General features: G+C 38.7%; 2 protein-coding genes and 1 long non-coding RNA gene across 7 annotated transcripts; 1 reads left to right on the forward strand and 2 right to left on the reverse strand.

Moving 5' to 3' along the window:
* Positions 1 to 970: 970 nt before the first annotated feature.
* On the reverse strand, positions 971 to 34039 carry LOC147157625 (CMP-N-acetylneuraminate-beta-galactosamide-alpha-2,3-sialyltransferase 1-like). Of its 2 annotated transcripts, XM_086062079.1 has the most exons (8): positions 33809 to 34029; positions 15015 to 15556; positions 12065 to 12258; positions 7163 to 7342; positions 4184 to 4229; positions 2591 to 2710; positions 2349 to 2514; positions 971 to 1838 (listed from the first exon to the last, which is right to left on the reverse strand). In XM_086062079.1, exons 2-8 carry the CDS (start codon positions 15297 to 15299, stop codon positions 1831 to 1833), a joined length of 999 nt encoding a protein of 332 aa, XP_085918205.1. In that variant the 5' UTR covers positions 15300 to 15556; positions 33809 to 34029; the 3' UTR covers positions 971 to 1830. The 2 variants fall into 2 exon arrangements, with proteins under 2 accessions (XP_085918205.1, XP_085918204.1); XM_086062078.1 differs by having other exon boundaries at positions 971 to 2514; positions 33809 to 34039.
* A 24603-nt stretch (positions 34040 to 58642) lies between these two features.
* Positions 58643 to 63736, forward strand: LOC147157626 (CMP-N-acetylneuraminate-beta-galactosamide-alpha-2,3-sialyltransferase 1-like). 4 transcript variants are annotated; one of them, XM_086062082.1, is made up of 9 exons: positions 58643 to 58789; positions 59179 to 59320; positions 59439 to 59496; positions 60073 to 60454; positions 60537 to 60724; positions 61606 to 61785; positions 62980 to 63025; positions 63108 to 63227; positions 63394 to 63736. In XM_086062082.1, the coding sequence occupies exons 4-9, from the start codon at positions 60227 to 60229 to the stop codon at positions 63565 to 63567; spliced, it is 936 nt and encodes a 311-aa protein (XP_085918208.1). In that variant the 5' UTR covers positions 58643 to 58789; positions 59179 to 59320; positions 59439 to 59496; positions 60073 to 60226; the 3' UTR covers positions 63568 to 63736. The 4 variants fall into 4 exon arrangements, with proteins under 4 accessions (XP_085918208.1, XP_085918207.1, XP_085918209.1 ...); XM_086062081.1 differs by having other exon boundaries at positions 59179 to 59286; XM_086062083.1 differs by having other exon boundaries at positions 58649 to 58794; positions 59179 to 59286.
* Positions 60010 to 66220, reverse strand: LOC147157627 (uncharacterized). The gene is made up of 3 exons (XR_015091103.1): positions 66025 to 66220; positions 62457 to 62520; positions 60010 to 60663 (listed from the first exon to the last, which is right to left on the reverse strand). It is a non-coding gene; the product is annotated as an uncharacterized LOC147157627 (long non-coding RNA).
* Between the last annotated feature and the right edge of the window lie 5869 nt (positions 66221 to 72089).

A 72089-nucleotide genomic window follows, 5' to 3' on the forward strand; every position in this document is an offset into this window, starting at 1 on the left:
AAAGCTCCTCAACGGAGTGCACCAAGATGCCACAAGATGGCGTCAAAGCAATACTGTAATGTTATACAGTACTGTATTGTATTACACAGTATTTCTGAATGTGTAATACTTTCAGAATGCATTGCCCCCCCCCCCCCGACATTCAACACTATCAAATGGCAAAGCTTACCTTTTTTGATGATTGGCTGGGAGAGGTCACGTGGTGATCGATCACAGCTAACAATGGTTCCAATGTTTCCTTGAGAAAAATACTGATGCTCTGCCAGCATATTATGAATAAGCCATTCGTGGCAACGGGAGCCATCATTATTGTGTTTAATGATGAACTTTGTAAAAGGCACTTTGTGCACATTTAAAGTAGAAAAGGCACTAATGAAGCAAGTAGGCATTAATGGTTTATCAGGTTGTTCCCTGGTGTCGAATTAACTAATTTACTCTTAATGCGCTTCTATTATAAGTCTGCCGGTCATTGCGGCTTACACAACGCTACTGTGCCATTGCCGTTTTATGAAGATACAGAATACTTATAATAGGTTAAATAGGGAAGAGATTTCATTGACCGAGAGGAGAAGCCTTGTCAATTTATCGTGTGCCTGTGCAGATGTGCAAATAGCCTACTTGGTGCTTATGGAAAATATTAGCTTCCACAAAACGTTTTTATTTTTAAAGCCAGGAAGTAGAAAATACATCGTTTTCGCTTTAGATTGTCACCAAAACACGTCATCAATGCGCATTTGAATTAAATAGAAAAAAAAAACATTTTCATAGCTTGGTTTTTATCTAAGAAATATTTAATAATGAAGTCTGAGTAACAAATACCAATCAGACATTTCTTGTCACATTACACATTTTTTCAGTCAGTAGGAAATAAAATATTTTGTTCATTTTGAGGACTGGGCAGAAAAGCATACATCAGTCAACAGCACGATCAACGGCATTGAGTACGCCCCCCCCCCCCCCACCCTCACTAGGTAAAAGCTGTTGTCCACCTGGTGGCACTGTTGACATATTTGGCAGCAGCACACAAAGACATGACATTTAAATCAGCTCATTTGGAATTAGTCTGCTCTCATATGGAGGACAAAAATGTAACCAAATGTTGTAAGGCACATGAAGCGAAACAAAATCCCACATTTGCCCAACGACCATCAACATCAGTGTTGATTTTGAACATTATTCCATTGAAACTGCACAGCCAGGTGTCTGCAAGCGTTGGCATCATATCAACAATGTGTTTCCGTGGAATGTGTAAACATTTTACGGAACAGTGGCTGGAGCTTGAATAATAATGTAGTTTCACTTCACTGATCGAAATACAAGCTAAACTCACCAAAGGCACTTGATAGTTTTCATTCAATTGTGTGACAGAAATCATTACAGATAAGGCACCACAGTGCAGAATATATTGCACTTTTTTTTAATGGTCTAATTAAACAAAGAGCTATATTTAGTCTGTCAACAGAAGTGGAGCTCTTTTTTGACACATACTATAAATACTGCCTCTGTTATAAAACATGGAGAATTTACCTTTTTTTTTTGTGCACAAATAGTTGGGCCTCTTTATTAACTGCTCACCCATCAATTATGAAGATCTGTTGGTGTTCTGCATTTCCACTCGCTGTTTTGAAAACAGTGGTTGAGATAAAACTAGTCATTCGTTTGCGGTCTGGACACAGAAGGGATGAAACGCTGCATAAGCCAAATGGTAAGCAGAGCTGCATTGAGACTGTAAAGTGTCATTTCGATGATTGGTGATGAAGTGCTGTCTTCACGAGGGAAAATGGAGTCCGTGCAGTCTTCTTTGTCTCCTTTACAGTGTGATTAAAGACTTCAGAGTCCTTGAAATCCAAATTGAGGATTTTAGATGTCATTAAATTGCACACGGCTCTTAATCGAGGCTCTTAACTCATTCACTGCCATTGACGGCTATAGACGTCAAAAATTCATTTGGACTATTTCTGTTAGTTTAAAAAAAATAATCCACTTTTGCTAACAAGAGTATGAAAACCTAGAAAAAAACATTTATTGTAAATTTAGAACATAAATAAAATGTGTGATTAATTGTTAGTTAACTAGTGAAGTCATGTGATTAATTACAATAAAAAATTTGCAGACGGGCCTAATAATTAATAAAAATAAAAATAAGGGGCATTTAATCGTAATTAATTGCATGAAATTTAAAATCTGTTATAAATGTACAATAAAAAAAATTCAAGATTTTCATAATTCACATGAATTTTTTATGTCTATAGCCGTCAATGGCAGTGAATGAGTTTTAATATAACAATATGGTCGGAAGCTAAAAATAGAAAACATGTTCATTTGATGCACCTCCTGGCCTCATCTACCTTTAAACATTCGGATTTTGTGTTTGTCCGCCAAAAGATGCGTGACGTTAAATTCAAAATCGGCATCATGGACGCCGGTGTATCTGAAAGCGCCGGCCAGAAGGTTCTCCTCCCAGTAGTGGTGCCAGTTCCCGTTCTGGTCTGCGCCGAAGCCAAACACACTCACCTGCAATATGAGCACAAACGTCTGTGCAAAAATATTCAGTTATGAATCCGGTTCAAAGTTGCATCGGCGGTGTTACCTCGTCGCATACGTGGATGGCGAACAGCAAGCCGAGGAAGCCGGTGGAGGGATAACGTCCGTGACCCTCCAGCCAAGACTCATAGACGTACTTGAAAAATGTTGGGTTGTAAATCAACACCTGCAGAGGATAAGAAAAAAAATGTTTACCCACACAACTATTTTTTTGCAGTAAAACTTAACACAGTGGTTCAATCAAACCTCAAATGATTTGTGGTGATATACACCGCCTGGCCATCATTGGCTGCGCTCAGTAGTCGACTTTTGACTTTTGTCGCGATGGTACGTCGTGTGATTTTTTTATTTTTGTCATTCCTTCACATTATGTCGAGGAAAAACTAAGTGGTCGGACGAATATGCGCAATATGAATTTACATGTAAAACGGAACATATGGTGTTCCACAGGGTTAAATTCTGGGCCTCTGTTTTCATTGCCCCACAGACATTCAGTGATCCCTCGTGCCATCTAGTGGTGAACTAATAATTCATTAATTTTAAAGAATGATTGTTTATGTCATTAGTATGCAAAAAAAAATGTATCGCATAAATAAATTTTTTCAATATAAACGTAGGTCTAGTAAGCACTAATTATGTTACATAGCTGTAGTCTCACCTTACTAGAGCTGCCATCTTCCTGCTACGGATGCAATTTTGTGGATATTTTATGGTGGTAATTTTTGTAAAAGTTTTTTCCCTGCCTTTAAAAAAAATAAAATAAAAAAATAAATGTTCTCACATTTTTGGCAATTTTGGGGAAATTTTATGGTGGTGATTTATTTGTTTTACTTTTTTCCCCTGTCTTTTTTTTTTTTTACATCAATTTTCTCATATTTTTGGCAATTTTGTGGACATTTTATGGTGGTAATTTTTTTTGGGGGGGGGGATTTCATAAAAAAATAATTCTCTGACATTATTGACAATTTCATGGACATTTTATGGTCATTTTCTGCTTTTCTTATTCCTTTGTGGACATTTTATGGTCACCTTTTGGACATTTTTAGGTACTTTTTAAAACATTTTCATCTACCGTTTGTCTCTCTTTGGCTGACAACTTACACATTTTGAAAGACATTTATTTTTTAAAATATTTAATTATTATTATTTTATCTAAATCAGGAATTCATTTAAAGAATATGTAAAATTTAAATATATGTAAAACAATATTATTTTCTCAATTTTTTAGAGATCCACAGGGAGCCACACAAGAGAGACTAAGGAACCACATGTCGCTCCAAAGCCGAAGGTTGCAGACCTCTGAGCTATAGCTATGTCTTAAACTTGGAAGAAAAAAAAAAATAATCACATTTTCCTTTTCAATAAAGAAGGGTTTGGAGAATGCGCAAAAGAAACTGGTGGGGTTCAGCACCTCCAACAAGGTTAAGAACCACTGATTTGACACATCGGCATTCATTTTCAACGAATTAGTCCCCACTTGCCTCATTTGCATATTCTTTACTCTTATTACAATGTGCGCTCATGCGCTGTAAAGTGCATTGAAGTATGGGGATGGATATTGCTGCATTGCTGTAACTGCAGACAAATTAAACATTTCTTTCAAAAGATAACATATTTGAAAGGAAATACATAAAACTACCTTATCCTTGTTTGCCTTAATCCTGGACATGACTGGAACGTAAGTGCTGCGAGAGAAGAAACAAAACAAAAAGCAGGTTAGTATGTTTTGTCATCACCTTAAAAACAGTCATCAATTGCATTTTACGGCCTGTTTATGCCGTCAGTGGCGTGACACGCACACGATGCAGTCGTCCACGTATGACTTCCATCTCATTTAGTTGATGATGACCCCGTGTCACCGTTGTTACGCATGTTTGAACAAAGCTGTTTAAATGCCACGGGAGGAAATTTCACATTCACGTGCGCTCGGGTAGAATGTTTGCATCACTTTTCATATGCGTGTCACCCCGGCGCTGCTGCGGCCAAACTGCCGACGTCAGCAATTGGCATTGCAATGAGATGGGGTGCACTGGTTCGGATAATTCATATGATCAACACTTCCAAACAGGGGCACGCTGGGAATTGGTAATTTGCCGGGCGACTCTTTACACTGAGTGAGCGCAGTGTGAAAAGGGCTTTACCCTTTAAGCAACGTGTATTCTAACACAAACAGTGAGAAAAACAATACGCAGGCGAATATTCCTTATCCTCTGTGAAGAACGACTAATATGCTGTTGAACTGACAATCCGACAGTGGATATGTATGGAGGCCCAAAACAGCCAAATTAAAAATAAATAAATGACTACATAAATAAAAGAAATGAATACAAGTGAAAATAAAAATGGATAAAAAATGTTGGGGGGAAAATTAAATAAAAAATAAATATAAATGGAAATAATATATATATATATATATATATATATATATATATATATATATATATATATATCCCTAAATAAGAGTAAAAATAAATAAATAAATGAGATCCAAAAAATATAAATAAATGTAAAAATAAATGTGGAAATAAATACAAAAATTAATATGTAAATAGAATGAAATATCAATCAATAAATAAAGGCGTTCTACGTTCACATTTATTTATTTCATGCTGCAGATGCTCTGTCAGGTTGAAATGTTATTCAAATGAGGGGGCGGTCCTTAGCGTGTCTTGGGTTGGGCTCTGCCGTTTTTATTTTTTGATAAAATCTCATTTAATTTTATATATATATATATATATATATATGTATTTTTTTTGTTGCTTTTATTTCCATTTATATTATTATTTGTATTAAATTTTTGAATTATATTTTTAAAGTCGACTTATATTTTCACTTTTATTTATTGATTTATTCAGTCATTTATCTATTTTTTTTTATTTGGCAGTTTTGGTCCTCCATAGATATGAGTCTCCAGGACAATATACGTCAGCGTGTTTTATATTGTACATGTCTTTTGAGAAACGGTGACAAAAACTGCTCAATTCTTTTAAATTATACTTAATGATATGATTATTGTATGCTTTTATATAAGGTATAAAATTATATCATGCTATTTTTCTCATTCAAAACACATTACTCAATTTGTTTTTGTTATTATGCACACTCCCACACATCAAGTTGCTCAACTTCAGTACGGCTATCTCAGAATGAAGATTTTGCTTCAAACATACGCGCACACAATTCCACCTTCGACACGGACGGGTGTGCAGTCTTTCGGCTTGTAAAAAGGACATTTAATGATGCAGAATGATTGCCCGGGCAACAACTGCACTTTTATTAGACACATTTGTTTGGGTTTACCTCCGGTGCCGACTTACAGGCAGAAGTATACATTCATTTTTATTTTTTATTTTTTACTATCAGGAAGGCTCAGTCATTAAACCACAGGCCATTGCGGATTTAGCATGCGGAGGAGGAATTTATTGGAGGATTATTCTTGTTTTGGCAAATCTCAGTGTCGTTTTTTTAAAGCATCTTAGCGCCTCACCTTTACAAACTGCCTTGAAGACACATTTATGCCCGAGTATAGCTTGAAGGAAATAGCACATAATTAAAAAAAATATATAGATTTGAAACTAGGCCTGGTCCCATTCATCATTTTAATACGTCAACAGTATTCCAAATAATAGTAAATCATGTGAAGCACTTTTATGCACTTAATGACCACAACACCTGTTGTTTTATGACACTGTCTGCCAATATTAATTTTCGAGAATATTTGGAGTCAAACTACCCCTCACAACACTCGAGGAATGTTGATGTGCATGTGTATATTATCCCAGCTGAAATTTTGTTGCCAGTCTGTGGGCTGGGTTTGAAAAATCGATGAATCGAACCCAATCAATTTTCCTTTTAACAGCCCGATATCGATTTATAGGACCATAAATCAATCCTTTGATATGCCATTTTCCCATAAATACAGGTGAAAATGGAATCTAACTTCAAGTAAAAATAAAAATGTACTTCTTTTTTTCCTCTCATACAATTCTGCCCACACTAAATACATCAATTGAAAATGCCCGTCTCCAGATTTAGCCAATCAGCAGCCTGAAGAAAGTCATTTCTGGAAAAAAACAATTGGACAGTTTATAGTGGTAAAGAAGTTTAGCACTAGCTAACTAGCTAGCAAGCTAACATCCTAAATGTTGGCAGGTAAGGCAATTAAAGCTATAGCTAGCGAAATAGCTAGACAACTACCTAGCTAGCGAGCAAGGTAGCTCTTTAGCTAGCTTGAGCTTTAGCTAACTACCTACCTAGCGAGCAAGGTAGCTTGTTAGCTAGCTTTAGCTAACTACCTAGCTAGCTGGAGGTTGGCAGTTATGGCCATTAACGGCAATCAGAAGACGGCAAGGGGTTTTCTGTGCCTTGATATGAACTATATGTAGACGAAAGTAATGATTTGCCTCCATCTTGTGACATCTTGGTGACAAAGAACTTTGTTGAAGTGAGTTGAGGAGGTTTAAACTGAAATGCTTTGCTGCCATTTTGCGACATCGGTTATAAACCTTTGTAGTTTTTACGTGCAGGTTTATGTAAAAAAACAAACAAACAGTTTGATGCGTGGGTGCTATATCAAACAAATTAACACAATCAGTGTAGCTGGGGTATTTGCACCTACTTTTTAATGGTGCCCGTGGTCAAGGCGCTGATGATCCACTGCAGGTCCAGAGTCTTGAAGGGGATGAGCACCAGGCTGGTTTCGTTGTCCAGGTCCCTGGCGCTTTCCGGATACATCAAATGATGCGTTGTCCTGGCGCCCACGTCTTCCTCGAACCCGGCTGTGAGTGCTTGGTTCATTCTGGAGCAAAATAAAAATGCATACAGATTGGACTGACCACATGAAAACAGCCTTCTCGCTTATTTTCAGAACAATGTAAGCACACGAAGAGAAGCACAATGTGTCCCATTACGACAATTTCTGGACTCCCAAACAGCAATTTAGAACAATCCGGTGTCCATTTCCAGCGCAACAACGCGGGGCTCCCTGTTATTACACCCAACAATAGTCGCTTCTGCAGCTGAGGTAATTGCCGAGAATTCAAGAGGCAGTTTGGATGCTGGCTGTCAGCGCCACAGGAGACAAATCATAAGGATGACCCCCCCCCCCCCCCCCACACCCCCCACCCACCATCAGCATCAACTATGAGCAACGTGGCCCGTCTTGTCCGCTGAGGTCTTGGCAATATCACTTTGCTCATTACTCACTCTGCTGACATTTTCCACCCAAACCTGTAAGACTCTAACAGGCCTCTTTTGGCAAAAAGGCATCGAGTTTCAACCTGTGATGGAAAAGATTAGACGATAAAATGCAGCCACTAGCAAGAAAAATATTACATAGTTACCACAATACATTTTTGGGTCACTTTTTACATGACAGTAAAGTCACAATAACTGCCATGTTCATTTGTAACATTCATGCAAGGGTCCTAGTGTTACTTCGTGCCAATTGTTAATTAACACCTATTAGACAGTGGGAATCAAAATGGAGTATTTTTATCTTTGTAAACAGGGGGCGTCGCACCAGTGTGGGATGCACACTTCTTTTTCATGATACTATAATAGCACTCTGATATACAAATTGCATTTTTACACAGTTCGTTTTGCTTCCATTTGTTATGCGATTTTATTTATTAATTTAAATTCTTGTACTGAACCGCATTCGAGTTTTCGGGTGTCCCTAATAAAATAACATGCAACCATTGACAAAAGGTTGGAAAGTATATTCCAATTTAAATGGGTAATTTTCTCATATGATGGCATATTTTATGTTCAATATTGTTTAAAAATTTGTATTACATCTGTCATATACATTTAATATGCTATTTTTGAACTGTCTTTGTTTTGTGTGCAAGTGATGAAAGTACAGTACTTAATGTAATATAAAAATGCAACTGTTCATTTATTTAACTTACATTTTTTTCCTACAATGCATCCAATTTTGAGTTATTTTGTTATTTTAGTTTTGTGTTTGACCAATGAAAGTATACTTAACTTACTACCGAATAAATAAAAAAAATTGTATCAACTGCTCTAGCGCAATCATAATATAATTTATTTGTGATATGTTATTGTTACATATTTATTATAATAATAATAATAATAATAATAATAATAATAATAATTATTATTATTACTGATGGGCGAATACCAATAACAAGTTTCAAGCTAATACAAGGCCTAATTTTGAGGAATCGGTGATAAGAAACTAGAAAAAAAAAACAAAAAACGTTGACAGCTAATTTATCTGCCAACTTTTTATCTATTTATTAAAAAGTTGACAGCTAATTTATCTGCCAACTTTTTTTTTTTTTTAAGGAAATTTTATGTACTTGGTATCGGTCTGAAAAAAGGTGCTCTTGCATATACCTAATACTATTTATTAATACTATTGTAATTAAAATATTTTGTTTTATTATTTTTGCAATTTTGTTTACTTCTTGCACACGACTGAATAAATACTAATGCAAAATTAAAGTTAGACAATTATCCAGCTTTGACTTATCTGTGAATAAACAACATTTGAAAATCAATAAAACATAATTGCATTGTATTTATTAGTTGACATAAAAAACCCGTTAGCGTTCTCATGTCAACAGTCAAAATGCCTTTTTTTTTTTGAGCCAACCACTCATTTCAATAATATGTTTTTATGTCACCCAGTCGATGTAAACAACCTTGACATGTTTATGTTTCCAGATATTTCTCACAGTATCCTGCAAATGTTGCCCTTTGCGCTTGGGGTGCAGTGTGAGCTCACGCAGCATGTAATAAGCAAGTAACACTTTAAAGGTCAGCGGTATTTCACGACTGTCTCATTTCACACGCCGACTGCCGCTCCTCCTTTTTCTTAAGGTTAACTTCTCCAAATGCTTACGCGCTCCTGGCGGACGAATCCCCCAGAGGAGCGCCGAGCACATTTTTATTAGACGAGCCGAGACATCAGATCACGACGCATAAAAGACTTCAGGGTTTAACAGAAACTTTTATTTTTATGCGTCTCGTAAAGGATCTGCGCTTTTGTGTTTATTTATTTATAATGGCGACATTAAAAAAAAAGAAACTCTGTAAATGCCCGGATGCAAAAAGGTTCGCGCCGGTGCGAGGATCAAAGGTGAAATCATGCTCAAGACAGTAATGATGTCATGGTGTTGCCGGAGGAGCACAACACTGACTAAGCTGTGCTTCAAAATAAAATTAAAAATGTGATGTGGAACTGCTTAGGGACAACATGACACTGCAGTTTGCAAAAAGAATGATGTTCACATATATATATATATATATATATATATATATATATATATATATATATATATATATATATATATATATATATTTATATATATATATATATATATATTAGGGGTGTGAATTGCCTAGTACCTGCCGATTCAATTCGTATCACGATTCATAGGTCACGATTCGATTCGATACCGATTAATCCCGATACAAATCTATACATTGATTATTGCCATTTTTTTAAAACTCAAATTTCGAAAATACTCATCTGTAAACTTGTACAAATGAAAATGTATTCATTTATCTGAAACTTTAGACTTATAACTATGAGCCACTTTATTTAACAAACAATCTGTTGCAATCTGTTTCATTTTTTGAACAGCATTGAAATAAAATATTAAGGCTTAATGTTCCTTTAATATTACATTCTTCCATGCTTAACGTGTGAACCCTAACCCTAATAAGACGTTTTGTTGAATATTCCCATAAAAAATTGATGTTTAAAAATCGATTCGGCCGCATATCGAATTGATTCGAGAATCGCGCGCCGTAATATCGCGATATATTGCCGAATCGATTTTTTTAGCACCCCCAATATATATATATATATATATATATATATATATATATATATATATATATATATATATATACAGCATATAAACACACACATATATATACAGACACATACGGTGTATATGTTAATTTAAAGGTTTTTATGATGCCACAAGATGGCGCCAAAGCACTTTTTTCCCCCCTCTCCTTTCAATTCAATACAGTTGCTTGGCACCAAGATGCCACTAAATGCCGCCATGAATTTGTGGTGGTTCGCCGTATTTTCTTTGCCTTTCACCACAAGACGAGTGAGACATAAAAAAAGGAATAGAATAGCACCACCCTTTACTAAGCAGCCAATCGAACTGAGCAGACGTCATCGCCGACGCAGCCATGACTTTGATGCATCACCTTGCATTATCAATCTTTGTTAGCATCTCAGCAGTCCGATATTCAAGGAGTTGAGCTCCTAAAGCCATTTTTAAACAACAACCAAATGTGACGCACCGAAAACCATTTGCTATGCTGGCTTAAAGATCCATCTCAATCAAATGATTTGCACCGGCTTACATCACGCTCGCCAATATAAGCTTTTGACTGATCCTCTATTCAGTCCGGCAAATAGCAGCGCAAGACACTGCTGATGGATGTGCACACAAGTACCCCAAATAATTCTTCTCTTTTTATCTGTACTTAGGACAAATATATTTATGGATGAAGCATTTGCTGTTATGTATTTCCATTGTTACACGGCTTGTTGTGTTGCTGCTCCGTGTGACCTTTTGGCTCAGTACCAATCCCCCCCCCCCCCCCCCCCCAACCGGGCGTGACAGCTGATATCACGCTGGGATGAATTAAAAATATTTCCAGCGCCATGCAACGACGTGCTGCTCTAATGGCTGGGATAGCGAACGCATGTCTCGGCGGTGCCGTATAATTGAATCGGTAAGACAACGCCGTAGCGCTGTCACGGCGGCGGCTGGGCCGGATGATAAGCTAGGTTTTTATACTCTTGTTAACAAAAGTGGAAAAAAAATGTTAAATTATTTTTTACTAATTGACGTTTATAGCCTTCAAAGTTTTTAATCGTAATTAATCTCATGACTTCACTAGTTAACTCGCGATTGATCAAATTAATTAATTAATTAATTAATTACGATTAAACACCCCTTATTTTTAATATATATATTTTTTAAATTAGGCCCGTCAGGCGATTATTTTTTTTTTAATTGTAATTAATCACATGACCTAACTAACGATTAATCACAAATTTTATATCTGTTCTAAAATTAAAAAAATAATAATCTAGGTTTTCATACTGTTAGCAAAAGTGTATTATTTTTTTTTAAACTAATATAAATAGTTCAAATGAATTTTTGACGTCTATAGCCGTCAATGGCAGTGAATGAGTTAATTGAAAGTTTCTTCCATTCATATAAATTCAGAATGCAACAGTCTGGTGAAGTCAATGGGTCGCAAATATTAAAAGTTATTCATTAATATTAAGATCATTTAATAATGTCTGTTCCGATACTTTTGCTCACTTGAGCAGCACACGTCGAGGTATACCATGAAATCAAAGCTGGAATTTGGAACTTGTCCTTCAGTATACAACAAAAAACAAAAGAATTGACCCTGCCGTCCCAATACTTTTGGAGGGGACATAAACGCATACTGCATGAATACAATCTCCATCGAGTATAACGGCAGATTTACAAGACTCACTGACCTTATAATTAAATCACAGGAGTCGATGAGGCCTCCATACTGGGATCCCTTCAGGTTCCCAGAGTTGCCCACCACGGCGCAGGTCCGGCAGCGCTCGGGCCCGGCGTCAGCGTAGAGCGCGTCGTCCGGAATGACTTGGAAAAGCTCCTCCACCACCTCGCTGAAGTTGGCCGGACGCTTCTCCAGCTGCAGCCACTGGTTGGGGGGCGAGGGGGTGGAGGGTGGAGCACAAAAAACAGCGACCTCATAGCGTGCGCTTTGCTGCGGGCTAAATTTAAGCGGAAGCGATTGAACAAGGGCAAAGGAGCTTCAGGAGGCCAACACATTACTGACATGTCCTCAGGGGGATGGATGTGGGGGTGTGGGGGGCGGGGGGGGGGGGGGGTTGTTGCCTGGTGGTCTTCTGGTGGCTTTCAACTCGTTGAGACAGCAGATAAAATAAATGCAGCAGCGTGTGTGCGCGCACTGCTTTTTGTGCCAAGCAGGCAGGAAGCAGGACGAGACTTTTCCCATTGGACAATTCATTTTGAGCTATACAATAAATATTTTGTGCGCTCTAATGAGGTGACTGCTGGATTTAAATGGTTTTGAATCACAAGACTTAAACTGTCATATTCCCCAAATAAGTCACAAGCAGTAGCTTCTGGCAAGATGAACATGCACACAACATTGTGGAGCGACCACTACAACTCCAATAATGTGAGATACTTTTCAACTCATTCACTGCCATTGACGGCTATAAACGTTAAAATTCATTTGAACTATTTCTATTAGTTTAGCTTTCCCCCCCACTTTTGTTAACGAGTATGAAAACCTAGATTTGTTTTATTGTACATTTAGAACAGATATAAAATTTGTGATTACAAATTTTAATCGCCTGACGCCCCGAATTTTTAATAATATATATATTTTTTAATTCATTCACTGCCATTGACGGGGAAAAAAAATAATTTTAACTATTTCTATTAGTTTAATTTTTTTTCCCACTTTTTTTAACAAGAGTATGAAAACCTACAATTTTTTATTTTACATTTAGGACAGACATAAAATTTGTGATTAATCGTGAGTTAACTAGTGAAGTCATGCGATTAATTACAATTGAAAAATGTAATCGCCTGTCATTTTTAATAATCTTTTTTAAAATTAATTCATGACAGTGAATGAGTTAATACAGAAACTCGTTTACAACATGCCATGTTGAGAGCTTAATTCATTTGAAACTGGTTAGACACTCCAGTAGGTGCTGCTGTTTTAGTTAGCAACCGTTCAAACGGGCTTGCTAACATAACTAAAATGAAACAGGAGTATAAAGGCTTAACTGGAGAATATAGTGTACTTTTCTATCCATTTAGCTTTGACATGCATTATAAAACAAAATAGCAAAGGCTCATGCACAGGTCACGCCCTTGACATCATTGGCAGTCAGCTGTTGACACGCGTGACATTTGGTTCACGAGGCCTCGTCTGAAAGGCGTTTGCTCAAATCACTTGTGACAGGAGGCAACCCTGCGCTCTTATTTTCTCTACTCTGGCTTCTAATTGGACACGGTGTGAGGTGAACGCGGGATAGAAGATGTGCTCGGCTGCCTTCGCGATAAACGTGGTAGGATGGTTGCGTGTTGTGAATTTTGTGAAAACAAACTAAATTAGGCACTGGGCTGATTTGAATTTAGTAGGAAAAAGTAAAGTTGCTTAGAATCTTTGCATCAATAGTGGTAAAAAAAACCTAAATCCATATGTTGACTAAAGTGACACACAATAACCTCCACCAAGGCTAACCCAACTGATATTCAATCAGCTTCGCCTCCTGCACGCAGTTGAGATTAGTTCTTCTGTTGCTAACCAAAACAGCAGCAAAACACAACAGGCACTTGGATGGAGTTAAATATATATATCATTTTGCAAGATCCCAGATTTACAGATAATCTTACATAATTTGGAAACAGATTGTATTTCAGTCGATGCCAACATGTGGTCACTCCACAATGTTGTGAGCATCCATTTTTATTTTTTATTTATTTGCCCAGGTTTTTGTCAGTATTTCTCCATAAGTCCCTTTTGTTCAGTCTAATCTAAAAATAAAGGCCTCCCTTCTAAAAGACAACATGCGCATGAAAGCGAAGACATAATGTCAATGTTAAAAGTAATTAGCATATTGTTAAAGGGGGAAAAGGTTAACTTTAACAGAATAAAGTTTGAATCTTGTGGAAAATGTCTAAAAATTACCACATTTTTGTTAAAGCTAAAAGTCTCATATTTTATGAAAATAAAGTTGTAATTTTACTTGGGATGAGCGAGTACCCATCCCAGGTTTTGGTATCAGGTCAATGACCAGCTTTTTTTTCTCCAAGGTATCGGATACTCGCGACGGCTGCTGATATCAGTACCAGCTGTCCTGTTGTGCCCGTTTTATGACCAGAAACTACAAATGAGATGAATATTATATCGCAATGTATTTTAAAGGAGAAAAAATGCTCAATTTGCATATATAGGTATTTCTTTAAAATTATCCACATTTTTGTTAAAGCTAAAAATCTAGTATTTTATAAAAACAAAGATGTAATTTTATAATTACAAGAGGAGACTTTTTTAATATTTAATATTTTTGAAATTTTATTAAATATTATAAATATAAATACATTTGGAATTAAAAAATTGTGCAACATTTTTATTAGTTTTAGAATGATAAGTGTATAGCAAAATTCATGAGTTGTGTTTGTGTTATTGAAATAGGCTGTGAGCCCAAAATAAACAAATACAACATTGGACTTTGCCATCTCCAAATTGTCTGTGAGCGGTTGTTTGTCTATATGTGACCTGTTTGATTGCTCCTGGCCACCCTCGAACCCGAACTGGAGACCCCCCTTTGGCTCTCTCTGTGTGGCCGCACATATCGCTCATACCCAAAATCACCACTGAACACAAAGGGATGAAAACACCAGGTACCGTACCTGCCACCATTTGAAGGTTTCGTCCGATAGGGCGCTGTTATCCCTGGTCAAGAGCGGGTGGACCGATTGGTTGAAACGCTCCGTGAACCAAAGGTGGTCATCAGCCTCGGTCATGCACTGCCGACAGGCGCACGGGCCCTTGGGGGCGGCGACCAAGCGGAAGGCGTACTTAAAGAAGAAGCTGGACGGCTCCCGCAAGGTGTAGCTGAAGAGGAAGGTGGTGAACGTCACGATGCACAACAACACAGCCAACGTCTTCAACTTCCTGAGTTTGGGGCGCGTCATGCTGTCACGGCTGGGAGTCAGTTGGCTGGGAACCTTGAGTGCGCCGAGGATAAAAATAGCATGGGGATCATTTTTTAAGCAGTTCGGCGCTCAGCTTCTCGATTTTTCACATCTCGAACGTCCTTTATCAAATCCGAGAATGGGCGGCTCTCTGCTTGATATGGTCGGGCTAATGAGGTTCATGCAGCTCGTTCCGCTCCCACATCCGCTCAATAAGGTCAACGGCTGGCGGGTTACCTGCTCGTTTAATCATCTACCTAAAATGCAAACAAAAGGACATTCAGTTTAGGCTACACGGAAACACACACACACAAGGATGAGTATGAGAAGATTCTACCACACTGCAAAAACTGAAATCCCAGATATAATCTCTTGAATTTAACCTAAATTTGCTTATTTTGCTCTGACAAGTTATTTTGACTTAACTCATTCACTGCCATTGACGGCTAGAGACGTACAAAATTCATTCGAACCATTTCTATTAGTTTACATTTTTTTTGTTAACAAGAGTATGAAAAACTAGATTTTTTAAATTGTAGTATTTATTGTATTTCTAAATTTTCTTTTTTTTTCAAAATTTTGCAGGTAAATTTAAGAAAAATGTTCTTGTTCTATTGGCAGATAATTTGGCTTATTTGGATTATTTTACTTTCTTTTTTTCATAACTGTCCTTTTTGCAGTGAACTGCTTTTGTTTGTAATTTTTTTCTTATGTAGGATTACTAAAAAACTACCACATGTTAATCAGTTGGGTCTTTTTTCTCTCATCCCACTCACCATTGTGATCAACACAACAACAAAGTACCTCATTTTGCATTTGGTGGTGTCACTTGACAAAAGGCTGAAAAATAGGTTGCATGGCTTTTATTGGGTCCGTATTTTCTTCCGATGCCAGCTCCCACAGCGCCCGGGCTTTTCATTTCGCCCTCTGCACTTAAACAGGATCTTCCACCAGGACGTAAGGGCTTTCATAAATGCTATATATCTACATTGAGTTGACATATTTCCAGTAAAGTTATGGCGCAATCAACGTAGCACGAGGAGGTTGTAATACAAGGCAAAGTGATCCCTAGAAATACTCCAAGTGCCCTTTTTCCTCTTAACAAGCCGCCCCCCCCCCCCTCGTAGCGAAGATTTGTAGCAAAGCCAGGAAGCCTCCTGGTCTTTCTTGATTAGAAATTGATCAGGTCATTTAAATGGGAACCCCTGGAGGGAAGCAAAGACGAGTGGCTTCAGAGGCCACCGGGGGCCACAGCGGGCCCGTCGCTTTCCCAATCAGAGCGGGAGGCGGGCAGGCGCTTATTATCAGCGGGAAGGACACAAGTCGACCGATTACAAAGTTAGGGAAGGGGGGGTCTGAATATTTTTGTCATATTCTTGTAAAATAATGACATTTTCACGTAATGTGACAATGTAGTAAAAGTGTTTTTTTTTTTTTAATCATGTTTGTGGTATGTGTCAAAATTAAAAATGTTTACAATAACAGATTTATTTTTTTTGGTCTTTTTTAAAATGATCTTTTCTTAAAATTTCAACATGATTGATGAACAACCACTTTGACTTTATGCCCATAAAAGCAAAATTCAAAAGAAAAGAAATACACGCATACATATATATATATATATATGTAAACGATTGTACATACACAACATAATAAAATATTTATATTTTTAGCTATGACATTATTGTTCTAACAGTATTCAATAAAAAAAAAACTAACACAAAAAAACAATAAGATTCTTTCCGAAAAGGGTGTAATAAGAAGTAAAATGACTTATCTAGTCCCACCCCTTATTCCTAATCAAAAACGTATCACTTAAATTCACCCTGAAACCCTGTTCAGGTTTTTTTATTTTATTTTTTATTTTTATTTTTATTTTTTCTTTAAGTTCTGTTCAGGTTATTAATAACAATTCTAATATATTCTTATTAATGAAACAATACGTAAAGTTAAGTTTTTATTATCTGCTGTATCATTAAAATGGAAGCATTATATGTCCATGAGAAAGAATTGCTAATTTTACGAGAATGAAGTCGTAACACTGCAAGTGTAAAACTACTCACAAATATGAGTATTAAGCTTTTTTAGGTGATTTATGTTTTTGCCTCATTTCAATGAACATTGGCTCCTTCTGTACTGTGCAGCTTGGCCACCTGGGGGCAGTATAATGCAGAAGCGGATATACATGGAGGCGGACGGTCACAGCTCTTGAGTAAACTGCAGTATTGTTAGTCATCCTTCACAGACTGTAAAATAAATATATCTATGAATCCATCCAGCCATCCTTTCTTTCTTTTTTTTTAACACATGCTTTTCAGACGCTTATTATCAGCAGCAAGGACGTAAGCCGTCGCACAAGAAGGCACCGCTTGCTGCTCTAAGTCACAGTGGACTACAGATTTGCATACGAGCCGAGTTTGGGTTATTGTCTACTGGGGGAAGCTTTGACAACCCGGGGACACTCGAATGAACAGCGCTGCTCTTTCAAATAAACGAGGCTTGTTGTTTGACGGGAATCACTTTGAAGCTCGAGTATTTGCCGACAAGCTGGCGACGTTTTTAGACATCACTTCTGGGTCGCCTGACCTTGTCTTGACTAAAGGATGGCAGACTTACGCTGATCAAAGTTTGCCAAGCTGAGACGGCAAAGGCTGCACTGAAAGCTGAGCAGAAAGGGAGGGGGACCCTAATCTTCCATTTTGAAAAGTCATTACCTTTGCGGGATGTCGCTACAAGAAAGTATTTTCGGTTTCTGTTGGTGTAACTTTATGTGTGGAAAAAGTCAAACGATTTTAAGAGGATTAAGATGAAATATTACCAGAATACAATTGTAGATTTATGAGAATTTTTTTTGAAATCAACAAAAATAAAGTTCTAAAATTGTTAAAATATGTTGTGAATTCATGAGAATAAATTTGCAATTTTGCAAAGAATAATAGTTGGAATATTATATTTAAATACAAATGTTAAAAAATTACAAAGCCCAAAAAAATCCTTTATATGTTCTATAAACTCATTTAAACTTGGGATTCTGATTACTATTGTGTTTATGGAATATTAAATTAAAAATAAAAATTCCACCCGTTTTAATCTATTTCATGAGTCGGCCATTTTGTCTTTTACTGCCATTTGCCTTCAAATTGAAAATGACATCACAGTGTCTACTTGTGAACGTCACAGGTGAGCCATGGGAAATGATAAAAAAAAATATATATATTTTTTTAAATACTTGTGTGATTCTAACCCAGCGGCTACGATTCAAGATGTAGGACAGACGTCAGCGTTTTTTCGTTTGCTCGATATTTTTGCCCTATTTTCACTTCCTATAAGAGGAATGCTTTTTGGGACCTGCAGGACATTTTCTGTGCGTGTTTACTGGTTGTGACGTTGGCTGTCGTGTCTGGATGCGACGACAGATTAGATACGCCGGCCCAAAAAGGAAAGCTAATGTCTTGCGGGATGTCGACGTCTCGTTTTTTGGCAGGTCGGAGCTGAAGGCCTGACAAGGCATGTATACCATCAGCGAAAACAAGGGAGCTCGGAACAAAACAAAAGGAACAAAGACTATTGTGGATAAATAAATCAGACGCATGAATACAGCGGAGCACTTGTAAAGACGCCAGGGAATGCAAGTGGCGGTTAGACTGAGACGAGAACTAAAATACTGAGAGTAAATAATAAAAATTTAAAAAATGCAATACGGCAAAAATTACAATTAAAAATAGGGCTAAACTGTTCAAAAAGGCCTAAAAAGTGAAGCAATCTTTCAAATCAGCTTTTTTGGGTGTGTGGGACTTGGCCACCAGGGGGCAGTATAATAGTCATGAAGATACAATCTAAGAATATTATCAGATTGTAAACTGCAGTCAAGTTTATGTAGCCCTTAATCACAAAAGAGTCCCTTTCTTCACAGAGGATAAAGAAAATACACATGCACGTGCTATATTGTCTGTCTACATGTGTTGCTTCATTTTTTTGTTCAAAAATCCATTGCTTAAAGACTATAACAAGCGTTTTGTATATATATTTTTTTTTTAGCAGTAAGCTAAATACACAAGGTTTAGTGTTTTGAAAAAAATACAATTATAAGGTCACTCTATAGCACATATACAATTCACTCCCACTATAAAGTTTCACTGAAAAATTTGTGAATGGTGAATCATGATTTGGAAGGGGTTCACTCTACTGCCACATTTATGAACAAAATGCCAGAAAAGATGTGCTGGCTTAATTACAGCGTTAAATTTTCAAAAGTCATCCGGGTCTGGAGGGGAGGAATAAAACTATATTTCCCAGTCCAAAACTAATACTGTAACTAAGAGAATGTGAAATGAAAAGATTTTTTTTTTTTTACATTTGATGGCATCACATCTGCAAATCCGCAGAGGCTTTAAGTTTGCCGCTTTACTTGGGAGAGTTTTATTCTCACATATTGGCTTTCAGGCAGCGTTTTATCTTCATATAAAAAAAAAGACTGCGGCGGCTGTTTCTTGCTCGAGTGCATAAAGAGGCTTTCAGAGTGCATTGAAGTCTGTTCACATGATTAAAGGAAGTGGAGAAGTTCAGCGCTGAAAGCTCGCCGATATGAAGGTAGATCTGTTGTCGGATTAAAAACAAACACAAGATAAGCAGCCGGGCTTTTTTTATGTGAGAGGCGAATTAAGCCCAACTGTGAGAAAAATCAAAGTTCAACTTTATTTGAGACGCTGATAGGTTCAGCTGATGTTTAATTCCCGCGCGTAAACCTCACGAGGCATCGGGTTTGTTAAGAAAAAAAGTCTACGGGCTAAAATCAAACCGGAGTGGTTATTTTGCTCCTGACATTTTGAAGGCGAAAGCATTCAAGCCCAGCAAAAAAATGAAATTTTTTTTGGTACTGGTATTGATTTGGACCACCTTGTTACACTCTGTGCAGAAAAGCACACACTGTATCATTTATTATTAAATCAGTAAAAAAAAAAAAAAAAATCCGTGTAACTTTTTGCTGCATTGCTTTTGCAGACTATAAAGTTCAACTTTTTCCCCCCAATAATTTATTTTTAGACATATTTTATTATTTAGTCAGTTTTTTTTAATTTCTAAAAATATTTTGGGAAAATCACAATGACAAAAACTCAAAATTTTCGATTAGTATCTCAGATAAAAGACCAAAAAATGATCACAAAATGGCCAGCACAAACTAAAATGGCAGCTTTCCTGTGTATTTTTTTTTGGATATGTTTTTATTGGAACAGCAACAATGCTTCCTACGCACACTGGCGTGTTCTAAGCTTTAATGCTTATGTCCTTCACACACTCATCCGTGCAGCAGCCCGGAGCGCCAGCATTTCCCCGGAGAGTTACCTCCTTCGCCCGGTGTCCCTGAATGGAAGCCCGAAAGCAGTTCAGCTCGAGATGAGCCGTCACGCCGTCAATTGTTCCCCCAGCTCCACTTTGCCATTTTGGAACACTCACACAGCGTTTTTGCTCTTGGCTTCAAGCCGTTACAAATTTTGTTGATCCCGACTTGAGTGCAGCACGGTCCAGGCTAACCGGCCACCATTTTTTTTTACAACAAATGATCGCTGCTTTATCTCTATTACTAAGAATAGTCATCTGTCCATTTACTGTACTTCTTACAACACTTGTCCATCTATTCACGTTTCCTTTCACAGACACACAACATTGAATCGGAAAATCGGTTTTGATTTAAACGATTGAGTGCATCGTGTTAAATATTAGATAGCTCTTAATATAAAAAGAAAAATGCACTGAGCTCAGCTCTCACCAAATGTCTTACAAATTCAATTATACCATCTAGTGGCAGAAAAAATGACCTCAACACAAATCAATATCATACAATTTTTTTTTTTTACAGTATATATATCTTTTTTAATTTTTATCTCAATTATATTAATTATGAAATTACTGTATCAATGACTAAAAGATGTAGCCATATTTCTATTAGTTTAACATGTTTTCCCCACTTTTATGTTAACAAGAGTATGAAAACTTAGGGGAAAAATATTGTACATTTAGATCAAATATAAAATATGTGATGAATCGTGAGTTAACTATTGCAGTCATGCGATTAATTACAATTAAAATGACATTATTACATTATTACAATAAAATATATATATGTGTGTGTGCAATATATACATACATGATTGATTTTTGTTTTTAAGAATTGATAGCAAGGTGAAAAGAATGTAGGGCAGCCAAGATTATCGATGTGTGTTGCCAATGTGAAGTGGGACATCTGTCTCTGTATTTAACCAAACGTAGCTTTCTAATCCATTTGCATGGTTTTTTTCCCCCAGTGTTTTTAGCAGCATTTGTTATTAGGCTTCCTGCACTTCCGCTGATAGGAGGATGAAGCAGGGGCGAGAATGTAAAGCAGCCTTGTTATTAATGTGCTTTGTCAAGGAAGTTCTCCATCTCCAAGCCAGGCTGTCCCATTAATCATTAGCACTCAGGGAACAACACGGAAATGATCACATTAATTTGCATTTTTTTTTTGTCATCGTTCGCCTTTTCTGCCACAATTTTTTTCACATTCAGTGACGTCACACGGGAGAGAAGAACTTATATTCCACACTACGTCAATTTGTGAGGGAGATTAAAGCACAAGGCGGCTCGTCGTTAAAAACATTTCCACGACACATGTGGCAGCCGACCAGCTTACAATGGTGGAAATAGACTCGGAGGATTTGGCTGACAATTTGGCAGACTGCTTGAAAGGAAACAGTGGCCAAGCACGTCTTGTCCTACAACTGCATCTCGTTGTTTAATTCCCGACAAGCTTTAATTAGGCCGGATCGCGCTTCACTCCGCATAACGCCAAATGGTTGCCTTCTCTCCTTTTGGCAACGCTCTCGCCGTGTGTTTTTTGATTTACCTCAAAATGAAATGCTGCTCCCTCTGGAGGACCGCCACAGCATGACTTGTTTGCTCAAACTGCAACCAACCAGTGAAGTGATTACGGCACCATCGCGGTGTGATACTATTATTTTGTAGAAACAATTTATTTTTAATGATCTCATTAACTTCTTACTTGTTGGAATGTTAGCAACAAATCCCATCAATTGGTTCAAAATCCTTCCTCAAATTGAAGGTGCGCCTCAATTATTGCTGCATTATTCACAGAAGACAAAACATAAACAAGCAAATAAGACGTTCTGATAACAAACATTGACATTGTAATATGGAGGCAACATTTCTGACCATCCGACTTTACTTTCACACGCATGGCTAGTGGAGCAACTAACGATTATTTAAACAATTGATTAATTTATTGACGATCAATCGGATTACTTCAAACATTTTTAATTTCCACTCATTTATTGAAAAATATTACATACTCTAAAATTGGCAGTGCAGAAAATGCACAAACATTAATTAATCGCTTAATCGTTGCAGCTCTAGTTACGGCCATTCGTTTGTTTGCACGTCCAGGCAAAAAAGTGAATCTTGAATAGATGTCTGATCTTCTATTCACTTGTGACACATTCATACATGAGTATTCAAACCGTACAATAAGTTGTAATGTTTTTAACTTCACTTCATCAACTGTACAAGAAAAAAAGTAGGTTAATCACTTCACCTGATTTTGAAAGCCAATGAAATGTCAAGGAATGCTATCATGGGGCTCATTATGTCATTTGCCGTACTTCCAAAATCAAACAACAAGGAGACTTTGGAACTTCCAAAGCATGCAAAGAAAGTCAGGGGACTTTTTCTGGCCGAGGCATACCATGTCAGTTACAGTGTGTGTGTGTGTGTGGGATTAAGACGGGAAGTATTAAATCACCTGAACGTCCTCAGGAAGAAGCGTTAGCTCTACCTGGTCTAATCTACACGGCCATAGTGTTATCTGACCACTGCAGGTTGTTCATGCTGAGAACTCCCACTCGACAGCGCCGGGACACCTTATGGAGAAACCGTAGCGGGAACTTTTTCCATCAATATTCTCAACCCGAGCCTCGTGCCAAACTCCTCATCTTTAAAGGAAAATGTCGTCCGGCGCGTAGCGGCATTTCATTTGCACATTTACATGCACTCAAACAATCAATGTTAATTAAATGAAAGGACAAGCTCTGAGTGCCCATATTATCTTTAAGATTTCATTAAATGATTGACTTGATTAGAGTAAATGTGCAATTATGATCACGATTAGATTCCTCGTGCAGCAACAACATAATTTTGCTTTCAAGTCTGCTAGCTTAATGCTAACACATAATTGGCAACACAATAGATGGCTAATGAATAGCATCGGTGTCACGGCGGTATAACCCTTTAAGAAAGGGATATTTAAACACAAAGACAGATGACAAAGCAATCTGGGCAGATATTCTTTATCCCCTGCGAAGAACGTGTAATATTTCTGTGACTTACTGAGGAGCGGCTGCATGAAGAGTATACTTTTCAATCTAAGATGGCAAACCGCTACCCGGTTTGGCTGGTGGTTTGGCTCGTTACCACTCCTCAACTACGTGCAATTTAAAGGGGAAGATCATTAGACCCATATTAACTCCTCCTCATAACACTACCAGTCATTAGACTCTCTTCTTTCATCAGGAAAAAAAAAAAGTATATTTGTATCTGTTTCTGTTTTGCAGCAATTAGCATTAGAATATAGCTAAGTGTCATTGATATTTACATTTCTGGTGAAAGCGTTGACAAAAGGAGCTTAATGCAACATGGCCCTGGTTGATCTCTTATACTCTGCTGCCACCCGCTGGCCGTTTTTTGTAATAACTACCATTGCTTCAAGCCACCTCTTCATGTCAGCTGTGTCAAAGCCTTATGTATGCTCTTGCATTAAAAAAAAAAAAACTTGAAAATACATTTTGGGGAGTGAAGGACAAAGTATAAAAAAAAATTGTATACACGTTTTTTGGGTTTGAATGAGTTTAAAAAACGACATAACTCGACCTTGGCATTGAATGTTTTGATTCAAATGACTTCATAAGTAGTTCTTGGCATTTAATGAGTTTGAAACATTATTAAACATTATTTTATTTACTTACATACCGACATGGGGTCTGGGAGCCACAAAGAAGAAAAAAAAGATTTACTGGTATTTTTAATATTACAAGACCACCGTAGTCTCCAAATTTAAAATGATATTTCAAAAACCAAATGAAGTCATTCAAAATGAAACATTTATTTCCACAGTCAGAGAGCCACAACAGATGATGGAAAGATCCGCAGTAAGTTATCAGTGCCAACATCATAACGGCAAGCCAACCTCCATCAAACCGGCAGCGCTATATTAAATCGCCGCGCTCAGGAACAAGTACGAAAAGCTGCTGATTTGAATTTGCTGAGAGTGACGTTAAAGGTCGGCCCACGGGAGATGAGTGGCCGGCGGAGAGAAAGCAAAAACTCAATCACGGCGCTATTATCCTTTAAGCTGATTACCAGCCTTGTGTCAAAGTGCCGAGTCTAATCTGACAAGGAGACTGTATGCGTGTGCGTGCCACAAAGATATACAGGTGGGGAGTCCAATCCGCACCGGGCCGCAAGAGTGGAAGAACTTTTTCTCATCCCTTGTGGCAAGCTGCTTTTGATTAAGCGAAGGTGAGGGCTCTGTCTGTTTCACTGCACCCCGCCCGCCACTTCGTCTTTGATAGCGACACGCGCGGCGCAAGCCTCGCTGGCAAAACGAAGCGTTTGATCAGCCCAAATGGAAGCGACACGCTCTTGAAGGGGCCCTTCGTCGCAGGCTTGTGCCAAATGAGAGGAAGCCAGTCCTGCTGCGAGGCCCTCGCGGGAGGCGGAATCAAAAGGGACGGGAGGGCCACCTCCCCCCCCCTGCACCTGCTCAGCGTCCGAAAAACTGAACGTCAAAGAACCAGCGAAATGGACCGAACCAGTTTGGCTTCAATCCAGAAGCGTCAGATTGCAACGGAGATGCAACCGATACAACTTTTTTCCATTACATCTCACAGTTGTGATGGAAATGTGGTACCGTAATCACATTTTGTTCACAAGTTTTTTTTCATTAAGAACTTGTCAATATTGGCATTTTAATTTTAAAATGAGGGGTGTAAATTAGGGGTGTAATTCTTAATCAATTAATCAATTAATCGCACGACTTCAATAGTTAACTCATGATTAATCGCACATTTTATATCTGTTCTAAATATCATATATTTTTTTTTTAACTAATAGAAATATGGCTGCATCTTTTAGTCACAAACGAATGATTTCATTGCACCAACTAAAAAAGGGATTTTTTTTTTTTAACCAAGCAAACAAAAAAAGGTTTATTATAAGTAAAGTTCAAGGTTGAATCTAAGTACCTTGTCATGAAACATCTATCATCCTCTCTTGACACATCAATAGTTCATTAATATGACACGTGAGCAAGAAAACTATTGATTGTGAAGAAGCCGATCGAAAGGGGCTGATGGAGTTGAGGTCAGGGGTCAGATTTGGCAGTCATCTATCATGTCACAATTTCCATGTCATCTTGTCCTTTTCACTGCTTATCCAAAACGTATTGATCTTTTAACAAACAGTTCCAAGGGGGCGGAGCTAGTTGTCAGCAGGATTCAAGTCAGAGACAATCCTCTTCATTTGGATTTTCAGTATCAGAGCCTCGTGTTCATGTAAGCGCCTACGCCGAGGATGCCGGAGTCGTCCCACTTCCGAGGATGTGAACACCTCATTTGCATATTCACAAGGTTTGCGGGGCTGTGTGGTCGCAGCGGCAGGGCCGACGCCACTTTACCCTAAAAATAACCGCCATCTGGTTAATTATGCAAAAAAAAAAAAAAAACGCGCTGCAAAAGAAAAAAAAAACGCGCTGCAAAAAAAAGTGATGAGGAAAGAAGCATCTCGGGGTCGACGCTCTGTGAAAATGGAAATTGGCAGGATTTTATTATTTCTTTTATCTTTTTTCATTTTATGCAAACTTGGCGCATTAAGTAAAAAAAAAAAAGGTGTATGAGGGGCTGCCAGGTACATACATCAAGATGATCTCTTACACACAATTGAAACCCTCTCCTATATACTATATTGATCCACTGTAACACTCTCTCACACACAGCTGAAATGCTCTCACCTTTTTACACACCCTTTTCCCCCTGCTCTTGAACATATCCATATGAAAATGGCGCTAGAAAGGTAAAACGTTTTTTTTTTTAAATCCAGTGTGATTAATCGTTTTTTTCCATTTTAGCGCTGAAAGCGATAATAAGCTGGAAATGAGAGAGCGCCTGCGGACGCGTGATACGCACGCCGGCTGTAGCCAAAGCCTGGTGTACTTGCGCTGCTGATTACAGAATTAGCAAAGGACAGCAATTATTCACAATCGTCGCAGGGAACGAGCGGCATATGTGTGCGCCGTTATGGATTCCATTTACGGTACATGCTGAGGGGGGGAATCTCCTCGAGAGCAAACATTGTTCAGTTGAGCAAACTTTCATTCTCGTAATAGATATTGAACAAAATCGAAGCAAGTATTGCTAGTTGTAACTTGACGCGGTCAGCTAGGTGACAATAGCAATTATCGATGGGCGAGTACCGATACTAGACCCTTATTTTACGCTTATCGGGTACTCGTGGATCTTTGTGCAGTTTGGCACTTTTTTTTTTTTTTACTCACGACTGCCACCTCTGGCCCAAAAGCGTAACTGCAGCATGTGTGTCAGGCTGCGAGTATGTGCATGATCTTAAAGCGACAGCCACAGCTGACAAACAAAGTCATGACTTCGAATGAGGTAAGAAAAAACCCCGCCCCTCCCCAAAGAAACTGTGGAGTGTGAGGGTCTGCACACTCTGCTATAAAGGGAAGATAAAAGCTGATAGGTGCAGTCAGAGTAAAACAGTCAGGGCTTTTCGTACTCATCTGGGCATTGGTGGAGCATGCATGATATCGAAAAAAGCTTTAACATTACCTTTTTAAACTGCACAATGCATCTTTAAGAAAAAACAATTACATATACATACTATACTGCGATGATGCAAGATATTGTGTTGTTGTTGTGTTAAATGTAATTGAATATATCAAACCTACTGGAGGTATCGGTACTGGTATCGGAGCTGAAAAAAGTGGTACCGAGCATCCCTAACAGAAAATGTCATATTGAGTACGTTAACACTTTTTTTCATTTTTCATTACACAGCAAATAGCAGTTTAGCAAATAGTACACAACTCTCCAAACAATTTTAGTTCAAGTTAACCAGAAAACAAAGAGTGTTACAAGTGATGTAATTAAAACAGCCAAATAATAATCAAAATAAAATAATATTCAAAACAGCGTTTTGAATTCATGCCTGTTAGCATAAAGCTCACATAATATGAAAAAAAGACATACATGGGCTAACGAATAGCATTACTGTTGCGGTGTTATAACTTGAACACAAATATAGCAATAGTCGCCCAGACCCGACAAAAGAAAGCTGCACCTTTCAGAGTGGCCTTTTATTGTGGGCAGTCTAAGGCACACCTGTGCACTAATCAGCATCTTAATATGGCACACCTGTGAGGTGGTTTGGATTATCTCGGCAAAGGAGAAGTGCTCACTATCACAGATTAAGTCAAGTGTTGCATTTAAATTTTTGTCAAACATACTTGTATGTGACGTAACCTGCTGCCCCCTTGTGGCTAAGAAGCGCATAACAGAAGGAGCAGCACATTATCCACTGATATGAAGCAAAAATTCCACAATCGCGAAAAATACGACCTCCATTTTCACAACCCGTCTCAGGTGAGACCAACTGGCATATTTACATTTCTGCTACTTATTAAGATGATGAAATGATTCAATTTCCACTCAAAGAGGAGTCCATGCCATCATCAAAACAGGCTGGTTCCCCCAAAATATGCTAATGAGCTTGCAATTCAACTCCGATCGCGGCGACGCCTTAGAGGAACTAACGATTTTGTCAGTAATTACAGCAGCAATATGCCCATTTATTAAGATTAGCCCGTGTTAACGCCGTCAAGCGTTATTCCTCGTCGCCTTAGTGTATGTTTTCATTCACTTTCTCTCACGGCTGCGCAACTCCAGCAGGCTCTGCCCCGAGGCGGCAACACGCCATTGCTTGCGAAGCATCATGAACAGGGAACAAAAAAAGCAAGACACATTTGGAAATTAGTGTAAACTTGCTGGTGGAGCGAAACACAATAAGCCTTTTTTTTTTTTTTTTTTTTTTGGACTGCGTGCTGTAATACCACAAAAGGCTGTTGTCAGGGTTACGGCGCACATTTTGATGGGCCCCCGTTGTGGATTTATACTCACTGAGCACATCGTTACGTACACCTGAACAATTTAATCACATCGTATTTCCTCAATACTGTAGTGGTGTATATCTTCTTCGGGCATTTATTTGAGAGGAGGTCTTTAGCCGCACAATTCATTTTTGTATTAATACCCACTAAGATTTGAAAGTAGCACTACTAACACATCGGCTTAAAACGAGATGAATGTTACTTTTGCCATGGTCTGAGGAGGTCTGTATCATTTTGACTGGCCCTAAACAACTTTGAGGAGGATGGTCGGAAACACTGCCACACAAAAAAACTACAAATGTGCTGACTGCTTTATGGCATACGTCACTTCCCCCTTTCCTCATTGGTTACAATTGTCAGAAGTCAATTTGACTGGCGTGAGCTCAAAAACGACGCAGCGCGCTTGTCCTCATGGGAAATGTAGTCATAAACTGAAAGTTGCTTAGTGTTGCTTTAAAGGGGAAATAACGCCCCCTCACACATTTTTTTTAATTTTTAAAAAAAATTTTTTTAGACAATAATATGTTCTATGCAGCCCCACTAGTCTAAAGATGGCATTCTGGTTGATATTGTTTTAGTGGAATATGAAATAAGCAGCAATATTCAGCCGTTTTTTAACCATCTCAGGGGGCGGCCATTTTGCGGTCAACTGATAATGACATCGTCTGTTTTCTGAAGCTGAGCTGTGATTGGTCCTTGTTGATGTCATCTTCAGTCGACAGAAAGTGGCAAAATGGCCGTTCCCTAAGACGGATAAAAATGGCTGTATTTTTCTTCATAACTCATATTCCACAAATGTACAAGTAATATTACTTAGAATGTCACGTTTAGACTCGTGAGGTCACATAGAACATATTGTCAAGAGATGTTTAAGGTTGACTTCCACTTTAATAGTTTTACCTCCCAACAAGAACTTCACCATACTGTATTAACAGCCTGGCTCGTTATTTTGTGGCTGTTTTCCCACAATGGCCTCCAATTTTCTGTTTTTACTTTGTCCAGTTTGGCAAACTTAGGGCACACTTTGATGCGCGTCGACCCCCACCCCACCCTTTTTATTTTTTTTTACCTTTTATTTTGTTGTTGCTGGGAGCGCCTGGCCACGACTAAAAGGCTTGGCCAGGTGCTTTGCAGCTTCGCCTGCCAATTATCACGGCGACCAGACGGAGGCTGCCTACAGTGGAGCTGCGAGGCCTGACCATTAGTTTCGTCCTCACAATACAGCACATAGGAAGTCTGTCAAGCTGTCTTGAAGAGTGACAACTTATGTATTGTAGAAGGAAGCCAGGGGGGGAAGTCAAAACTTTAGCGTGCAACTCGCTTGCCGCATTTAAAGCAAATGTGAGCAGCTTGCTTTCATTGGCCGCAATTGATTTTTATCTGTGACCACGTCCACAGCAGCGCTCTCTCAGACCCACCAGCCTGTGCGCATCTGTGAGATTACCAGCACCGGGTCTAACCAGCCTCGTTGCAGGATTTACGCTGTTCATGAAATTGGAGCACTTTGTGTTTACGTAACGAGACGAAACTTTTAGGCACATGCAGTAATTCGCCATCTGTGTGTTTGTCTCATTGCCAAACATTTTTTAGAAGGAATGTATCTATTTGTCTGACACACACACACACACATATATATATATATATATATATATATATATATATATATATATATATATATTAAGTGTCGGGACGGGACGGTGATCGGAAAATATCCATCTATCTACCTACCTACCTCTCTCTCTCTCTCTTTCTCTCTCTCTCTCTCTCTCTCTCTCTCTCTCTCTCTCTCTCTCTCTATATATATATATATATATATATATATATATATATATATATATATATATATATATATATATATATATATATATATATATACGTGACGGTGACGGGAGTGTATGTATATATATATATATATATATATATATATATACTCCCGTCCCAACACTTCCCCCCCCCCCCCACACTTAAAACACTGAATATGTAAGAAAAAAACGTAAGAAGGAAGTGGTTTGTATGGTCGCTATATTGTGTATCTTCAACATATCCCTCATGATAAATGGGATTTCACTGTAATTTGCATGTCGCTAAAAATGGCAATAATCAACATTTCAATTACACCTCCAAATAAAACGATCCAGTGCAGTTGTAGCCACCGCAAAGTACAAACACAAAACTAAGCATCCAAAACTGCAGCCAAGGTGATATATGACTCCATCTCAGCCATCGCAGTCTGCTTTAAACATTCATCTGAAGGCACCTGCCAATGCGCATTAACCATCAACGCAAAGCAAAATTGCAGGAGGCTCCTAAGTGCACTTCTATCTGCAGGGCGGCTGTTTAGCGCGCCACCTTTAAATCATCGTCTGGGAACCGTTTACGAGGAATCCGGGGCGAAGAGCGCGCATGTTATCCAAATAGTACATTGTGGTGTGTATTCACTGCATGCGTCCTCTCTAGCATATAAATTCATGCATAAAAAAAAAAAAAAAAAAAAAAAAAAAAAAGAAGAATGTTGCTGAGGTGTCATCTGGATAACAGCCAGAACAGTTAAGTGGAAACAGAGGACGAATCAGCAAAGCCTGGGAGAATACAGTCGAGGAAAAATACAACAGAGCTGTGAAGGCAATCTATTTGGCGCAGATCCCTGGTGGCCTGAAAGCGACGCCGGCCAAACTTTGACACGCAACAACCTGGGAACGTATCTGTACCTTTTTTGCGCTCTGGAAAAGCTACAAACAGTCACTTTGGAGTCCAATAATTAGCCCCAAGGGAACCAAAATGAATCCCTCCTTCATTTCTATTTCCGACACACAAAAATAAAAAAAACTTTTTCCCTTACTAAAGAAAAAATAATCTCTGTCCAAATGAGCATTCATAGTCTGTCAAGTGTGTGCCAAAGCAACAGGTGGCACCCTAACTGCCGACTATAACAAGCATTCTGGTCAGCCCGATGCATTTGCCGCTCCTTGGAAGGCCTCCACCAAGGCAGAACTGTAAATAAATGGGAGTTTTTGCTCATCTGCTATCAAGATACTTTTGTAATTCATCAACAGTATTGTAATATGGTGATTCTGAAACATCTAACAAAAAAGTACCACCTAATAGTACCGTCATCATGATCGATAATAAAATACAGTTATAGTAGGTCCAAATGAATCAAAAATGAGACTGGGGGTCTATTCATTACAAAAAAAACACCTTTTAACAAATTCATTACCATGGACGTCATTTTTCAAATGGGTAGGCGTGGAAGAGGGTCTGGCGTTTCTAATCTGTAAATATCAATCTTTTAAGCAACTGTGATAGTGAGCAGAACCGAATGCGGCAGTGGAGTGTTTTGGATTTGGGATCAATGGTACCAAACCAACCAAAATATTGAACAAGGTTAGGTACCTCACACTCAAAATAGTGCATCTATGGATGGTACTTCGTTTATATATAAATTATATATATATATATATATAACCCGTATATGGCGAATGCCATGTAAAACGTATTGTGCCTCTTGGTACATCTTTGAAAAAAATTTTTTTTTAAGAGCTTCGATAACATTGCAATTGAGTTGAGCAAATATCTGTAGGAAAGGTTCAGATTCACAGAATAGCGTACATTTTCAAAAAAAAAAAGCACGTTGTCTGGCAACGCGGCCTTGGACAACTCACGCAAGATCACCACTTGGGGGAGTGCAAACACTCCCAGCCCTTACACTCTCGGTACTTGACCTTGCTCGGAAAGCCTTTGCTTTAAAAAAAAAAAAAAAAGTCCAGTATCTGCTTGAATTGCTGAGATTCTTTTGTTGGAAGGTTAATACCAGAGGGGGAAAGAATTTGAAATGATAGTCCCGCCCACGTGGTAGTGATGCGAATAAAATGCTGGATCATGGGAGAAACTTTCCCAAACTTTGATGATGGCGGAGGAAAGCTGCACTTTCATCCGACTTTTCTACATCTCATTACCCTTATAAGCTAGCACTGCCCCCCCCCCCCATCCCCCCCCCCTTCCCCAAACACACACACCTTAAATGATTGCTAATCAGCTGCATGTCTGAGTGACAAGATTCCAAATAGCTCATTTTTGGCAGCTTCAACTTATAATTGCTTCCCTTGTTCATAATTGCAACCGGGCACCCCCCCCCCCCCCCCTTTACCCCACGCGTATCACCCCCTCCTCATGAAAGACAGCATTGCAGTCTCCCAAGGTCACTGTAGCTAATGTATTCCGAGCTTGCTTATTATTTATAACAGTGAGGTAGATTTGGAGGAGGGTGGCGTTGGTGGTGGGAGGTTGGGTGAGGTGGTGTGTGTGTGTGTGTGGGGTGGGGTGGGGGGGTGGGGTACTTTTGGGAAATGGAGCAGCGTTCTATGGACACCTTCATTAGTGAAATGAGGTGACATCTGCTACACAATACAGGCATGGGATGTCAACACTCAACCTGGACTTTGCAATGCTAATAGACAAGAAAGTCACGATTTGCACATATATATATATATATATATATATATTGTGAGGAATAAGCGGTTATGAAAATGGATGGATATATGTATATATATATATTTATATTAAAATAGATACAAGAGTAGGCGTCATAGTGAATGGATGGCCAATTGGCCAGTAGTTTTCTTTGTGCAATATAGAGTATTCAATAAAAATAAAATACATTAATATAAAATAAAATATTAAGATAAAAAAAAAGTTAAAACAATAAAACAAAAATACATAATAAATGCAGTGATGTTTTTTTTTTACTCACTAAATTTGCAGATTTATGTTTTTGTTAGACATTAACCATATATTGTATATGCAAAAATAGAGCCACAGTACTAAATAAAAAAATAAATTAAAAAAAGCATGTAGGTATCTCAAACTTTGTTCTTTTGTGACTAAAGTAGTCATATGTAGAGCATGCAACAGTTGCTCGAACACCCATGTTCTTTTTTTTTTTTTTTTGGGCTGCTGGAGCAATACATGAGCCAACAGCCTTAAAAAGACAAAAATCTAAAGCCCAGATGTTCTCCATAAAGACGACTTGTCCAACATGTGAATGACTTTGAAGCATGTGCATTCCCAATCAGAGCGCATGTTGTGCCTATGTCGGTTGAAATCAAAAAGTATGCATGCAAGAGTCGCGCGAATGATGAAAAGTTGCAAGCTTTGCCACTTTTTAAATTTTTTTTTTTTTTTTTTTACATACCCTCACGTCAAGACACCATGAGATTATACGCGTAAAATTAGACTGTACGCGCTTGAGCGGAAAAGATAACGCTGTTCTTGGACATGTACTCACTTTTAAATGGAGCCCCGGAGGCTTCTGGCATGTGCGGTCCCGTTATTCCGGCGCGGCAGCTCGCGGATCCGAACCGAGCAGAAGCATTTCTGAGAGGAAGATTGCAGCTCGGAGTTGGAGGAGAAAAAGCACGCCGCGCAACTGGGCTCCCTCCTCCTCCTCCCTTTCCTTCCTTCCCTCCTTGCTCGCTCGCTCGCTGCGCACAAAGAGCAGGTTGGTTCCTCTTGACACCAACAATATGTCCACGCGTTCTGGAGGAGGAAGAGGAGGAGATGAGGAGGATGCATGGGTCGCCTTTCGGCAATGAGAGGCGTGAGGCTCACACGCCCCTCAGCATCCTCACGCATGCACGGAGTGAATCTCTCAAGAAAAAAAGCCAGTTAATGCAACCACAGGGCAAATCAAAAGGAATTATGACAGCAATATTATACAACAAAAACTCTTTTAACTCATTCACTGCCATTGACGGTTCGACGTCCAATATTCATTTGAACTATTTCTATTATTATATCTGTTTTCAAATGTACAATATATATTTTTTCTAGGTTTTCATACTCTTGTCAACAAAAGTGGAACTTTTTTTTTTAAACTAATAGAAATAGTTCAAATGACTTTTTGACGGCAACAGCCCATCAATGGCAGTGAATGAGTTAAGTCCTGAATCTCGAGACAAACCAAACTAAAGCTCAATAAAGAAGATACGGAGCTCGAGTCTCGACCCCGAGCTCCTTTGCAAGCGGAACAAGGTCACTTTCTTTGCGTTAATAGAAATTGTCTGTATAGCTTTTTGTGTCATCCTGCTAGCTCACTTTTTCATTACACTGGACTGAGCTCGGGTCGGCTCAGGGTTTTCACCTCGCTACTGCAGAAAACACGCAGCGTTGAACGCATCAGTCGGAACAAGTAGCTAAAAATTTTATTTGGGGGGAAAAACCGGCCATTGCAATAGTTTCACAATAGAAGACATTTATTGACTTTGACAAGAATTGGAGCAGGTCAAATTGTTAGGAACAGCCTATTTGCCACACCTTTAAAGGTAAAAATGGTCAACGTAACTTAAAAATTTGCTTTCTGTCAAGACACGGCATCTGTTGCCCTCCGATTGGCTGACAACCAAAGTCAGATAGGATAGGATCCAGCTCACAGGTCACCCCATGAGGACAAGAGCATTGCAGAAATGATTTCTGGAGAAATTGTGCTTGAATGCTGGATTTAAAAATATGGAATGATGTGGAATTACATGGAATGACACAAAATCATGTGGAAAGCGAGGGAATGATATTGAAAGATTTGGAATGATATTGGAATTGAAATTTGCATTATGTTGATGAAAATGTGGAAATGATATTGAATGACGTTGAAAGATAATATAAAGATGATGGATTGTATTGAATGTGATAGAATGATGTGACATTGGTGGGAAATGTGTAATATATTGGTGAAAAGTATGTAATGATAGTGAATATGGAATGGCGTAGAATGATATTGAATGACATTGACAGATATGGAATGATGTGGAATGGTATAGAATAAAATGGAATGATATTGGTGAAAAAAACCCCCAGTATGTTATTAACTCATTCACTGCCATTGACGGATATAAACATAAAAAATTCAGTTGAACTATTTCTATTAGTTTAAACATTTTCTTCCACTTTTGTTAACAAGAGTATGAAAACCTAGAATTTATTTATTTATTGTACATTTAAAACAGATATAAAATGTGTGATTAAGTCATGCGATTAATTACAATTAAAAATTCTTATCGCCTGACGGGATGATTATTACAAATTAGGGGCATTAGGTGATTAAAATGTTTAATCGTAATTAATCGCATGATTTCAACTCACGATGAATCACAAATTTTATATCTGTTCTAAATGTACAATAAACAACAATTCTAGGTTTTCATACTCTTGTTAACAAAAGTGAAAAAAAAAGTTCAACTAATAGAAATAGTTCAAATTTATTTTTGACATCTATAATCGTCAATGGCAGTGAATGAGTAAAAAATGGGGAATTTTTTTGTATGTGGTAATTTTTGTAATGTTGAAAATCATTCCAAAGGTGAATTGAATGAGCAGAAATTGCGGAATTTTTTATACGGATGATGTGAATATGTTGGGTTGAACGTGTCATTGGAAACTAATACTGATTTTTATTATTATTTTTTATCTTTGGAATGAGAAAAATAATAGCCTACATAGCGTGAATGTTTGCAATGCATTAAAGTTGAAATAGTGAAAATTGGTTAACAAATGTAGAAGTAGAAACAAGTCAAAAGAGTGTGGATAGTAAAAAAATAATAGTTACATAAACGGTGCAGAATAAAATATAACGGCTCACGGTAAATCATTATGGTGTAGTGCTCCACGGTGAAAATAAAGAAGACAAAGAGAAACCCTCTTTATCAGCAGACGAAGGAGGCAGGGAATGTTTGTCACGGCAAACAAACAAACGCAGTCAATCCCAATTCCCACAACGTTTTTAAAGCGGTGAAGTCGCATTACAAAAAATAGAGAGTGCCTCTTTGCTCGAGACGACTGCAGATCGTATCTTATTTCAATACAACTTTGATTTGTCAGCAACATGCCTCTGAGCAAGCACTTGTTTACACAAAAGATAAGCCCCCCCCCCCCCCCCCGCGCACGTTACTGGCGCTTGGCAACATTTGCATTCAATCTTCCGCTCAACAGATGGGCGAGCGCCGCTCGTGATGGCGACTTGACAGGCCAGCCGAGCGTACGACTGCGCGCTTGCGTGTGCGTGTGCGCGCGCATCTGCTCGGAATGGTTTCAGTTGATTAGACGGCCGCCATCAGGTATTGTGACAACCATTTTAAGGCTTCAGCAAGGACCAGCGGACCAAATGATGAGTGATGCGGGAAGCTCCACTTGGACTTGTGGCCATTTATGTCTGTCAGGTTTTTCCCGTCAAAATACACTTCTCACAAAAAGTTTGGCATATTTGACTTTTGGGTGAAATATCAGGATGAACCTAAAATTCGGTGTAACCTTTACCGGTGAACTTCATTTGACCTTCTCTGAACTTTTCAACGCATACATCAGACTGTTCAATATTTCAGTACTTTTTGCGCATCTCGCTACTCTCAAACAAGAAACTGAATGGCAAAATTTACAACAGGAAGTCCACTGTTGTAAATGTGTTTTGGGTTGGGTCATGGTGTCATTGAGCTGTTATGGTCCTGTATTTGTCCCTTGTGGTGATTGTTCACAGTTGCTATGCAGTCGCTAGGTCCTGTCCTGTATTTGTCCCCTGTGATGATGTTGTTAGTTGCTATGCAGTATAGTCCTGTCCTGTATTCGTCCCTTGTGATGGTTGTTGTCAGTTGCTATGCAGTTACTAGGTCCTATCTTCCAATTTGTTCCTTGTGATGACGTTGTCAGTTGCTATGCAGTTTATTTGGCCCTGTCCTCTATATGTATCATCTGATGATGTTTATGTTGCTATGCAGTTGCTAGGTCCAGTCCTGTATGTGTCCCTTGTGTTGATGATGTTGTCAGTTGCTATGCAGTTTCTTCTGTCCTGTTCTGTATATATACCATGTGATGATATTTCAGTTGCTATGCAGTTGCTAGGTCCAGTCCTGTATGTGTCCCTTGTGTTGATGATGTTGTCAGTTGCAATGCAGTTTCTTTGGTCCTTTTCTATATATACATACCATGTGATGATGTTTCAGTTGCTATGCAGTTGCTAAGTGATGCTCTGTATGTGTCCCTTGTGATGATGTTGTTAGTTGTTATGCAGTATGGTCCTGTCCTGTACTCGTCCCTTGTGATGGTTGTTGTCAGTTGCTATGCAGTTACTAGGTCCTGTCCTCTAATTAGTTCCTTGTGATGAGGTTTCAGTTGCAATGCAGTTGTTAGGTCCAGTCCTGTGTTTGTCCCTGGTGTTGATGATGTTGTCAGTTGCTGTGTAGTTGCTATGGTCCTGTATTTAGATTCTGTATTTTTCATGCTTAATTTGCCAATTAGCCTTTATTCTGTCATATAGAATGGAACATGGTCCTAGCTGGTATTACTGAGTTACATTTTTGTCAATAAGTCGAGGTTTCTTGGTCAAGTTCTTTCTCGGTCAAGTTCTTTCTTCGAGGTCATCTGCATCCAGCCCTGCTCATTTTTTTACTTTGTGTTTTGTATATAAATGCTCTTTGTTTTTTAACTTCAGTGTCCGGTCTGCTTTTGGGTTCAATTTCCGCACCTCACATGACAGTTACGTCAGGAATCATGTGTCAGATATGACAAAATCAATTGGCGTTTTTTGACATTGTTAACCGTAGACAGTCTTTATGAAAAGAAACACTCGTTGACGTACCCCCTCCCTTGAAAAAAAGAGAGCAAATTATTTATGTGCGACGCGTTGCTCCAACTAAACTCCCCATCATTCATCTTTTGGAGGAATCCCAAAGCGCTTTGAGGACGTTTAGCACAGTGCCAGTCAAAGCCACATTTGTATGGAAAACCCACGCTGAAGGTTACTCGCACCCCCCCCCCCCTCCCCCCGGAAAAAAAACGCTTTCGAAATTCTGATCAACTGGTTGATTCATGGGCTGACAGCCCCACTGGTTTGTTAGCGGGCCTTTGTCCAAAGGCCATGAAATTTCAATGTCAGCTTGTAATGACTAATTTAAGAAATAAAGGCATGCGATGAGATTGGTGCACTTTCTGCTGACCTGGCTGATCGATACGAACTAGCCGCCCCCGCGAAGGCTCACCCGCTGATGTTCAATTAGCAATGAATGGAAGATGGATTTTTGCTCATTTCAGTTCCTTGCTGGAATTCTCACCTTCACGAGTTTTGCAGCACTTTTGACTCAGGTACTATATTTTTTATTATACATTACTCATACTCCTTTCTCCAACAACGACAAGCAGAGTGTCCTCGGTTGCATGAATATTTCACAAGGTGCGATGCATTGGGTAGTTTGATTGTGCGCCAGAACATTGTGTGACCCGTCTGGACTCAAGCTGGATGAAGGCTGTACATTTTCCTGCTGGGTCCTTAGAAGCGTTCGTTATACGCGCGTCAATATCTTGGGTTGAACTTTAGCCTCAAATGCGCTTTCAATCTACTGTGGCTTTCAGTACAAGCTTGTGTAACAGATGGAAAACTGTCATTTCACTGATAGAAGTAAATATAAAGATCTGGCGCTGCTGAGTGCAGCGATGGGTGTGAGATGACGCTGGGGTTTCGAAGCTGTTATCTAGGGAACGAATAGCGATGTTGCACACTTTCAGACAAAAAAACACGACATCATTTTATCTTTATGGAGTGAGAGAGACCTTCTGCTTTTTGACTTTTACCTTTTTGGTCCCTTAGAATCCAACATTTAGCCCTTGAGGCCTTGAGGGACAGAAACTGACTAGGAAAAAATATTCAACTTAAAAAAAAAACGGCAAGGGTAGTGCTACAACAAAAAATCCTCAAGGCCCAAAATAAATCAAATTAAAATAAAATAAAATAAAGTATAGTGATATTAAAGTGATTAGGGCTCTTTGTCGGGGGAATTTCATGTTTTTTAAACTTATTGGAGGCAATTTTAAACATTTTCATGATGTAGGGTAAAACCCAAAAGAAAGACTCAGAGGCAAAAAAAAAAAACTTCCAAAAACACACACTGTTCAATAAACAGACTGGGTTCGGTACACGGGTTGGCAGCCAGCGAAGGCGATGGTATCCAAAATGGGAGCAAAGAGACAAGGTCAATAATCAAACAGGAACAAAAGCCCACTATGAGTCAGTACAGGCACGAATAAGGACCGTGGGAACGTGACGACATTGTTCAACAGACTGGCGACGAGACAGAAAAATTCTAGGTTTTTATACTTTTGTTAACAAAAGTGGGAAAAATGTTAAACTAGAAATAGTTCAAATGAATTTTTGACGTCTATAGCCGTCGATGGCAGTGAATGAGTTAATAAAGGAATTGCTTTTTTAAATACAATTCATTGATTAATCGACAAAATAATAATAAGATGAATCCATTATTAAAAATAATGATTATAATAACCACTGTAGCCCAATAAAATGTAATTACTGCTGGGTTAAAAATAAACCAATAGGGTACCCAATATGGGTTAAAAATAGCAAGAACTACTGGGTTTCAAATAATTTTTTAACCCATATTGGGTTATTTTGAACCCAGCAGTTCTTGCTATATTTAACCCATGTTTTTGTTTTATATATATATATTTTAACCCATATTGGGTAACCTTGAACCCAGCAGGTTTAAGGGTGTATGTTGGGACAAGCCAGAAGTGCTAACAACTGTGTGCATTCAAAGGGGGCGTGGCCTAGTGAGTGATATCACAAACACGAGTCACTGTGAGGCTCTCTGTATGTGAGTTTTGACTTGCGAGTCTTTTTGTGTTTCACTGCTTAATCCCGTTCAATAAACGTTCGAAAATGTCGAGGTCGACTGTGTCGAGGTACCCCCGCTACACTACATATGACTGGAAATGGAGATTTAGGGCAGTGTAGAATCAGGGTGTTGTCACGGCGCCACAACAGCCCATCAATAAGTCGCACCAAACTTTTACTCTCTGTCAGCCAAAATAGTAAAGATGTGCGACCATAAATCAAAGTTGGCATTCTGAGCTATTGGAGGGCCGCTGTTTTTATGTCTCCGGGGCCCATCAATATGACGCCGTGTGAGACACGGACGATTGAGTGTCGCGGCTCCGCGTGTGGCAGCGGGTGCACGTGGAGACGCCGAGACCCCGCCGGTGTTGTGCACGGTACATGATCAATTGGCTGCAGCCGGCGGGAAAAATAGCAGCTCCTCTGCGGGATGCCATTATTTCAAATCTTTGTCCAATTATATTAGGCTTGCAGGGCCAATGTGTGTGCGTGTGCGTGCGTGTGTGTGTGTGTGTGTAAGACATGCAGATTGATTATGCGGGGTTGAGAACAAGACCGAGGGTGTAATCAAAAGTGCTCACTGTCAGTAAATAGAGTTGGAGAGCTTGTGAGGACGGCTGGGAATACCCCAAGGAACGGTGCCAAGACTCCTCTTGATTCTTTGGATTGAGACTTTTCCCTCTGCTATGCTCTGACTGGGAACTTGATGGTCTAATTAAGTCCCGAGGACCAAACTCTGACTGTCTTCACTTTTTTGATTTCAGTGCTGTAGTTCTCAGTGGAATCACAGCGTGGCCAGGCTGCTGGCTTTTGCAGCCAGAGAACCAACTGGTGCTGCTGTTTATTTAGCGCCGCGCAAAGATGACGAGTTGGCATGAAATAAGTTTAAAAGTCGCTGTCTCGTCATCATCCTTGAGAAAAGACACAGCGGGGATGACGCAATAATTTGTATGGGGGATGAGTCACTCATTGGATTGTAACCAGAAGGGGGAAGCGAGACACTTTTTTTTTTTGTGTAAAACTCGAAATTGCAACGTGCGAAAAGAAAGAAACAAAACGAGGACAATAGCGCTGACGTTGGAAGGTCGTTGTAGGCTAAATGCTAAAAACGTATAATTTTTCCCCATAATGTCATAAGGCATTGACTTGCCCATGTGCAAGTTAAAATTGAGTAAACATATTGATTATTCATTTTTTTTTTTATGATTTATCATTATGTCTGCAGTGGACGAGAGACAGAAACCTTCTCTCCCAACCCGTTGAGACAGACGACCATTCGATTTTTTTTGTACACGGCACATCTGCGACGTGGCGCGAATGTCGGCGGATCCAGATTTTGCAAATTTGTCAACCTGGTCTCTGCCAAGCTGGGTGGTCTGGCGCAGGATAAGGGAAGTGGCGTTGGACGTTGCGTTGGGCGGAGTGATCTGCAAAAAATGCGAACATCGGGTCTAACCCACCGGCAGGGAAAACAAAGTTCGGTCAATTTGCCGACGTGGGGCATCCGCCGATTACCAGTCAGGGGAAGTCAGGGACATGTACCGATTAATATTGAATCGATACGGTACGACCGGCCTGCACGTGGATCGGCTGTTCGGGAAATTCTCGATGGCCGGTCAGGCTCTGCCGACCACATGCAGAACATGTGAGGTTCAGGATGTCTTTTAATACGTGAGACAAGTGGTTCGAGATCTGCTCAATATGTCCAGCGGCGCTATATAAATGATAACGAATAATGAAGGAAAGTAAACTGCTTTCTGTAAAGTCTTTTGAGAGTCAATATCCTTGAAGTCCACGTACTAGTTTGCTCTTTGTCCTTACGAGTAGGACAACTTTGGGGTACTTGCGGCGGCGGGCAGTCCATCAGTACAGATTGTCGGTCCATCAGTTCGTCACTGATGGATTCCCGTTTCCCTTGCGGACTGACGACTGACGGAAACAGATGGAATAAGCGTTGACGGAAGCGATTTTTCGGCCATCAACCGAACCGTCACGAACCAAAAAAACAAACAAAGACAACCCTGGCAACCCTTGTAAACAGTTTTTTTTCCCGGATTGGTCCTAAAATAGCGGCGATGAACTGCAAATTAGCGATGACGGAAGCGCGGCTAAAATAAAGAGGACGGCGTGACGGATAGACAATTGAAATTTACTGCCGTGCCCGATCACTGGAGATAGCCACTCTACTAGTGCACTGAATTGTGCTACTAGTGGGCAAATAGCGCGCTAGTACATGAACCTTAAGAATATTCTTTCCATACATTAGCACAATTGGCTCTGGCGAATAACGCATCCGTGTCAAACTGGTGTCAGCAGGATTAAAGACAAATGGCGGCTTATTAAGTGAGTGAATGTTGCAGCGCACACACACACACACAAACACCTGAGGATCAAAACAACTGCGGGGATTTGGAGGATGCGACTCCCATCCGCTATCCACCACGGGCTTTTATCCTCCTCCTCTTCTTCTTTTTCACTCTATTTCCCTTTTCAGCCTCTCCACTCGTTAGCTGGAGTGTTGCCGGCGTGCTAAACAGCCTCTTTTGCCACATTTCCAAGAACTTCAAAGCACGTTGGACGCGTACGCTCGGGAGGGGCTCCCCGCGTTGGGAGCCCCGCGTTTCTCACGCTGGGTCCCGAGGTCCCAACCGCGCGTATTGATATGCAACGGGGGGGCCGAGTCTCACCAGTCTGCTTTGACTTCCAATTTTTTTTCGTCTCGAATAATAAACCAGCGGCGTCAGTCAGAAGAGGATACAAAAGGTCAACATATTAATTAAAGTCTTTCCCTGCTTTCCGTTTGACATTTAACGCAGCGCCGGCGCCCTTTTTGTTCCGCCTGCCGTGTTTGCGTCCTTTTTTTACGAAAGCAGTAGGACTTTTTCTCACCTTGAGAGGGTCCCGGGAATGACAAATTGCCTCACGACGAGAACGCGGAGGGTTTCATTTTGTCAAGAGACCCTGGGATTTTTCTCCAGCTTTATGTCCGCAGCCACCGCATCGACGAGGACTCAAATGACAAGGGTGGCTCGAGAGGGCTTTAAACGCGGCGCGCAGCACGCATGAATGAGTAATGAGGTCGTAAAAAACGGAGGTGAAGCAAAATCTTGGATAATTTCAATTTCCCCCACTGTGACTAAGTGTCACAGCCTCATCCTTTTTTCACTCGCTGTTATTTTCCTTTTTTTTAATCATAGGAAACAACACCCCCACATGCAATTAAATGGCTTTTGTGACGAGCGTGTGCAACCTCTACATAAGGTGGTGAAGGTGAAGGATGCTGTTATTATTGCTGGATGTGAAAGCAAGACTGCCTCGCACTTTATTTATTTCATCAAAAGGTTTTTTGTTTTTTTCTCTCTCTCCCAATCATCACATAACGGTTTGAAATGTTTTCCTGCTCTATTTGCAAGCTATTAACAGTTGTCACAATGTGACCAGCTGACCTTCAGTAAATATGGTTCATACTCTCTTTCTCTTCTCTGAATATTCCACCTGACTGTGTAATTGAAAAAAGAACAAAATGGTGAAATGTGTTTACTGTGGGCGAGAGGCAGAGTGCATTTAGACTGGTCACGAGGTCAACCAAAGGGCACATATGTAAACTCCACGGCAGAGATTCAAACCCCCAACCCAGATCTGTGAGGTAAATGTGCTACCCACTACATCCAACCATTTATTTTCCACAAACTCCAAAAAACAAACAAACAGCTGGGTCCAAAAAAATTAACCCAATTTGGGTCAAAAATGGACTGATCCACTACTTGGGTCACGTTGAGCAAAGTTTCTGTTGTTTTACACAAAACAACCCCCAATAAAGATTAATTTTATATAAATTGTTTTGTTTTGTATGAAACAACATGGAAAGTTGCGTCAAATTGACCCAAGTCGTGGATCAGTCCATTTTTGACCAGTTTTTAGCGTGCACCATTGGTCCCATTTAAGCTCGCGGGTGCCTCTGGTCAATTGCAGCTGACGTTAGTCCTTTACTGATCAACAGACAATCAGAAACTGAGTCAAAAATAACGCAATTTTGGTCAAAAGGAACCAATACACCACTTGGGTCAATTTGACCCAAGTTTCTGGGTTGTTTTGCATTAAACAACAAACAAAAATTGGGTTGTGTTGTACAAAACAACTCAAGTAGTATGGTGGTCCCTTTTGACCCAAAACAATTGGGTTAAAAATAACCCCAATTGTTTTTGGTGTGTTGGGTAAAATCTACCCAAGTAGAGGGTCGGTCCAATTCTTTACCCAAATTGTCTCATTTCTGACCCAATAGTTTTAAGAGTGATTTTTTGGGGAGGTCCAATTTGGGCATGTATCTTTTTGGGTTAAATAAATAACCCAAAAAGTTGGGTCAGTTTCTTTATGACCCAATTTGGGTTGTGGTTTTTTTTACCCAGCTGTTTTTAAAGTTAAGCCAATTGTTTGGATTGAGAGACAATCTTTTTTTTTTTTTTAAATATATACTCTCTGAAAAAGACATATAAAAAAGACAACAACCCAACCTTGGTCAAAAATTGGACCGACCCGCTACTTTAGTCAATTTGAACTGAATTAGTCAACTTTCTGGGTTGCTTCATTGAAAAAAATGTAATAAAAATAATAAAAGTTTCTTGCCGGTGCCAAGTTGAGACTGGAGAGCGACCTCTTCGTTGGCCTCCTCGCATGATGTTTTTCTTTCCAAAGTGACCTTGAGGAGAGAGAGAGAGAAAAAAGAACGGCCTTTGTGTAAACATACTGCAGCACTTCAGTAATTACAGCAGAGTTTGCAGTTTGAATTCAAGACGCTTCCTCCTCATACTCTCCCCGACCGTACAGTAATTGGACGATTCCCACATTGTTTATCCCTTTATTTCCTCATATCTGCACTTAGAAGTCGGGAGTGTATACCCACAACGGAGGCTCTTCCTTGCATGGATACGAGTGAAAGGAGAAACAACATCGATCCAACATATATTATCGGTTAAACGAAAGCATCTTTGTTTTGACATTGACTTTTGTGTGTGTTATTTTTTTGACAAAACTGGGAGCTGAACTCATTAGCGAGCGGTAAAGATGTTTCTACTCCCTATGCGATGCAGAAGATCAATACCAAGTGGGATTTGTTGGACCTTCATTGATTCCACAGTGACAAGAAATCAATTTCAGTCATTAGTTTATTTTTCTGTATAGACGGTATATATTTTCATAATTTACACTTTTTTAATTATTTTTTATTAATTAAATCATTATTTTTCGTGGCAGACTGAGAAGTAAAACGAGTTTCAATCGCGTCACGGCGCTTGCCTGCAAATATTTGCACTTTATTTCTTCATCTCCCTGTTCAATAATTTATAGATCAAGGTTGGGAAAGCGCTTTGCTATCAGGGACCATTTCAGGTTTTCTAAAGTCCACCCAGGGGCGTACTTAATTCCTGACATTTGCTTTCAGGGTTACAAACTAGTTTGCGCGGCGCCGTAAAGATTTGTGGTCCCATGCGTAGTTACTAGCAAACTTGTTGTTTTTAATTTGATTTGATTATATTCATGGTCTTGAATGTTTTTTTTCCCATTCAAATATTGACTGTGATTATGAATTAATCACTACAATAAGTAGATTAGTGATAGACTTGGCCAGTGAGTTTTTATTGATCCAAGATACATACAAGGTGCCCCAAAAGTCACCAAAGGCTCCCTTTTCAATTTACTTCCCGGTATCTTTCAGACAAGACGTGAGGCCAGCGGCATTCGACAGCTTAAGCTTTGCCATTTTTTTTGTAAGCACATCATTCCCTTGCCCGCAGCTCGCCAATTGACACTGGAGAAGTGTTGGGAAATTGCCACCTGTCAAGAAGTTTTTCGACTGCAGTTCAGTGCCGGTTGGAGAAGATATCAGAATCGGAATCGGATTTATTGGTCAGTGAGGTAAAAAGCACACAAGGAATTTGTATTCACAATCGCAACCTGTCTGAGAAATCCCCCAAAAAATAAAATGGATGGATGGAACAATGTGGAACAGAGGAAGACAGAACGGGAAGCCTGATGGTTCGCTAGTTAGCGACCCAAATTTCCTGTATGAAAGAAATCAAAATCTTGAACAACCCGAAGTTGGTACAGGTAAAGCTTCATCAGTTTTGGAACATCCAATGACTCAAACCTTTGTTGATATATCTGTATATCTGTATATCCTAGCTGTGCTCCTAGCTTTGCGCAAATGCCTCCTCTAGGAGTTCAGTGTTTTCAATAAATGGTGGTAGTAGTTTGTCAACACCAGATCATGTTTCAAGAAACTTCAGATGGAAAACCTTGCCTTCTCAAAATGAGTGAGGGACAGAAAATATTCACGTCAATTTTTTGCACCACGCATTTTCCATGTCAGTAAGCTTAAATCTCAATAATACCTGAAACTATTCTTTGTCTTTCATGAGTTGAGGTCTTCAGAAAGCACTTCAACGCTGCTGATTAATTATACATTTCGACACAACAGCAAATGCATCTTATGCATGGTAATAATGAATTAGTCATCTTTCATCATATGCCACCCACATTCTTTTTTTCTATTTGTAGCATGAACACAATGCAGGCTTGCTCTTTAACAACAAATTCTGCCCGGGCCGGCCCTTCCATCCAATCCCTTTCAAAGCGTGATGTCATTGTCACTTGTGATAAAAATCCACATGCCATGTCGCCGCGTTGACCTTTTCTCAAAACGAGCCGACAAGTTCAGAGCTGGCTATTTGCGTCGACGGAATTACAGCCCCCCCCTCCCAAGGCGAGGTTAAATGGGCTGTCAACGAGTCGAGTGGGGCGACGTCTTCTTGGCACAATCCCGACCCAGTCATTGCATAACAAGGTGAAATAGAAAGCTATTGTCCATTCACAAGGAGCCGCGAGCACTCGAGTGAGCACAAAAAGGTACCGTTTGATAACACATCTAAAAATGTAAGCGCTAGTGACTGTTTGCAGATTATTGCTAAAAATGTGCTAACTATGCACAATTCATTTGCAGAGATAAGGGTTTTGGGGGTGGGCGTGGCTAAATGTTGCTTATAATGTTCGAACTTTGTTTGGCTCAGCAGTTATTAGTTTTTTTTTTTTTTAGTTTAGAGTTTGTTACCTGAGATTCTTTGCTACTTGGCTTTTTTAAGGATTTATTAGGTCGGACAATGTATATAAAATACACAGAAAAATCAGTTGGATTCTTGATCATTGGCATTGCATCAAATCCAACATGGAGCCATTCAAAAAGAAATAAGTGTTCACACCCTGTGGTTGTGTTTTTTTGCGTAGGTACTCCCAACGAAGAAGCGAGTGACGCCACGCCCTTGTTCAAAGCGTCTCCAGATGTCACGGAGCCTCATGTTTATTAATTGCAGACTATATATCCTGGAGCTGGGAGGGGGGGGGGGGGAAATACAATTTGCCGTCGTCACAGGAATTCATCCTTGCGGTTTGCGGATTCTACGGGTGTCTTTCATTTTTATAGGGGGGGGGGGAACGGGGGGGAGGGGCGTTGATCCCAGATCCAATTTACAGACAAGATGGAAAGCCAACACACAACCGGGGAGAGGAAAATAGTTGCAATGGACAAGTCGAAAGACGTCTGCGCTTCCCAGACTGATGGCTGATAATATCAATGTATACAGTACACGTTGCAATAACACTGCAATGGAGAATGGTTGTCCCAAATAACTTCCAATTTTGAAACTGTGATTGATTTATTATCATTATTATTTATAATATTAGAACAGCTGTAATCGAGAAATAAGTAGTATGGAAAGAATTGATTACATGATTTTGTATTTTAAAAATACAACATACTGTAACCGCGTATAGTCGTCATGCTAACAAATATCTCCTAATAGGAAAATAATTTAATATGTTTTATTTTTATTTTAATACAAGTCACAAAGAGAATATTCGATTTTTTATATATATATATATATATATATTTACTCAAAGTTGTAATTAGTTGCAATCAAGAAATAAGTTACACTATGAAAATAATTTTGATTAATTTACAAGCTGCTCTCAAGGAATAAGTTGTAATATGAGAACAATTAAGATCATTAATTCATTTTTAAAGTAATAGTTGAATCTGTCTAAAAATGACTCTTGATATTATGAGAATAATCTTGAATATTAATTTACTTTAAAAAAATAAAATTGGATAATTGCAACCACAAAAATTGTCATACTTTACTATGATGAAAATGTATTATTTTGTATTTTATCAATACCAAGAATCAGTGGCGGCGCCACATGGTGGCCAGGGGTGGCCCTGGCCACCCCTCGTCACTCTTTTCCCACCCCAGGTTTATCATTAGATTTTCTGATACTCTGACAAAATAATTTATATTAGCGACATAGTTGAAAAACAAATCTGCAATTGGTCTCAATGCAAACACTTTCATAATCTGCCTTCAGATAAGAACATTCGATGCTTACAGTCATTGTCAATCAAAATAATTACTTTCATACCATAACACACAAACATGGCTGAAAAGTCATTGTTTCATGAAATAAAAGTGCATTATATCCAGAATTGCACAAAAAAATCCACAGCACCCCCAATGACAAAATAGCCGTTAAAATCAGCCGTTCGCCCCTGCATCGACTATGCTTTGTTCGAGACAAAAATGAAGTATATCTTGAAATTAGTGAATTACAAACGTCCAAACCTGATGTGACAAGACTCCTGCAGACAGAATCAAAGCAACATTTCTCTATTACAACTGACTCAAAGTCCCATAAGCATGTTTACAATTTTTTTTTTGGGGGGGGGGGGGGGTGTGGAACGTTTGCAACAACAGGTTGGAAGCACATGAAAAGTGTGCAGCATGTGCATTATTCATTTCCAGGCTGCCGTGATCAAAGTGAGTCTTCTTTGCCACCCGACCCAGCGACACCCCTGCCTACCAAGCCAGGCTTACGTTGGTTGACTGACACAGCCCCTGTAATCCACCGTGCCGGAAAAAATTCCAATTTTCCCGTTCACGGATATCGCATAATCAGTGCTGCTTCATCGGGAAATGAACAGCAAGGCAACCAAAAATAATAACAAACATCATCAGGCATGCCTTCCGCATCCTTCGGAAAAAATAAATAAAAAATCCACATTTCCACTACAGCACACTCAAAGGTGTGCTTATCCGTAATCTCCTTTGATAGCACTCGTTTTAAAAAAATCCCCTCCATCAAGGAGAGGTGGGAAATGTTTTCTCGACTTAATGCACTCACCGGAGAATACGTTGCAGAAGCAGGAAGTAACGACGGCTAATGCATAAAGATGAAGGCAGGCTTTTTGAAGACAAAACCAATTACTTTGGCAATTTCCCAGTCGGGGAGTGGACAACGGGTCACTGTTTTTTTTTTCTTTAACAGCAGATGAAAAGGAGAAAAGTACAGTGGCGCCTTGAGATACAAGCGACCCGACTTACTTATCAGTTGAAGTTTACTATCGGATTAGTGCAAATGTTGCCAACAGTTTTTGGGGGTGGAACTTTCATTTACAAGCAATTTCTATCTTTTTTTTTCCTAAATGTAGATTCGATTCGATTATTTGTGTTCATTGCAGGCAACATATCCCAATTGACATCATCGCTAACAAAGACGTCAAGTCAAGTCAAGTACATGATAAATGTAAAAAAACAAGCTGCCTGAAAGGGAGTGGGAAGGAGAAAACATGCAAATGTATAAGTTCATTCATGCACAATTTTACAAAACAAATACTGAACGACGAAATAAATAGAAATCATAAAAATAGCAACATCTTTTTGAACGGCTAATTCCAACATTTCAATGCCAGCCCATGTTGGATTGCACATACCACATGTGTGTGTTTAACCCAGCTGTGCACTCTGATAAGCCACCTGCCAGGTTTTAGAAAAAAAAGAAGAAAAAAAGACGAAGCTGTGAGCCGACTATGAAAGCTGGAACTGATACGCTCAAACATGGAGCAGAAGCGGAAATCTCAGACACGGTCTGCGATATCGAGCGACCCTGTCGTTTTCATTTGATCCACAGGCGATAAAGATATATGAGATTTGATTTCTAGTTTACAGTAAATGACCAGATAAAGCATCCGTAGAGCGTTATTAAGAAAATATCAATTTTGTAGAACAAGATGTTTGTATCGCGTTTTGCCCTTTGCTGTCTGACGTGACGGAGCCGTCGATGCAGATGACCCCATTCTGGCACCGCCAGCCAGCAGATCATGAATCATCTCTCACCGGGGACTTGGCTGCTGCTGAAGCTTGTAAAACTCAAGCCTGAATGTCCAAAAAATCCATTTCATCACAAGACTTTTCTCTAGAAGAGGCTCTTATTCACGGAAGAGGTAAAAAAAATAAAAAATACAATGGGGAGATGAAAATATTCAATTAAACACTTCACAGTCTGGAGGATTTCGCCTGGCGACAAGTCGCCATGAGGGCTATCATTTTGCAAAAAATGGAGGGATGGTTATTACCTTAGGCGAGCGCTGAACTTTTTGGGGAAAACAAACGACAGCTGTTTTGTTCCAAGGTTGCGCCAGAATTAATCATCCATTAAAGGCTGGATAAACAAAATCACACCGGGAAGCGCTTAATGACTAGGAATAACTTGTGGAAAGTGGAGTCACTCTTTTAAAACACCATTCGATACGTGGGGGGGGGGGGGGGGGGAAAGAAGAAGGTAATAACTTGGCAGAGCAGTGATGTGTAATAAAGCTAATACATTCAAGTTATTAACCTGGTGATTAACATATTCATAAGGGTCTTAGTCATTTGTGACTCGATTGCATGTGGCAGACGATGCAACAAAATTAGCGTCAAAGCCAAAAGTTGAAAAGGTTATTTCAGCAAGTTCATTTAATTTTCCGATCAGCTGTGACCTTCCGACGGGCACATCGTGTATGCACCTGTCATCACCACAGCTCGAGGAGAAAAGCGTCTACCTTCAGTCTCCCTTAATCGGATGCGACAGTGATGTTAAAGTGGCAGAATTCTCCGGGGTTGCACTCGGGCATGCGGCCCACTTTCACCGCGTGCCGCCGCAATGTGCTAATAGGAGGTCGGCCCGCGTCACGAGCGAGTGCGCGTCGGAAGAGAAACAGTTACAAGGAGCTACAAATGCAAGATTGGATCCCGCCAGGGCCTCGTCTATGTCATGAAAGTTGTAAAAAGGTCAACTTTTGACTGCGCTTGAGGTGCATTCATGGCCTACCAACAAAAACACGACATATCAAACGCAGATGGGGGAAAAAAATGGCAGGAATGGAATAAACCAGGAGTCTGCAAACTGCAGCTCTGGAGCGATGTTTGGCTTTTTAGTCCCTCTCCTGTGGCTCCCTGTGGATCTAAAAATCTTTATCTTTTTTTTTTAGATAAAAAATTCTAAATGAATTAATGATTTAGATAGAAAAAAAAAAGAATAATTAAACATTCAGAAAATGTCAGAGTCCCAATTTTTCAGAAAAGAGAGTTGAAAGTTGCAAATGTCAAAAAAGTGATCATAAAATCTCCAAAAAGGAAGAGGAAAAGCAGAAAATTATTATAAAATCACATTAAATTGTCAAAAATGACAGGACATTGGAATAAAAAAGTCGTTCAAAAGGTAATCATAAAACGTCCAAGAAATCCTGAAATCACCATAAAATGTCTTTGCAATTCAGATAAAAAAAAAAAAAAAAAAAAAAATATATATATATATATATATATATATATATATATATATATATATATATAAAATGGCTATAAAATGTCCAAAAACAAAATAAAAAATCACAAAAAATTACCATAAAATGTCCACAAAATTGCCCCTCCCCCCAAAAAATTGGTAGCAATTTTTTATATCCAAAAGTGGAGAAGAAATTGAAACTCAAATGATTAGATGCTGCATATTAGCTCTTAGGCCCTCGCTACATTAGACGAACACTAACACACTGTTTAGTTCATCATACTGTTCAAATGTTTTACGGCTCCAGACAGATTTTTGTTATTTATTTGGCCTAAAATGGCTCTTTTGACATTTCTCACGAGACAACATAACTCCACCACTTAAGGTCAGTACAACTCCTAACCCACCAATTTGACAGCACAACAATAACGTTGGAATTCCTTTTTTTGGAAGAAACACTGCCACTCCAATTGCAAGTTTCTCAAAATAAACCGAACCGCAACACCCACGCAAGAATGTAAGTCAAGAATCTCAAGCATGCTATGCATGCAGCTTGATGATAGGTAGGAAGTTTAGATGAGGAGACGCGCATGGCTGTAATTAAAAGTTTTTAAAGGCGGGACTTGCCGGAAGGCTTGCATATTTTAAGACCAGACTGCTGCGCTTTTAGCATATTTTCAAAACGAGCATTAACCGAATCTCCTTGGATTTATCTCTGCAAAAGTCAGCAAATACTTTGCTTTCAAAAACGAAGGGCTCATTTTTTTTAAATTAATATGATGAGGCTTATAGGGAGTAGGGACGTGTCAGTTAAATGAAGCAAATGTTCAATGAGAGATGAAATCACTGCAGGGACGCATGAATTAAACACCTACTTTAAAAGTTCTCCCTCTTGATAACTTGAAAGTTTCTTAATAAGGCAAACGGGAGGAGGAGGAGGAGGAGGAGGAGGGAATAACTTGTTTCATAATTTCCCCCCGTATTCATGTTTGTCATCATTTTGACTATGCACAAATGTATTAAACATTCATGAGAAGATTTCCTGTCCGCTGTTTAATTAAAACACATGCACTTTGTATAAAAACGTTCACTGCCTTGCAAACGTCAAAAAAAAAAAAAAAAAACGGCTTTAATTAACATCTCTAAATATCCGATATGCATCCCTATTCATGTGTAAAGGCATTAATCACGCTGTCAACAAATGTGCTTTTTTTTTATTGGCACTATTTATCTTGTCATTTGCAAATGTCAACGCTGTAAGGCCTTTTTGTTGTTGTTGATGCGACAGCGATGATGCAGTACAGTCAACAAAAACACGCCGTCAAACATCTGATGGAGGGATGATGCATTAGCAATGTTTCACCCCCAAACCCCTCAACTCTTAGAATAGAATGAGAGAACAACTGACTTGTAATAAATATTCCAAAAATACTTAATATAATATTTTTGTGTAAATATGTTATAAACCTGTATGATGTCTGTTTGGTCTCTTGAGGTCTCCCTGATTTTTTGGATTTGTTGGAATTTAGATGTTTCTGGAGTTGGTGAGGAATTCTGGTTGGTGGCCCGGTGGGTGGGGTCTGGCCGGTGCTGGATTTCACTTTCCTTTGTTTTCTTTGGTCCTCTCGGGTCTCCTGACGGCGGTGTTCGGTTTAGGTGAACGGTATGGGATTTTTTCTAATAGGTTTTTGGTGAGCTAACTAATACACGCACGCACATACACATGCACATACTCACCCAAATACAAAAAAAAAAAAGAGCAATGACATTACCGAACGAACAGAGCTCTTTTTGAAAAAAAAATAAAATATATATATATATATATATATATATATATATATATAGATTTTTTTTAAATTAAATAAAAAAAAATAATAAAAAAAATTAAATATTTTTTTTTTAATAAACCTGTATGATAATGATGACAACGTGATTATTAAGTTACCTCATGACTAACTTCATACTCCTATTTCAGTAACTGGTATTGAAAAAATCAATGAGGCGTCCCACAGAGTTCCATCCTGAATCCATTTATCTTCTAGTAATACTGTGGATTCTTCTGGGTCTCTCTCACGTTTGTATTTTTTTTTTGGGTGCCTTTTTTGCTATCAATTTTCAGATTTTTGTTGTTCTTGTTGTTGTTTGTCAGTTGTGTGGACATTTTATTGTAATTTTTGGGATTTCTTTTGTTTTTGGACATTTTATAGTTACATTTTAAACATTTAGTTTTCTGTCTTTTTTTTGTTTGTTTAAAAAAAATAATTCTGACTTTTTATTTTGTTTTAGGACATTTTATGGTTACTTTTAAAACCTTTAAAAAAAGTATCTGAATTTGTGGGCAATTTAATGGCAATTTTCTGCTTTTCCTCTTCTTGTTTGGACATTTTAAAACTTTTTTTATTTACCTTTTGTCACTCTTAAAAATTTGGACTGTGGCGTTTTTGAATATTTAATGATTCTATTTTTCATTAGTTAAAGAATATTTTATCTAAAAAAAAAAAAGAAATGTAATTTTTTTTTATCTCTACAAATTATTATTTTTTAGATCCACACGGAGTCAAATGCGGCTCCAGAGACGCAGGTTGCAGACCGCTGATCTAGGACTAGTGACTAGTCATACTGATATAAACTGTTAAGACTTGTTTATGCGCTCTGAAAAACCTGTCCATTGTGTTTACTGACTTGCAGTATACTAAACTGTCTATCATCTTTCTTGCATTGCTGCCTTCCTCCATAATTAGGTTATTAAAAATTCAAATTGAAAATGGGAACAATTGACAAGGTGAAAGTGCAGCTAGGCAATTATCGTCACAAACAGACGTCAGAGGGATTTGAGAGTAATTAGCCGGGACTTCCCTTGACCAAACACCGTCCAAGTTCGTCAAGCGTGCCAGAGGACAAAAATGGTGAAGCGGCTGAACTGTATAAGCAATCACTGGGTCCCGCCATAAGACTGGCGTTCTTCATTAGCATCTCGTTACTGCTCAACAGCTGAAACTACCGCTTAATTGGAGCTCATTTTTGAATTTATTCATGGGTTGGTGATTGCGGCAGAGAATGAAGGAGAACTGGCTCCGTTGTCGACTTGCATTATAGATGCTGGACAAAATCTTTTGTAATACATTAGAAAATTAACTGACTCGTAGCCCAAAAAAGAATTGAAGCAGTAGTTGTTTAAATTTATAGTACATACCACTTCACGATTACGATAGAGCGTTATAATCTCCTAAAAACAGTTTCGTTATGTTAATATATTTTCAAAGTATATTATTATTGTGCATTAATAAAGTGTATTATATGACGCTTACACTAGAATAAGCATATCACTACTGGAGAAAACAATTGGCCTTAGGCTTAGGACACAACCCTGAGGTACGCCTCGCTGATATTTTCAAAAAATCCCAAAATTTTTACTGAAATATGAGTAAAAAATTGTTTTTTGTTTTTTTTACATCAGAACAGCTATTTAGCTATAAATGTGGGCTCACTTCATACCGTTTTGAAACTTTTCTGTTAGCTGCTACTGTGTACAATTGATAGAGACACGACTTAGTAAAACGAAAGACATTTTTAGTACAACCATTTATACAACAATGGAGCCAAATGTGTTTGGCAAATAGAGTTCTTGACGACTTGAAGCTTCGTACATTGCAGGTGCAATAATAATACCTCATTTATAAACTATTTTTACACCCTTATTGCAGTGCGATTAAAATAAAATTGGAAAAATGCAAGGAGGTAATATTGTCGATTTTTTCAGGTGTAGTTACGCAGCTAAACCACAAGAGTGCTTATGAAGTTGACTTGTAAACAATGAGTACTGTAGTGTGTTTATTCTGTTGACTCAGCATAATGATCATCTCTTAGACAGAACAGGTACTTGGCCTGGTAAAAATTCGGATCAAATGATTGCCTATATCTATATTTGTACTCTCAATTGCATCAAAATGTTTGTCTCACATTAGCGTCAAAGAGGCACGCACTCTTTTTTGATTAAACAAATATTTTGTCAACCCTCTCATGTGTCACAGCGATGCACTTAAGCGAGCTGCAAATGAACGGCAACGCTCGGCCCGTACGTCGTAAATCAGACAGGACTAATCGAGTTCTCCCACTTAAACGGATGAGTCTCTGCTGCTGCCAAACTCGCTGAAGCGAGTCAACACTCACCCGAGTTAAAGGATGTTGTGAACATGCGCTAATACAACATAATGGAGTTCTTCAGACGAGCTTGTATAAACGGGTGATGAATTCCGGGTAAGGGACACACAATTGCATTATAAATGTTGTGTGGATGGATGTTCACGTGGACACCACAGCCAGTGAATGAAACTGCATGTTAAACGAGAACATTAGTGGCCTTAGAAGGTAACCCTGAGGGGTTCCTCACTGTCATTAACATCATATCATCAATAACTATTACTTAAATATGAGAGAATTTCTTTTTAGCAAGAATTGTGTTCAATGTGCATAATATATGGATGAAATCATAATCTGTACTAAACTAATATGCTATTTGGATTTGCAAAGTCCACCATAAACTTAAGACTTCAACAAGCGTCAAGCAAGTAAAACTGAAAGTAAAACTAGTATTGTCTGTCTTTGTGCCCGTGGCTAAGTTTGGCTGCAGGTTATAGGCCGTAGCAGGAAGTAAATAAAGCTGAAAGAACGGAGTTCATTTATTTAAACGCTTTAAAGAATTTAAATTAATCTCCAGAGTTAACGCTTTCATTTTGACAGCCCTAAAAATAACCATTTCACTGTACTGCCATTCGAGCCTAGAAATTGGAAATGCAATATGAATGTCAAAGTTACTTTCTCTTTTATTTTCTACCATTTAGGTTTTTTGTTTTGTTCAGAACGTGTTTAAACAGTCATTTTTTACTAAAGTGTGTTTAAATAAGATGAAATGTGGGCGGATCGAGCTGGACAGAATGCACCAGATATCTACCAGATTTGAATGCAGGAATATGAGAACACAAGGGGGACATGCCGTCTCGCCTGTGGGAACGCCACCGGCTTCATGGCAACTGGAGTCCTTGAACCACTGAATACTTTTGTGTCAACAAACCAGAACTACCGTAATAGTTTCTAGACAGCTACTATCGTATGAGGTAACGTTAATATTTAATTTATTGAATTTTCTTTATCTTCGTCTTCCCTCTTCTTCTCTTTTTCGTCTCTTTCTCTTACATGTTTCCTATGTGACGTTCTGGTCTTAACATTTTTCCCTTGGCACTGATATGCATTCATAAAAAAAAAATAATAATAACAAAGACACGCAACCTGACCCACGCCAAGTCACAGTCGTAACATGATCATTTAGACTCCCCCATTGTAAGTGAAAACAAGTTTGACCAGAACATTTTACAAACATCACATCCTCTTTGTGTATTTAACCTTCAAGATGTGCTTGGAGTTTATTGAAAAGCACAACAGCGAAGTGAAATCCTGTCATCTGTATGATTTTAAGATATAATTACACCCGATTGGCAACATTGCTGCTGCTGCTGCTGCTGCTGCTGGTGTTGCAATTTCGCAATTTAAAAAGGCAATCGTGCATACATTTGCATGAGACTGCTATTTTGTTAGCATTTAGTAAAAATGTCAGATCATTTCTGGGCTGCTATTCAACAAACGTCCCACCATAAATCCGTTTTAAAATAAATATACACATTTTTGGGGAGTTTTAGAGAAGAGGGTTTGGAATTAGCTGTTGCACGACTTTACATATTAATATTATTTATATTTATATAATTTTTATATTTATATTTTTGTCATAGGTAAGATAAGGTTATAATATTGCTAATTACAAATACTGTATGAATATGAATAGTTTAGTGTTATAATAAGGGTTTAAAGTGTATTTATTAAAATGAGCGTAGGAATTAATTTATGGATGTTCATATTGAAAAGTAATCAAATATTAATGATAACTACATTTGGTAGTTAAATATGGCATTGTGACAAGGTGTAGGCTATAAATGAAATATTGTGAATAGTATCATATTTTATTTTATGTATAGATAGATGTGAATATTCCTAAATGCGGTTGTTATAATAATAATAAAATAAATATATGAGGGCAGGAATAGATACATTTATACTTCCTCCTACTTCTTCCCCCCCCCATGTATTGATTATTTCTAACTATGTTTTGCACTTCTGTCTTTTATATCTCTTGCAGGTCATATTTTGCCCACTCCAAGTTACTGTGTTATACGGTACTCTTATTTTTTTTTACGTATGAGCGAAATTATTCTGATTATTTTTTAAAACAGGCACCGCTTAAGGATGAAATCTTGCAAGCTCATGCACATCCAATGATGAACAAAGAGGGGCTGTGTTGCCGGTCAAACAGTAGTCACTGAGTCAACACCGACGACCAAGCTTGACCGTGTTGAAGTTAAGAGATCGGTGAGCACGATTGTCGCACCGCTGGCTTTGACAGCAGTTTGTGACATTCAATATTCAACTTAAATAACTTGATAAATATAGTAGAAACCGCATAAAAGGATTTTCTTGTTTGTATAGTAATAGGATACAATATTCTGTGGGCCTTGTAAAACAGCCGGGAGCGAAGGGGGTTGCTTCAGTGAAAATGGCAGCGAGTGAATGAGATTTAAGTGGCAAAATAATAAATAATAAAAAATAAATTCAATATTGCACAAACATATTTTGGAGGCTCGATCCAAATGCAACATCTCAACGGTTTGTTAAGATTGACGGATGATAAGTGACATCACAAGCGGCAGAACGTGTTTAAAGCCGCACCCAGGATGTGATGACACAGGTGATTCCAATTGTTCAACAGACAGTCTGTTTTTCTGACAGAGTAAAATCAATAATGCTTTTTTTGTTGTTGTTCTGCTTCAGATCATGCATAGTCCCTCTCCTGGAAGAAGATATGTCAACAATCTCCCCAGAGCAATGAGCAATGAGCAATGACAACAGGTAAGGTGAGAATTAACCGCACGCAAAAACAAAAACCTGACCTGACCTTCAGCATATTACCTTAGCTACTTTGGGTTCTACAGTAGAAAGTGCTGATATGGCAACTTGACAAGTCATGTAAAGAGTGACTGACATGCACAATTTGCTTGACTGAATTAGTTCAACCTCTCCACTATTTGATATGTGACCATTTTTGGTATGCCAAATAAAAAAAAGAAAAGATGAAGAAGGAATTCATTTGTTTACAGAGTGACGTGGTCTGACAAAATAAGATATTTTTCAAGCTGTTTTAACTCACATTTGTATTGAAATAAATTCTGGCACTCTTTTATAATAAATAGATAACTTCCTTTCATTTGATGGAACAACACATCTGCTGTTCCTACCAGAATTTGACCAATGGAAGATGAGATTTGCGGGCTTAGGGTTCGATCAAGTGGATCGCTCTTCTACACAACAAAGTCGTCAGCGCCGGTGGACTATCAATGACAATTTAGGTGGGAGGAAGCTGGAATGTGGATGCCCCACCAGGTGGACACCCGGGGCAAAGCTCCAATTAGCTCTGCCTCTGTACACACCTGACTATTGTTTTTGTTCTTGCCACTCCTCACAAGTTTCTGGCCAAATACTGGTACTCACTCATTCGCAGGTTTCTATTTCCTCGACACAGTTACCCGCAGGACCTGGCGGACTTGTCTTCAGCCCGGGTAAAAAAAAAATTTTTATTCTGTGTGTGAGTGTGTATATACCTATATAGCCTTTATCGTGCCAGCGGTTGGCTACGTTCAAGGTAGCACAGGTTGTGTTTGACAAATAAACATAATTCCATGCATTAAAGTAAAGCATTTAATGAATGTTTGCGTATAACATTTAGAATATTTGTTCATGTCAAAATATCTGATTAGAAAAAGAGCAGGATGAGCGTGTGCAGTGGATCAAAAGACGTCCTCATAACATTAAATGTCAAAATAATTAATACATAACCGGTGGTGGTGGTGGTGGGGGGGGGGGGGGTTAGATAAAAAAAGCGATTTGTTGTTAAGCGATTAATCGTGATTAATCAAAATTCGAAGATGTGATTAATCTGATTTGAAAAATTATCGTTTGACAGCTCATATATATATTATATCATTTTAATTGTTTTAATCAGATTAATCACATCTTAGAATTTTGATGAATCCTGACCAAGAACAAGCACATTTGACCAAGAACAAGCACATTTTCCCTTGGTTTGAGATATGAAATCTTGGTTGAATTGTATTTTTTCTTTTTTCTTTTTGCAGATGACCAGTGCAAGTTGAACCCAGCCTCTTGTTCAAAGTCTGCTGGATAGGCTCCAAATCACCTTTCACCCTAACGAGGAGGAAAGCGCTACGAAAAGTGGATGGACATAATTAAATGGAATATATTCTGAATTCTTAAAAATAGACTGAAACTATGTGTCCGGCCACAAGAATCAAGATGAATTCCACGGTGAAGGTGCTAGCCGTGCTGCTAATGGTCACCATTGTGTGCGTGTACTTCAGCGATTTGCTGTCCAAATGTATTCTGGACGCAAGTCGGACAGAGGACGACCGCTGGTTCGCGCGACACTTCGACAAATTCGTCCAACCGTTTTTAACCGAGAAAAACAGCATTTCAAAGGATGCTTTCGACTGGTGGAAGGCGAGTACGGCAAGTCTCGATTTGCAAAATCATACTCGATTATCACTTCAGCTCATCGAACCTGCTTGTGTTTACGTATCAGCAATTGCAGCAGCTGGAAAAGCAGAGCTTCGATTATTACCAAAGGGTAGTGGAAGGCTTGTTGAAGACGTTCCCGGCCATCTCGAAGGGAGCGGAGCACTTCAGGACGTGCGCAGTGGTGGGCAATTCTGCAAATTTGAAAGACTCTCATTATGGACAGCTGATCGATAGCCATGACATGGTGCTAAGGTAAATCACATACAAAAACTATTCACTTCATTTCGTACACTTGCACACCTCAGCTTGTAATCACATCTCAAATCCTCTTTGTGCATCGAAATTAATGGAAATGTCATTAATCCATTCCAGCCTTCCCCCAAAATAACATTTTAAAAACTTCATTGTAATTTTAATTGGGAAAAAAAAAGTACTCCATACCGTAATTCTTTACTTTATAAAAAATATGCAGTTATTAGTACATGATTAAATAGAACTGAAAATAACCAATCAGTTTTCATCACACTGCATCAAGTAGGCCTGCCTTGGGCACCTTGGGGGAGTACACAAGTCCTGCCTACAAGTCATTCTATGGAGAGGATAAAGAATATATGGCTGAGTACTGTATAAAAAAAAATGCTAAATTTATTTTGTATCCTTTATTTTGTATCCGGGCACCCACTTTTTATCTGACAGCTATAGCCATTGTGAAAACGTTTTAGTTAAAGTCTGTTCTATTCTGATTCATTCTACTGTAATTAAATTTCATTGTAATTTTGTTCAATGTCATCTTTGACAATGTAGCAAATTATAAGTTGACAGTAATTAAGGCAGATAAAAAAAAACAAAAAAAAACACACACAATCAATTTCTGGTTATTTGCCTTTAATGCAAGCCTAATACACAAACATTTATAAATAAATAAATGTGTTTTTTTATAGCAATACTAATGCAATTGTTTTGCTTGTGTATTTATTTATTTTTTTAAGTCTTGGGAAGAGGACCTTGAGAAAATCGTTGCATATTAAGTCGTACTATTGAAAAAATATATATTTTAGCAATTAAACTGATAGGTCAAATGTTTTTCTTACAATAACAACATTCTGAACAAACATCCTCACTGAATTACGCAGAATGAACAAGAGTCCAATCAAAGGCTATGAGGAAGACGTGGGCGCCAAAACGACACATCGCCTCATGTATCCAGAGAGTGCCGTAGACTTGGACAACATCACTCATCTTGTGCTGTCCCCTTTCAAGATCATGGACATGGTGTGGCTTCAAGAAGCCCTCACCACGGATTTTCGTGGCGAGTGAGTCAAATTATTATCTGCTGTCATTGTTTACCTTAATCCAACGAGGCCTAATACGAGAGATGCATCAGAAATTAAAATACGTGGCGAGTAATTGAAGGGTCGCTTCATCCGACAGGAAAAAAAAAAGACTCCGCAGATGTGCATGCGATCATTTTGGCATTCCCGAATGAGCTCAAAGGAGAATGGTATTTACTGATACGCAACAAACATATCAACTCAACACTTCTGTTTTTGCTCCCATTTTTTTATCAGATCAACTCAAAGATCTAAAACTTTTTCACAAACATCTGAATCGGTGATAGTGAGCACTTCTCCTTTGCCAAGATAATCCATCCCAACCTCGCAGGTGCGCCATATCAAGATGCTGATTAGACAACATGATTAGAGTGCACAGGTGTGCCTTTAGACTGTCCACAATGAAAGGCAACTCTGAAAGGTAAGAGAAATGGTGATATTGTGTATGTGGAAGATGTTTCAGATCAGTTCAATCTCATAAAAAAAAAATGGGAGCAAAAACAAAAGTGTTGCGTATAGTATTGTGAGAATTCACTCATTCACTGCCATTAGCGGCTATAGACGTCAAAGATCCATTTGAGCTGTGTTGGCAGTGAACGGGTTAATGATAAACGCGTCGGGTAAAGGTTTGTTCAGAACTTTTCGCTACTCACCTATTATTGTGTAACACATTGAACAATTCCGTTAGGACCAGTCCCATTCTCTCTGGTGTCCTTCCTGAAAGCAAAAGCAACACACCCTTAACAAATTTATATATCGACTTGTGAGCAAAGAAAATAAAACACAAGGGCAAAAGTTCTTCCAACAAAAAAAGTGGCATATTTTTAGTGTATGCCAGGGGCCGCTAAAAATAATGTATGGCGAGCCACAAATGGCCCACTGCATGTAGTTTGGACATCCCAATGTACAGTATATTCGTCTGTCTGTCTTACACTGCCCCCAGGTGGCCTAGGTGGGCAGCAGCACACCAGCCATTAAAAAACTGGTAATAGTTTAATTCTTTTTAATTATAGCTTTACGATATTAACTATTTTTCTCATTTAAAAAAAAAATACTCTTTTTTTTTTTGGAGCCTGGAATCAATAGCACTTCAATTATTTTCAGTATGTAGACAAGAAACAATTGAACGAAAACTTTTATATAAGTTTATGTAACCCTTTGTGTAATTTCCGCCAGGACATACGAACCAGTTCGGCATACCATTCGGGCCAACAAGAATCTGGTGAGTATTGATTTTCAAAGGTTGGATTTCCATATTGAATTGTTATCTAATCAGAAAGATTTTGTTTTCACTTCATAAAAAGGTGATGGTGCTTAATCCAGGCTTCATTGCATATGTTCATCGAACGTGGCTGGGAAGAGAACATGGCTATCCCTCCACAGGCATCTTGGCTGTGATTCTCGCCCTGCACACGTGTGAAAAGGTGCTTCCTGTTTTATTCTAATATTTCAATATCCATAAATATGAGTCATGTATTGGATGTGAATCTGGTTCCTCAATAGAATTTATGGTTCCTGCACGAAATTAGTAAAAACAAAGTGTTTTTTTTCTTTTTCTTTTGTGTTGGGGCTAAATACTTGCCGTTACAGGTCCATGTGTTTGGTTATGGAGCAGACAGCGATGGAAACTGGAGTCACTACTGGGAAAAACTCAAGAATCCAAAACTCGGAACTGGATTACACTATGGAAATGAGGAGTATCAACTGATCAAAAAGCTGGCTCAGGATAAAAAAATATATTTTTTTGAAAACAGCCTTTCCTAAAATCGTAAAAACATTGAGTAGTTGCCATCGTGGAAATGTTATTTTCAAATACTGTATGTAAGGTGGATTTATTTTCTTTCTTTTTTTTTTGCACGGCAAAAACAAGGACGGTTTATATATTATGAAATTCCATCTTCTCTGAAAGGCTTGAATAAATATTTGCACTGAATTGTAATGCCAAACAGTTTTCTTTGGGAGATTGACGCTCAAAACAAACACGTTAAAACACATTGATAGCACAAATTTAGTCAATTTTATTAATTATAATCAGAAGACTCCCAACGTGTTAAACACACAGACAAACTACATAATAAAATAAACAATGTCTCCCAGGAATGCCTGCCAAATGTTTATGAAGTGCTTAACAAAGAAGAGGCAGCTCTTACCTCAAAATGGAAATGTAGTCAAATTAACTGTTTACACTGTCAAAATCCAAGGTCAAGTGCCTGTGCCACTAAAATAGCTCACAACAAGGAATGCAAAATTAATTTCGATTTAGTACACCACATGCATGTTTTGGCACCCTCACTACATCATTGCAAACTACAACCACAGCAGTATATGCATAAAAAGGAGGCCAATAGCATGTGTAAAAGGTGAAGTGTAAATGTACTGTTGGACTATGTGCCTCCAAGTGCGCTCATAAGCGAAGTGCTGCCATCTAGTGGTGACATGCGGTAAGCGCAACTTAAAACAAGGTCTGCCAAGGTTCATTTTTTTTAAAGAAATATATGAGTAGTTATTGGTATTTAGAAGAGAAACTATTGATGCTCTCAGTAATGAAACTTTTTTTCAAATAGAGTTACTTTTAATTGGCATGTGGTAAGACATTGAAAGTGAATTGAGAGATTTGTTTCTAAATAAAGCATACGTTTGAAGGTAATTGTTGAAAATATTAAGTTTCTCAACATAAAAAAAAAAAGGTTTCATAAAGAAATAGGTCATTGGACTTGCTCTTGGTGGTTGTCCTGTGGTCTTAGTTCCAAGCCAGCGCACGTAAACACCCTTCTCTCAGCTACTTCGGTAGAGGATTCCAGCTGAGTGTAGGATGTTTACATGAACTGAGCCCGGATTTGAGAAGCAAACGAGTCTTGGTCCATGGCGGCGGAGGCTGGAAGTAGCAGGCGACGGCAAACATCAGACTGAAAGCTCTGTTGGGTAGACAGCTTCCAGTCGGGGATGTTTACAGCCCCTCCGCTACCTGGGGCCACTCAATGGTTTTGGGTGGAATGTAAAGAACAAAATCCTTTAAAGCAACAAGAAAAAAAAGTCATAATATTACAAGATTTTTTTATGTCTGAATTTTATAAGTCAGAATGTTACAAAAATAAATTCAATTCGCAAAAGCTGTAATGTGAAATGTGATATGTTAAGTTATAACGTTATGACAAGTCTTTACGAGGAAAAAAAATACAAGTAGGGAAGGGTGAGTACCAAGTACAAGTGTCGGTGCCAATTACAGCCTTATTTTAAGGTATCGGTACTCGTGACAGTGGCCAATACCAGTATCAATCGCCCTCTTGTGGCCGTTTTACGATCAGGATCTAGAAAATAGAAGAACAGAAAATTACCATTAATTTCATGTAATTTTATATATTGGGATATATAGTTTTTTTTAATTTATGATTTGTCATTGTTTTTCTTTGGAAATGTTATGTATTGAGTACTGGTACTGGCATCGCTTTGAAAAAAAAATGTGGTATTGAAAATCCCTACTTATGAGAATAAAGTTATATATTTTTTTAAACGTAAAGCTAAACGAATATGTATTCAATGTTCTGGCAAAAGTCAGAACATTACATCTTATTCATAATTATATTTTGAAACATATTGATAAGTTGTGCATATATTATGCACACGTTTGTGTTTATATATTTGTGTTTATAATATAGCTACATATGCATGCACACACATTGCTTGCAATTTGACGCGATCCACCATTTTAGTTGTCGTTTCCAATGACGCTCGTTACATTTCACTTTAAAACGTAGCGAGTTAGAAGAAGAAAAAAAAAGTCTTGACGTCACGGGAGTCGTTGCAAGCGTTTCTCCGTCACCTTGGCAGCTGCGACTGCGTGACCTCTGCATGTTTACGTGCGTTTATGTCAAACGCTTTTGTTGCACGCAATAAAGCACGCCGTATATTTCTACGTTGCGTGCTGTGACGTCATTGAATGTACACAGCAGGGAAACTCTTGATGAAAGGCCAAAAAGCCACTGGTCAAAGGCTGCCACAAAACAGCCCAAAAAGATCACTTCAACTCACGCGCACTCGCCATTTAAAAGCGTCAATGTGTGGAAATACTCCCCTTGTAGCGGGCGAGCGGGCGAAAGTAACTTTATTCCGCCAAACGGCCGGTTAAAGCCACTAAATCAAAGTTAGCTTGTGCTAGGCTAATGGCTAGCTTCAGTTAGCTTCTCCGTGACCCTAACCTTCTGCTGTATGACGTCTCCTTACCGGGCCGAGTAAAAAGCCTCGTTCCGCCAAATCGACGTCCATCCGAGGCTGGTGTTATTTTTAAAAGTCGTTCGGGATACGTCATGTCCACTTCGGGGCAACCTGTTGTTTATCACCCCTCCCACCACTACCGCACGTACACACACATGCACAGTAGTCCCATCTTCCATTCACTTGCCTTTATTTTGACCTTATAGTTACTCGACACCAACATTGACGTCATTGTCATGGCAACGTGAGTCCCGCCCACCGTCGCAATGATTGGATTAGACAAATTTGCGTTTGTTTTTACACCTTTACGTAAACGCAAATGAATTTTGAACACAAATATCAGTATTACAAAATACAATTGGAATACATATGCAGACGTGTTAATTTGACTTGTTTGTTGTAAAAAAAATAATAAAAAAAAATAAAACGAAATTACAGTATACAAATATGTAAATATGAAATCAGCATAAATCAAATGTAAAAAGAAACATTAGTTTACTAAGCTACTTTTAACTTAAAATAAAATTTAAAATATGAAGTACAAAGTGATATTTTTGTTAACGTTGTTGGGTCATGCAGCAGAAACAAAGATTGATTTAAAAAATCTTAACAAAACTTAAAAACAAAAATTAGTACAACAATACTACAATGCTACTTTATAATTTGGAAAATTTGGAAATCGAAAGTGTTACCTGTTAACAACTGTTTATCATGTCAAATAAAATCTAAAAATTAGTTTAAAAAAATGCTATTTTAGAATTTCTGCTAATGTTGTAGATGGGAAGATTAGAGCTTCTTGTTAGAACTACATAAGTAAACACAAATATAAACATAAAATTACAATAAATCGAATATACATTTAACTTTTATACAAAGTATTACTTTTTAATTAACATCCGAAAATGTTCTAAAAGGAATTATGTCATTTTTGTTGGGTTCAATTAAAACGGTTGATTAAAATAGTGTAATTGTCTTATTTGGTCAGTGGCGGTCCCATTTGCTCTAATGCAACTGCTGCTTTTCATTCTCCTAAGTTGTTTCTTACACATAATAAATGTTCATAAAATATATATTACTCTGGCTCTGGCAATGTTATTAATCTGAAAAGGCCACATTGTGTTTTTGAGTGAATAGTTCTGCACATTAATTTTGCTGTCTGTGTGCCAAAAGATTGAAACTTCAGTCAATACATGGAAGCAATTATGTAGCAAGTGAGCCATTCAGAGGTGAATACACATTATTTGTCCAAAAACGTACTGTAAATGTAAAATCAAGTCCAATGTGGAATGTCACTCAGCAAATGCCCATTATTTTTCATTAACATCACCTTGACATTGTCACCTGAGTCCAAAAATACCCCCCCCCCCCCCCCCCCAACGCCCCCAGCCACCCGTACAGGCTTGTGTGTTACATGATGGCCATCATTCCTGACATATTTAATAATTTATGCATCTATTACTTTAATTCAGGACTTAATTAGACCACCTTGTTTTCCGTTTGGACAGGTTTGACCTCCTTATTACCTACCTATTGCTTACCTGAGGGGACTTAACTTGACATTGTGCGTGCCACTAGCAAGAACTGTGTAGCTTGCTGCCTTGCCCAAGGATATACTGATTGACAAATGGGCTGTTTAATGGCAGAGGGTACACTTCATTATAAAGGGTAAATAGACATAACCTCAGTTGAACCGTTTGTGAGCTGTGCAAATATTGTCCACAAGGGGTCAGACTAGAGTTGATCTTGGTTGGTACTGCATGGCATCCGGTTATTATATTATAGTAAGTACGTGCTTGACAACACTTCAACAATCATGTAGATGGAAGGAAAGATTAACAAAAAGCATCAAATTATCATCAAATCGGCCTCCAACGGGATCCACGGGAGCGAAATGTGCGCTCTGTTAGCTCCGCTTTCTCTCAAGAGGTCTTAATATTTCATATGACATATCTTCACTCGTACTTATGAAAAGCCCCAGTGTAGAAAATCCATCTATAACCTAACCAGGAAAATTGATTCCCTCGTCGTACTGCGTGGTCTGAAATTGCCCAGAGCTATTATAAGAGAGACTGATTTTCTCTCTGCGCACTGGAGCGTAACGTGCACTCCTCGTAGGGCTTTTTTTTTTTTTTGCCACATGTGAACAGAACTATTAGCAATGGCAAAGTTAAGGAGTCGTGCTGTCAACTCGAAAATAGGAGAAGTAATGGTCTTTTCAAGACAATGAGGTCACAGAGAAAGGAATCAATCATTTGGATCAGGGTTCGCCAACCTTTATGAAACCAAGAGCTGCTTCTTAGCAGCTTCTACTAATTAATGAGAAGCACTACAAGTTTCATACACACTTCTGAACACATTTGCACAAATTACATTTAGTTATCCGTTATTATTAATGATGTTTTTTTTTGTAGTGAAGTCACTCATCATATTTGATAACAATCACAACACTATGTAGGTGTTGACATTTTCAAATCATCATTTGAACAATATCTCTAGGAAATCACAATGTCCCATCACTTAGGTACCACGTTGGTGACATCTGATTTAGTTTTTTTCCCCATAAAATAGTTATTATTTTAGAACTATAATAGATTGATTAAGTTGTAGTCATGGAAAAAAATTAAAAAGATGCGGTGTGTTCCATTCAAGAGCTACCTCACGCTTTCATGTGAATTTAATAGGAAATTGTAAGCAAAGTAAAACACTATCATATTCAAAGTGTGGTCTCGGGTGCAAAGTTGTTTAAATACAGTTCAAATATTATTCAGTATTTTTCTCAAACGACCCCAAATGTCACTTCTTTTTGCACAAAATTGTTCAAAATCCTCATCAGAACCTGCGCATAGTCACGGACTCCAATACGTATTCTTTATTGTCGTGTCATTCCAACCCAACTTAAAAAATAACATTATAGCCGACATAAATGAGATTTATATGCCCATGTTCCCGCCAGGCAGGAAAGCTTGTGACAACTCACTTCCTGTCCGCCTTGAACCTCATTGGTCTTGGAGGATTTATGTTTTGTGTTAAGTAAGGCTGAAGCTACTCATGTTATCCCCCCCCCCCTCCATCAATAGCAAATACATTAACAATATCCAGTCGCTGCAAGCACACTATTAATTTACCACGACCTGTCCCTACAGGGGCCGGATGATTGTTGGAGGCAGTGAGGTGTATCTGCTTACCCCCTCCCTGGGACACAGTGTCGCTCCCGGGCCAATCGATGGCCATTGAGTCCGAAGAGGAAGAGCGGAAAGGCAGGAAGGCGGCCAAGCAAGCATCTGGCAGCGTTAAAGGAAGACCTCCTCCTCCACCTCAGCTCCAGTGACGTTATCACCTTAGACTGAAGAAGGATTTTCTGCCCAACACTGAAGCCTCTCGAGTGGAGACACGGGGGGCAATCATCCCTAAAGAGGCGCAAAAAGTAAGAGTTAAGGAGTTCTTGTTGTTGACAGGAAACACCTCCTCGCCACTGATGAGTCGATAACAGTCTGTTACTTTTATATTCAATGCGTTCAAAAGTCGAAATCAGTTGAACGTGTCCAAATAGAACAAAAGGATCATGGATCACACAATATCCATTTGCTTTTTTTTACAATTGTCACATTATCTTTCAGTTGAAGTCATATGATGAATTATGTATGGCATTTAAAACAGCACAAAAACAATTACAGTTACTGTATATGTGTACACACATATACAGTACAGATCAGGGTTTCCCCTAGTGTTTTATAAACCTGGCGAGCTGCCTGGCTTTTCTTTTTATTACCAAATCGTGTAAAATGAATTACTGATTCCAAAACTCATTATATCCAATATGAATTATTTATATTGGCTTAATAAGTCACATGCTGATGTCATAATTTCTTTATTGTTGAACAATTGCCGGTTCAGCAGCAGCACTACTAGACACACACACTTGCATGTTCATTAACTGAAGAAATGCTTAGAAGTCCAGAACAAAGTTTGAGCAATCCAATTAAATATTTCAACTACTAAACAAGAACGTTTTTCCTTCATATATATATATATATATATATATATATATATATATATATATATATATATATATATATATATATATATATATATATATATATATATATAGTATTAGCAGAACCAGTAACCTTCTTTGGTATGTTTGCTGGGTTCATTTGTGTGTCAATACAAGATGGAGCTTTTGGAAAAAAATGATAGCAGCGTTATTAGACATCGTTCGCGCCAGCAAATGTCAGTCAGAGGTCAGTCAGGCTGCAAATCACTTAACAGTTTAGACGATGAAACATCAGACAGGAGGAATCATGAGATCACTCGGTCACATTTTAAGAATACAGTTTCAAAATAATGCTTGATAGGACTCATACTAAATATTCATTTTTGTAGTATTACATGTGACATATTCCGTCCTAATTTTGCAAGCATGTTTTTTTTTTTTTCCCGTTTGATCGCTGGGTCACTTGATGCGGCTTTTTGTCTTTGGTTGAGGATTTGGCGTGTGAAATGATATTTGAAGTGATTAAAGGCCATCGCTGAGTGGAGCTGACAGTTTTAATGGAGAGCAGAAAGTGCTGGTCCAGGCCTAATAGCGACACAGGCCTCCTGACAGCTGCTGGAAGAGCTCAGCGAGACAGCCTGTCAAGAAGATTGTGCTTTGGTCTATTTGTCTTAGGAAAAAAAAAAAAAAAAAAAAAATCAAGACACAATTTGTTGTGATGCAGGGTGGGTCATAGGCGGCTTTTAAGTCATTTTGTCACCACAATGTCTATCTGTCAAAGAAACTATGAATCCCTACAATTACTTTAACTACGGCTCCAATTTAACGTGCCGTTTGGCTTGCATTAAAACAGACTACGAAGTAAAACGTGTTGAGACGCACTCAAAATTAACAAAGTCATTTCAGTAGAGTGCCGGTTTCAGTGGAGGCGATTCTTGGCCAAGCAAGGTAAGCCAAGCTGCTAACGGTGCCAATGGCCTGGCTTGAGCAACCATCTGGTGACTCACTACTATGAAACCAGCAGAGGCCCCAGAATTGAACCCTGTGGAACACCATACGTTCCATTATACACGTAAATTCATATTAAGCGAACGGATGTTTCAAAATATTAGAAACTCCGACACGAGAGCACCTCATGAACTTTCTCCTAAAAGCACTGTTGAAAGAAAAACGACTTTGAAATCATGTAACGTTATTCTAAGCGCCCAAATCCCAATTATTATCACGCCCTTCAGCCGCACTTTTAACTCCAAGTTTGTTTGGTCTTACTGCAAAGCGTGTGCGTGTACGCTTGCGCGTCTGCCGTGATGACCTTGGTTGAACCGCTGGGCGCCATTGATTTGTTTACCTGTACAACTGCTGACAGTTTCTCATTAGGTTTCTTTTTGCACAACATTTCCAGGTTCAGGAGACGAGTGTGTGCGCGTCAAAGGCGACCATGCGTGATCAATGTAACTGATGGATGGGCCCTGGCAGTATAATTGTGCTGAATAGCTGCTTAATGGCGCCGTTTAGTAGCCACAGCATGCGGTTGGTGACTTTTGTGAAGGGAAGCAGCACTGCATGTGTGAAAGGAGGAAAAGGCCAAACTCAAAAGAGGGTTTTGTTTTAAGTTAATTTGTCCGAAGAGGAGCTTTAATTTCCACTTTTGGGCTAAACTGTTGTTGCTATCTGTTAAAACAGAGGTGGCAAATTCAGGTCCAGAAAGTAAAAATCCTGCCAAAGATTGGCTTTAGCCCCAGGTGCTAGCTAGCTATAGCTCCCTAGCTAGCTCCCATGGTGCTCATTTACCCGCTCGCTAGCATTAATGGCTAAAGCCAAACTGTGGCCGGGTTTTTACTTTCTGGACCTGGATTTGCCACCTCTGGTTGTCAACTCTTGCCATTTTCCACTTGCCGTAGCCTACTGAGAACTGTTTTGAATATTTTACCACTCCCATGGAGCTAATTATGATAAGCAAACTGTTAGAAAAACCTCTCAGTATGATGTAGTACAAACTTAGATTAATACCTCTCTTAAAGACAAAATTATTATCAGTCATGATGTTTCTCATAAACAGGCAAGGAGCAATAAATTAGAA

The sequence above is a fragment of the Leptonotus elevatus genome, chromosome 19, assembly GCF_054856555.1.
Source record: "Leptonotus elevatus isolate MCC_2025b chromosome 19, RoL_Lele_1.0, whole genome shotgun sequence".
NCBI lineage: Eukaryota > Metazoa > Chordata > Actinopteri > Syngnathiformes > Syngnathidae > Leptonotus > Leptonotus elevatus.

Excerpts from the sequence above, each read along its gene's own strand:
- LOC147157625 (XM_086062078.1), bottom strand. The coding sequence starts at position 15,299 with ATGACGCGCCCCAAACTCAGGAAGTTGAAGACGTTGGCTGTGTTGTTG. Across the intron at positions 12,259-15,014 it reads AAACCTTCAAATGGTGGCAG|TGGCTGCAGCTGGAGAAGCG; the intron begins GTACGGTACCTG and ends CCCCCCAACCAG. Across the intron at positions 4,230-7,162 it reads ACCACGGGCACCATTAAAAA|CACTTACGTTCCAGTCATGT; the intron begins GTAGGTGCAAAT and ends CTTCTCTCGCAG.
- LOC147157626 (XM_086062082.1), top strand. The coding sequence starts at position 60,227 with ATGTGTCCGGCCACAAGAATCAAGATGAATTCCACGGTGAAGGTGCTA. Across the intron at positions 60,725-61,605 it reads AGCCATGACATGGTGCTAAG|AATGAACAAGAGTCCAATCA; the intron begins GTAAATCACATA and ends TGAATTACGCAG. Across the intron at positions 61,786-62,979 it reads ACCACGGATTTTCGTGGCGA|GACATACGAACCAGTTCGGC; the intron begins GTGAGTCAAATT and ends AATTTCCGCCAG.